Source organism: Rhinoderma darwinii, chromosome 1 (assembly GCF_050947455.1).
Source record: "Rhinoderma darwinii isolate aRhiDar2 chromosome 1, aRhiDar2.hap1, whole genome shotgun sequence".
Classification (NCBI taxonomy): Eukaryota; Metazoa; Chordata; class Amphibia; order Anura; family Rhinodermatidae; genus Rhinoderma; species Rhinoderma darwinii.
The window spans coordinates 203,007,447-203,079,535 of NC_134687.1; the positions used below are offsets into that span (position 1 = coordinate 203,007,447).

Here is a 72,089-nt window from a genome sequence, read left to right on the forward strand (position 1 = left end):
TGCATCAGCCTTAATATTTTTGGACCCAGCCCTATAGGTAACCAAGAAATTAAATCTGGTAAAGAATAGTGCCCAACGAGCTTGTCTAGGATTAAGCCTCCGGGCAGATTCTAGGAAAACCAGATTCTTGTGGTCAGTAAGGACCGTTACCTGGTGTCTGGCCCCCTCCAAGAAGTGACGCCACTCTTCAAAAGCCCATTTAATGGCTAAAAGTTCGCGGTTGCCAATATCATAGTTACACTCCGTGGACGAAAACTTCCTAGAGAAGTAAGCACAGGGGCGGAGATGGGTGAGGGAGCTGGTACCCTGGGACAAGACGGCACCCACTCCCACCTCGGACGCGTCAACCTCCACAATAAATGGCTCCCTTTGGTTGGGCTGAACCAGCACGGGGGCCGAGATAAAGCACTTCTTGAGGGTCTCAAAAGCCTGGACGGCCTCAGGGGGCCAATGGAGGACATCAGCACCCTTGCGAGTGAGGTCCGTAAGAGGCTTAGCGACGACCGAGAAGTTGGCAATAAATCTCCTGTAATAGTTAGCGAATCCTAAAAAACACTGTAGCGCCTTCAGGGAGGCAGGTTGGACCCATTCCGCCACAGCCTGAACCTTGGCAGGGTCCATGCGGAATTCATGAGGAGTGAGGATTTGACCTAAAAATGGTATTTCCTGTACCCCAAACACACATTTTTCGGTCTTCGCAAACAGATTATTTTCCCGAAGGACCTGGAGGACCTTCCTGACATGCTCCACGTGCGAGGACCAGTCCTTGGAAAACACCAGTATGTCATCAAGGTACACTACAAGAAAATTACCCAGGTAATCTCTCAGGATTTCATTAATAAAATTCTGGAAGACGGCAGGGGCATTACACAACCCAAAGGGCATGACTAGGTATTCGAAATGACCTTCGGGCGTGTTGAACGCAGTTTTCCACTCATCCCCCTCTTTGATGCGGATAAGGTTATACGCCCCCCGTAGATCGAACTTAGAGAACCATTGGGCCCCCTGAACCTGATTAAAAAGATCCGGAATCAAAGGCAGGGGATACTGGTTCCTTACTGTGACCTTATTCAAGTTCCGATAATCAATGCACGGCCTAAGACCACCATCCTTCTTCCCCACGAAGAAGAAGCCAGCACCTACAGGAGAAGTCGAGGGGCGAATGAAACCCTTGGCCAGGCATTCTTGGATATACTCCCTCATAGCTTTACGTTCAGGACATGAAAGATTAAATATCCTCCCCTTAGGAAGCTTGGCACCAGGCACCAAATCGATGGCGCAATCGTAATCTCTATGAGGGGGCAACACCTCGGAGGCCTCCTTAGAAAACACATCAGCGAAGTCCTGAACAAACTCAGGAAGCGTGTTTACCTCCTCCCGGGGAGAAATAGAGTTAACCGAAAGACATGACATCAGGCATTCACTACCCCATTTGGTGAGATCCCCAGTATTCCAATCAAACGTGGGATTATGCAGCTGCAACCAGGGAAGACCTAATACCAGATCGGACGATAATCCCTGCATCACCAGTACAGAGCACTGCTCCAAATGCATGGAGCCAACACGGAGTTCAAAAACAGGAGTATGCTGAGTAAAATAACCATTAGCAAGAGGAGTGGAGTCGATACCCACTACGGGGATAGGATAAGGTAAATCAATAAAAGGCATCTCTAGAGACATAGCAAATTCCACAGACATGATATTAGCAGATGAGCCCGAATCCACGAAGGCACTGCCAGTGGCAGACCGGCCAGCAAACGAGACCTGAAAGGGAAGCAAAATCTTATTGCGTTTAGTATTAACGGGAAATACCTGTGCGCCCAAGTGACCTCCCCGATGATCACTTAGGCGCGGAAGTTTTCCGGCTGCTTATTCTTGCGCCTGGGACAGGTGTTCAGTAGATGCTTGTCGTCCCCACAATAGAAGCAGAGACCATTCTTCCTGCGAAACTCTCTACGTTGTCGAGGGGACATGGAGGCCCCGAGTTGCATAGGTACCTCCGAGTCCTCCGTGGAAGAGCGAGGAGACGGGACCTCGGGGGGAATCGCAGGGCAGTCAGAGGGGAAAACATTGAAACGTTCAAGCTGACGTTCCCTGAGACGTCGGTCAAGTCGTACTGCTAGGGCCATAATCTGGTCTAGGGAGTCAGAAGAGGGGTAGCTAACCAGCAGATCCTTCAGGGCGTCAGATAATCCTAACCTAAACTGGCACTTTAGGGCCGGGTCGTTCCACCGGGAAGCTACGCACCACTTTCTAAAATCAGCACAGTATTCCTCAACAGGTCTCCTACCCTGACGTAAGGTCACCAGCTGACTCTCGGCTAAGGCAGTCCTGTCAGTCTCGTCGTAAATGAGACCGAGGGCAGAGAAAAACCGATCAACGGAGGAAAGTTCAGGGGCGTCAGGAGCCAAGGAGAAGGCCCACTCTTGGGGCCCTTCCTGGAGTCGGGATATAATGATACCCACCCGCTGGTTCTCGGAACCTGAGGAGTGAGGTCTTAGGCGGAAATAAAGTCTGCAACTCTCCCGGAAGGAGAGAAAAGTCTTACGGTCCCCTGAGAACCGGTCAGGTAACTGGAGGTTGGGTTCTAAAGGTGAGGTGAGGGGTACTACAAAGGCAGCGTCAGACTGATTGACCCTCTGAGCCAGGGCCTGGACCTGTAGGGAGAGGCCCTGCATCTGCTGGGTTAGGGTCTCAAGGGGGTCCATTATAGCGTCAGTGTAGAAGAAATGGTAGACTAGGTAAGGGCTTGTTATTATGTAATGGCGGAAGGAGGTGAAGGGAACAAGTGAGCCCTAATCTACCCACCGCCCTGTCCCTGCCTACTTGCAACGACCCGCCCTAGGCGACGGGGTACAACTGGGCGGCGGTCCCTACGCTGTCTAAGTGCAAGGGGGTACAAACAGGGAACACGCAAGGGAATACAGTAGCCCACGGAACGCCGCGAGGAAACGGAGCGGGAAAGAGCCAGTCAGGATCAGGAAGTAGTGGAGTATACAAACGGGAGCACGGAGCAGAAGCAAGCCAGGGGCAGAGCAACGCAGGATAAACGGAACTGAAGCAAGGCAGAAGCACGGCAGAAGCAGGCTGGAGCAAGGCAGCAGTGGGGCCAGGAATCCAAGAGAATAACAAGCAAGGAGGAAGAGAAAACGGCAGGTATAAATGGACAGGGGGCGGAGCTAACTCTGACTGACCAGGCCGCGATAGGCTCTCCCACTCCTGAGCCTGCCACCCTGATTGGTGGGAGCAGGTGTCAGTCTCAGAGGTCTGGCCTCAGGTGTCGACTGATTAATCCTGGGAGTATACCCAGACATAGTGCCTGGCAGATCCTTTACACATTTACTGTTATTTATCCAGAAGTGTATGCAAATGTGTGTTTATAGTTTAGACATGAACTCATTCATGTGACCAGGGTATGATCCACATAATTATGCAAAGATCCTGGCATTCCTTAATGATTCATTATCCAGGATAATGTGTTATTACTGTGTGATGATGTGTGCAGGCATATGTGCCTAAATCTGAAGTCATCGGATCATCTGCGAAAACTGTGCTGCTTGCTTGAGCAGTTCTAGGACATGTAACTTCTACCTTGCTGTTACTTGGAAAGCATGCCTTTATTATTAATAGCAAATTTATGGGAATTAGTTATTTATTAACAGCAAGGAACCATGCATGAGTAATATGTACAATACCTATAAAAAAAAAATACCATCACCCACCCCATTGGACTTTTTATTCTTCTATTTGTGAAAATATTAATTAGTAACTGTACTTTCAGAAAACTTTTGATATGTCATAGTGACATATCAGAAGTTTTGTTCGGTAGTGGTCCGGGTGCTGAGACCCCCACATCGCTGAAACAAAGGGGCAGAAGCAATCTTCTGAGCGCTCCGCACCTTCAGCTGAGATTGGCTCTCCTCGTCAGCCTGAAAACGGGATCAAAGACGTTCTATGTGAGCCCGTACAGTACAGAACAGTTTTCAGAAATCACAGTGGATTTAGGCTTGAGTGACAATGCAAAGAAAGCACCAGTGTAAGGCCTTATTCACATGAGCGTTGAATAAGTCCGTGTGATGGCCGTTAAAACAACGGCGTTCACACGGACGCATGTATTTTTATGGGACCGCGCACATGTCCGTTGTTTCAAAGGAACGTGTGAAGGGTACGTTGAAAAATAGAACCTGTCCTATTATCTTCTGTTTTCACAGATCCCTCCATAGACTCAAGTCGCACAGGGGCACCTCGGACGCGCTTGTGTGAATGTAGCCTTAGAAGCAGGACCGTTTCTAGGGACAGACAAGGCGTGCCACTGAACAAGGGGGTGGTCCTTTAACAAGATATAGCCTTTGCAAACTCCCTAGACTCCCTTAGTGATCGGGCGGAACGATCGAATAGCACTCTGCTCGATCATAGGGAGAACTTTGGGGCTGTTTTATCATAATCGCTTAGGCCTCTCAACAATCAGTGCAGGTAATGAAGGGGAAGCTAGACATAATAAGTACAGGATACAGCAGACATCACTAGAGCCCTGGGAGTAAATAGTTGCTCACTATGCACAAGTATTGCAATATATTATACTGTATAAGTGATCAGGAAATCAGATGCTCAAGCACTATTTAGTTACTAAAAAAAAAGTTAAATAACGTTTATAGAAAAATAAAATCAATCTAAGAAAAAAAATATTTTTTCACATACAAAGTACTTTACAATGGGGCAAAAAAAAAATTAAAAACTACACATAATTGGTATCATACTATAAAAATTAAATGTTATTTATCCAGCACAGTGGGAAAACTCTGAACAGCAATGGCAGCAATGCTGTTTTTTGGTCATCTCGCCTTTTATAAAAAGATATAAAAATTTATCAGGTTATATGTACCCTAAAATGGTACCAATTGAATCTAAAACTCGTCCCGCAAAAAAAAAAAACAGCCTTCCTACAGCATTGTCGACAGTAAAATAAAAAGGTTATGGCTCTCAGAATGTGAGACACAAAAAAATATGGAAAAAAATTGGTTTTATTTGCAATTAGTAAAACAGAAAAAAATTGGTATTACCGTAATAGTAGCAAAGTTAATATGTCATTTATACTGCACAGTGAACGCCATAAAACAAAACTCAAAAACCATGGTAAAATTGTTGTTTTTTTCACATTTCACCCCCAAAAAAAGTAATATAAGTTGTTCTATACATTATATGTTCCCCAAAATGTTGTCATTATAAAATATAACTCATTCTGCATAAAATAAGCATATTATATATTTATATGTACTACTATGTATTATTGATCTTGAAAGTCGATTACATATGGCTGAGAGTGACGCCATGGTGTGAGAACATCCTGGTGGAACTAGAAGTCCCAGACGTATCATCCAGAGCAACAGATATACCGCTGCTCATCTAGTCTGTGATGGTGGAGTTTGGACTGCAAAGTTCGGACTTGGAAGGTTTTTTTTCTGTGTCTCTATGGACCATTAGAGCTGTAAAGTACATATTATTTTGACTGTTTAATAAGTAGTCTGGACTTAACCTGTCTGTACCTGCTGCGGACCCAGGTGTGTGCATATTTGGAAAATATATTTATCTAAATAAGCCCTTATACGACTACATTGATGGAAAAATAAAACAGTTGTTTATTTCATCTGAGTTTGTTTTATTATATTTCAGCTAGCCACGTCCTTAAGGGGTTAAACAGCAATGCTAATGTCCGAGATGCAGAGTACTGAGCCAACACTGTTTCCAATTTCTTCAGGTATCTAAGAAATTGCAAGATATCCTGTCATCAAGTTAAGGGGGTTGTATGAAATTAGATAAACATATTTTCTTTCTTCCATAAACAGCGCCACTTTTGTCAGTGGGCTGTGTCTGGTATTGCAATTCAGCCCTATTCCCTCACCTGTAAGGGTTGAGAACCTTCAGGAAAAGTCCAAAGTAAAATTGTAATACAAAATATTCCAATATAACTTTTTATCTTAAATCAGATGAGTCTCATGATTGGGTCACTTTGCTCAGTCTTCTGCTCCTGGTCATGTGAAATTATAATGTACATTTTATGTAGTTCAATGCTAGAAACAAGTGCCGGATTATCAGACCTTTTAGAATATCAGATGCCAGATTAAAGGAATTTCACATCGATTTAGTTTACGTCATCTTAGTAAAGTACTTACTCTTTCTTATTTTCAAAGCAGATCTGTCAGCTGAATATGCTGCTCAGGTAAGCCATTACCTAGGGCAGCATATTCTGCATATTCTAAGGTAGGTCTGTTCTCCTTTTAGCCAGAACAACACAACAAAATATTGTGTATCTACTTGCAAAAAGAGGTAAAAGCTTAAGAATCACTGGCTATAAAAAAAACACCTCATATTCAGGACCATTATCTACTAGACAGAGGAGAGAGTGTCTACAAAAAGGGTCTCTGACTTGGAGAACCGAGGACATTTTTGCGTAAAGCCCACTGTTTTAGTGGGCACTATCTATGTAAAGCTTTATTTACTCTGCAGTTGCACTGAACATTTGCTGCCAGGTTCCCCAGCAGATTCCAGATGATCACTGAGGGTCCCAGCAGCCGAATACACTGTGACCTTCTTATCATCCGAAGTGGACAACCCCTTTAATTTACGCCATATCACATGGGATATGTAAATGTGGCTCTCAAGGTACAAAAATCTTGGTTACGTCATCGATCAGAATACGAACACACTTGCTCCCTGTGAACTAAGAGGAAATGTTAATAATTTGCCAGCTCCTTGGATACTCATATCTCATTAGTATGTGTCCTAACACACCCTTTCAGCTGGTTTCTTCTGTTGCAACCAATTTAATTGAGGAAGTATTATTAATCCAACTGTACCTTCTGTCTAGCGTATCTTTTATTATCTAAGTCACCTGCAGATCAGGACCAGTCAGACAAGTTTTAAGCTAAACAAGTTTTTTGCTTGCTTGTTTAAGGATTGTGCAACCCATAGAATAGAACTTTCTTATACCAATGAAGCATTCATAGCGGCATAATCATTACAGAGACGATCACAACGAAGGAACGGAGAAGTACATACATCTACCAGGTACATATTCTACGATTGTTTTAATGAAATGCCAAGTCAATAGATGAGAACGGAGCATTTTAAGAAACACAGAAGCTCTGATCTGTTTAGATTTCACTATTCTGTATGCGGATGTCCATATCTGTGTCCTGTTCATAATTGGCTTAAAGGTGTTAAATGACTTTATGCAATGTTGTCTGTTCTTTCAGCATGTTTTGTACCTAGTTGCTACTACTAGGTTACTTCAATTCTAAACAGGTCCTAGTTCCTGAGTTATTATGCTACACTGTACAGTTAAATACTTTGTAGGGGGAAACTCCTTCAGGCCATACATTTCCCCTGAAAATTCAGAAAATGACTGATTATGTAATATATGGACGGGTTGAGTCTGCCAGGACAAGAGACGTTCTTTATTAGAATTTCTCTGCTCTTAATAGTAGAGGAGGTTCCTGAGTGTAGGACACCCTCTATGACATCCATATGTCCTAATACGGCCTTAGAAAATGGGTATTGTTTGTATTTTGAAAAAAAGGGCCCAAAAAGCTAATTTGCCGCATTATGTAGAGGTCCATTTCTTGCTGAGTGTAGTAATATATACTGTATTATATTGTTGCATTAAGTTATATGATATACTTTACATGTAAAAAAAAAATCCTGTCAAACATAGTGCATTTGTAATATACATTTCTTTCTCTCTCACTCTCTCTCTCTCTCTCTCTCTCTCTCTCTCTTTCTCTCCCTATAGGTCACTTTTTCTAATAAATATATGTAGTTAAACTTTTGTATTTTACATATATTATTTCCAGCAAGTCCTTGCTTTACAAATGATTACAAGTTAATTGTCTACAAGACTTGTAACTCTAGTTCCACATTTCGTAATTATCCATATTGAAATAATTATATTCTACTAAAACTATTCTCGGATTCTGGCAAAGCAAGACAATAATTCATGCAATAGAAACAATAATATATGCATTAATAGGGGTTCTCCGAGACTTTTATATTGATGGCCTATCCTTAGAGTAGGACATCAATATCAAATCGGTGGGAATCCAACTACCCACACCCCCAAGGATCAGCAGCAACAAATGCCTCGGCTTCCTCTTAGTTTACCAGGCACAGTGCCGTATACTGCCGTAGCAGCTGAGCCTAGGATTGCAGTTCACTGCAGTCCGAATCAATTCACTTGTATAAGACCGGAACTGCAATTCCAGGTACAGCGGCTACAGAAGTATAAGGCGATGTGCCTGGTAAACTATGAAGATACCACAGTGTTCGCTGCAGCGTCCCCTTCAGTCGGACCCTACTGATCTGATATTGATGACTTATCCTAAGGATAGCCCGTCAATATAAAACCCCAGGAGAACCCCTTTAACACAATAGTATAAACTAATCATAGCTTCAAAGTAAAAGTTGAAATTATTTTAATGTTAGAGAATTTCATTTAGTGAATAAATTTTCTTCGATTGGTGTTCACTTGTAACAGCATGCCAACCCTAAAATGGTACAAATTTGATAACATCTCTTCCGCATGTACTAAGCAATTTTATATCATGAGTGCTTATTAACACTTAAAAGCAGTGTTAACCTCGGCAGTAAATTAAATATATATATATATATATATATATATATATATATATATAAAACTATGTATTGTGATTTCATGCAACTTTTGAACAGGTTTTTTTTTTTTTTTAAATAATCTTTTTAAAATATAGCTTTTATGTATCTTGTACACATAGAACTTGTATCTTGCCATCAAAGCAGAATCTGTCCGGTCAGCATGACTGACGGCTCGGATGAAGGCTGGTCCTGCGTGTCTCTCAAGCTGTTATCAATCCCATCTTAGATGTGATCAATAACAACTGGATGTCAGAGACATGCAGGACCAGATTTCAGCCGAACCGTCAGTCATGCTGACCTGACGGGACAGCAAGATACAGCTTCTATGTACACAGGATACATAGAAGCTGTATCTCAAAAAGTAAAAACTATTTTTAATAAAAACTTATTTAAAAGCTGCATAAAATCACATAATATAAAGATTTATATAAAAAAAATGTACTTTAAAAGTTAACATAGCCTTTAAGTAAGTAATATGGTATTGCCCTAGTACAAAGGACATACTGCTGTGTCTTTATTAAAAGCAATTATGCTTTAATAGCAATAGACAAGGAAGTCTAGACAAATTTAGTAACATCAAATTTAGTGTTTGTATGCTGTAGTGTAGGTGCTACATAAATGTTGTGCTCCAAACATGTCTTACCTTTAGGGTTGGACTCTTAAGGGAATTGTTTAAAGTCAAATATTCATGTAGTTTATGTTAAAAATGTCATCAGAATATGCGGTCTCCAGGGCAATACATTAATAGTGGTAATCCAGACATGCTGGTATAAAATATAATCATTTTTAGATTTAATGTAGTCAAAGTGGGTACAATTTGCAACATATATACGGTCCCAAACGTACTGACTTGCCATTAAAGAGGAAAATTACCTACATGGGGTGAACTACAACTCTTTCCGCCGTCCGGTTATCTCGACTAGTCCTATTGGCTTATGACCTGGATTTACTTAGAGGAGGTCTCTCATTTACTGCATGAAGTTTGGTGACAGATCACAGTCCTCTTGGGTCGATTCTCACCAGGATAATAGCAATATTGTTAGAGAGACAGAAAAATAAAATAACGAGATACCATTCGATATACATGCAGTTTCCTAGTAGAGCTCAGTAGTCATCAGTGCAGAAACTTTTTCATCAGCATGTTGCTAAGGAAGACATGATCTCAGATAGCTGCGTTTACAGCAAGTTAATAGGCAGCTGCCATTAGTTCCATACTTCTGTGTTCTTTACATGAGAAAATTAAGTGGAGCAAACACATCATATCCAACAAGGTAAAAAGGTAAAAAAAAAAATTGAATTAATTAAATACATAAACGTAAAGAAACATTACAGCATAAAATAAATGCCATTATCCCTCTGCCCCAACCAAAGGTTGAACTTAGCTGTTGTTGGGGATGTATTTTATATAAGTATTATGCATATATATATATATATATATATATATATATATATATATATATCCTAAAGCTACAAAAAAAATTCCCCTTCGAGATTTGTCTTTACAGCTCTTTGTATCCATATGCAAGTCCACAACCCCCAACTATAAGGAGAGAGACGCAATATATTTTTTTTTGGCACTTTTGAATTAACAATTGTAGATTTGCTGAGAATACCTGATCTGTCGACTGATCACAAAAACAGACTGCAAAAAACTTCTAGTTTGGACAAGCTCTAAAGCTGACTATACACATTAGATAAATGTCGTCTAACCCTGACGATTGTGGCAGGATTAGCCCACAATCTAGTGTGTATGGGTGAGCCCGACTGTCCCCTGACATCTGCCATTGGGAGGAAAAAGGATTGCTCATGTTGGATATCAGCATACGCAGTTCTTTGTACTTTCAAGATGAGCACTGCCAGATGTGCCTAGTTTGTATAGCAAATATTAAATATTTTTCCTGGACCCATTTATGACCAGGAATTTCCAGAACTTCCTTTGGGAAAAATCAGGTTGGCACGTACTGTAGCACGAGAAAAGTTATCACAGATGTTATTCTAACCAACAGATGAACTGAGTGCGTAGTATTTCTATGACCATATCAAAGCTCATACTAACTATATCAATGGGCCCAATAAAGGGAAATACTGAAACAGGAATCTAAAGATTTTATAACAGTGGAATATTAAAATATGCATTTTACCCATTGTTAGTGGATTAGGATACATTTTCCATTAACCCCTTCCCACTTTGGCCACTTTTGACCTTCCTGACAGAGGCTCATTTTTCAAATCTGACATGTTTCACTTTATGTGGTAATAACTTTGGAATGCTTTCACTTATCCAAGGGATTCTGAGATTGTTTTCTCATGACACATTGGACTTTATGTTACTGGCAAAATTTGCTCGATACGTTCAGTATTTAATTGTGAAAAACACCAAAATTTAGCAAAAAGTTGCAAAAATTTGTATTTTTCTCAATTTAAATGTATCTGTTTGTAAGACAGATAGTTATACCACACAAAATAGTCACTATTAACATCCCCCATATGTCTACTTTAGATTGGCATCATTTTTTGAACATCCTTTTATTTTTCTAGGACGTTACGAGGCTTTGAACTTTAGCAGCAATTTCTCACATTTTTAAGAAAATTTCAAAAGGCTGTTTTTACAGGGGCCAGTTCAGTTGTGAAGTGGCTTTGAGGGCCTTATTTATTAGAAACCCCCAATAAGTCACCCCATTATAAAAACTTCACCCCTCAAAGTATTCAAAACAGCATTTAGAAAGTTTCTTTTTTTTTTTTTTTTATTCTGTTTTTATTTATTTATCAAATGTGAATGACAGAGAAATAAAACATTTCAAGACACTTTGACATACAGTTATGACTAGAAAGTTTCTTAACCCTTTAGACGTTTGACAGGAAATAAAGCAAAGTAGAGGTGAAATTTCCAAATTTCATATTTGTTTGCAGAAATTTATTTTTAATCCATTTTTTTTGTAACACAGAAAGTTTTACCAGAGAAATGCAACTCAATATTTATTGCCCAGGTTCTGCAGTTTTAGGAAATATCTCACATGTGACCCTAGCGTGCTACTGGACTGAAGCACCGGCCTCAGAAACAAAGGAGCACCTAGTGGATTTTGGGGCCTTATTTTTATTAGAATATATTTTTGGCACCATGTTAGGTTTGAAGGGCTCTTGTGGTGCCAAAACAGTGGAAATCCCCCAAAAGTGACCCCATTTGGGAAACTACACACCTCAAGGAAATTATCTAGGGGTATAGTGAGCATTTTAACCGCACAAGTTTTTTGCAGAAATTATTAGAAGTAGGCCGTGAAAATTTAAATCTACATTTTTTCAAAGCGATTTTTTAACGATTTTTTCCTCATTTCCACAAGGACTAAAGGAGAAAAAGCACCACAAAATTTGTAAAGCAATTTCTCCCGAGTAAAACAATACCCCACGTGTGGTCATAAATGGCTGTTTGGACACACTGCAGGGCTTAGAAGGGAAAGAGTGCCATTTGGCTTTTGGAGTTCACATTTAGCAGGAATGGTTTGCGGAGGCCATGTCACATTTGCAAAGCCCCTGAGGGGACAAAACAGTGGAAACCCCCCACAAGTGACCAAATTTTGGAAACTGCACCCATTGAGGAAATTATCTAGGGGTATAGTGAGCATTTTGACCCGACAGGTTTTTTGCAGAAATTATTGAAACTGGGCCATGAAAATGAAAATCTACATTTTTTTCAAAAAAAATGTAGGTTTAGCTAATTTTTTCTCATTTCCACAATGACTGAATGAGGAAAAAGCATTTTGTAAAGAAATTTTGTAAAGCAATTTCTCCCGAGTAAAACAATACCCCACATGTGGTCATAAACGGTTGTTTGGAAACACGGCAGGGTTTAGAAGGGAAAGAGCGCTATTTGGCTTTTGGAGATCACATTTAGAAGGAATGATTTGCGGAGGCCATGTCACATTTGCAAATCACCTGAGGGGACAAAACAATGAAAACGGCCAAAAAGTGACTCCATTTAGGAAACGACACCCCTTGAGGAATTCATCTAGGGGTGTAGTGAGCATTTTGACCCCACAGATGTTTCATAGAGTTTGTTAGAATTGGGCAGTGAAAATGAAAACAATCCCTTTTCTTCAATAAGACGTAGCTTTAGCTAAAAAAATGTTACATTTTGTCAACAAATAAAGGAAAAAAAGAACACCAACATTTGTAAAGCAATTTCTCCAGAGTTCGGTAATACCTGATATGTGGTCATAAACTGCTGTTTGAGCACACAGTAGGGCTCAGAAAGGAAGGGGCGGCATTTGGCTTTTGGAGTGCAGATTTTGCTGGATTGGTTTCTGGGTGCCTGTGGGACCAAAACAGTGGAATCCCCCAAGAAGTGATCACATTTTGGAAACTACATCCCTCAATGCATTCACCTAGGGGTGTAGTGAGCATGTTATTCCCGCAGGTGTTTTGTAGAAATTAGTGTGCACTCGATATTGCAGAGTGAAAATGGGATTTTTTTCCATAGATATGCCAATATAACAAGACAGCTCTCTAATTATTATGCTGTGTTTCCCGGTTTTAGAAACACCCTTCATGTGACCCTAATCTTTTGCCTGAACATTTGACAGAGCTCAGGAGGGAAAGAGCACCATGTAAAATTGAGGCCTAATTTGGCGATTTACAAGGTATTGGTTCACAATTGCAGGGCTCAGATGTGAAATAATAAAAGAAACCCCTGAGAAATGACCCCATTTTGGAAAATACACCCCTCAAGGCATTTAATAAGGGGTGTAGTGAGCATTTTCACCCCACAGGTCTTTTCCATAAATGAATGCGCTGCGGATGGTGCAAATTAAAAATGTATATTTTTCGCTAGTGCGACTGGAGACACACACCCCAAAAATTGTTAAAAGAGTTTTCCCGGGTATGGCGATGCCATATATGTGGAAGTAAATTGCTGTTTGGGCACACTGTAGGGTTCAGAGCGGAGGGAGCGCCATTTGGCTTTTGGAGGGCGGATTTTGCTTGGTAGTAGTTTTGTATTGCTGGTGTTTCCATTTATAATGTGGGGGTACATGTAAGCTGGGCAGAGTATAAAAGGGGCATAGTCAGGTGGTACAATAATGGGGTAAAAAAACAATAAAATGATCCATAGATGTGTGTTACGCTGTGAGGCAATCCTTTCTGCACAGGCCTGTGCCGCACTGATAAATGTCCTTCGTCATTCCCCTTCTAGTCCACACTTCGCACCTTTGCGGTTTGGGGAATTTTGCTGGGAAGTGTTGTCCTGGTATAATACGGGCAACCTCGCTTCCAGCTGATATGTTTGGGCCCTCCCCTTCCTGGTTCCCTAATTCTAAGGCATTGATAACTCGCCTCTTCAAACAGAAGAAATATTCCCCTCGGGCCTGCACAACAGCATATTTTTTTATTTCTTGACTTAATGGAGCCTTAACTAATATAATTTTTTCATAGACGTAGTGGTATGAGGGCTGTTTTTTTTTGACGAGCTCTAGTTATTATTGCTAGTTAACCAAAAAACCGCAATTCTGGCATAGTTTTGTTAGTGTTTTTTTATACAGCGTTCACCATGCGTTATAAATTACATGTTAACTTTATTCTGCTGGTCAGTACGATTCTGGCGATACCTAATTTATAGAATTTTTTTATGTTTTACAACGGTTTGCACAATAAAATTACTTTTGTAAAAAGAATGTATTTGAGAACCATAACTTTTTAACTTTTTCGTTGATTGAGCTGTATGAGGGCTTGTGTTTTGCGAGATGAGTTACAGTTTTTATAGGTACCATTTTTGGATACGTGCGACTTTTTGATCACTTTTTATTCCAATATTTGTAGGGCAAAGTGACCAAAAAACAGAAATTATGGTATAGTTTTTTAAGTTTTTTTTTTTTTTTACGCCGTTCGCTGCGTGGAATAAATAACATAATATTACAGTTATTACAAAATAACAGGCCGTTACGGACATGGCGATACCAAATCCGTATGGTTTATTATGTTTTTTTCAATAATAAATGACTTGATAAGGGAAAAGGGCGATTGTGTTTTTATTTTATTACTTGAAACTTTTATTATGTTTTCAAACTTTTTTTTACACTTTTTTTTCAAGTCCCACTAGGGGACTTAAAGGTCCAACTGTCAGATTATTTTTTTCTAATACATTGCACTACCTACGTAGTGTAATTTATTAGATCTGTCAGTTATTCAATGACAGCAAGCCGATTAGGCTTCGCCTCCCGGCGGGGCCTGATCGGCTTCCGTAATGGCAGAGCAGGAGGCCATTGGGTCTCCTGTTGCCATAGCAGCAGTCACCAGTCCTGATTGCCTGTCAGGGCTGGCGATCTGCTAGCAACCGCTAAGATGCAGCGATCACTGCATCCAAGGTGTTAATGGCAGGGATCGGAGCTAACATACAGCTGACATCCCCCGTTGATGGCGCCATCTCACCGGCAGCTACGGAAGCCATTCAGGCTCTGCCGCTGAGCGGGACCTGAACGGCTTCTGTGCTAGGCAGTATTAGGCCTCCGGTGGATACAATGGCAACAATTTCATTGCTGGGGTTCCGATGTGCTGCAAACACCTTAAATGCAGCGATCGCGTTTGAGCGCTGCATTTAAGGTGTTAATGGCGGGGATCGAAGCTAATTTCGGTCCCCGCCATTACAGCTGAATGTCAGCTGTAAGATACCGCTGACATCCGGCGATGATGGCACCGTCTCAGCTTCTGAGCCAGTCCCCAGCATTTGTCGTATGGATATGGTAAAATGCGGGAAGCACTAGCTTTCCATGACGTATCCATACGACAAATGTCGGGAAGGGGTTAAAAAACACAAAGTTATCAAAGCAAGGCTTACTATTGTGTCACTGTGTGTTCCCTAAGTTATGTTTTTAGGGCCTGTTCACATCAGCGTTGGGCTTCCGTTCATCGGTTCTGTTCAACCTTTCCATTGTAGGAACTGATGAACGGAAAGCCGAACGTTAGAGTTGGTTTCCGTTTGTTTCCGTTATGTAAAGTTTCCCTTTTTTTTGCAGAAACAGTAGCGTAGTCGGTTTGGCTTTCCGTTCATTGGTTCCTCCGACAGAATGGTCGAATGGAACCGATGAACGGAAGTCCAAAAGCAATGTGAATACACCCTTACTTACATTGTTGTACTTGGTCATGAAACATTAAAATTTTTATCTTAATGATAACAGATAAAAGTTTCATATAACACTGCACAATTTTTTTTGCCTGTCAGGATCGCATACAGCTATTTATACAGAATAAATGATTAAATTACGTAAAAAAGTGAAAAAATATCTTCAGCAAATTCCAACACCACTTCCATCACCATTTCAGCTTACTTTGCATCTCTTCTCTTCACTGGCTTCCTGGCACCTGTTTAGCAAGCAGTAGAATTGACGCATTGCCTTGAACTTGAAGAAGAGATCCCAACTTTGGTAGGAAGCAGTGGACCTTAGGTGAGTTAAGATTTGGAAGTTAAAAATTGCTGAAAACGCAAATTAAAGCCGTTTTCATTTCTTTGCAAAGACTAAATATATATTGTCGGAATCTGTACATATGGGGGGGTTGCGGTTGACAAAAAAAAGTCCACGCTTGGCTTTTTTGCAGTCCAGAAAACAAACAAGTGCTTATCCAGCATACAAGTCTTGCAGCATATAAACAAAACAAACGCCTAGCCCTAACTAAACAGCAGGTTTCCTCACCTAATATAAACCATGAGTACAGTGTTCCTTGGATTAGACTTTCCACACTATACTTGTGTGCATTTCCAAGCGATGACCTGGACTACACCACTGTACTGATTTGGGAAAGGGGAAAACCATGTGTTGGTGCAGGAAGGCCATTCTATAGAAATCCGGACATAAAGTGTAGCTAATCTTTGACAAACTTCTGACATGTCATAGTGACATTTCAGAAGTTTGGATTGGTGGGGGTCCGAGCATGGAGACCCCCACCAATCTCTAGAACGAAGCAGCTGAAGTGCTCCGGAAATAAATGTATAGTGTACGGACTCAATAGAAAATCTATGAGCCCGTACTCCAATACATCGGCTTTCCGGAAAAAGCCAAACAGTAACGAAGCGGCATAGCGCTCACCTGAGCACTTCAGCTGCTTCGTTCTAGAGCTTGGTGGGGGTCTCAGTGCTCGTACCCCCACCAATCCAAACTTCTGATATGTCACTATAACATGTCAGAAGTCTGTCAAACGTTTAGCTACACTTTAACAAAAACACCAGCACAGAAAGTTTTGCTGAGAAATGCAGCTTTCCGGGATTTCTCATCTCACCCGTCTTCACCAGCAAAGTGAGAAATACACCCCATCCAGTTACACACACACATATGTATATATATATATATATATATATGCTGTATGTTTATCTGAGTATATACAGTATCTAAATTTCAATTCAACATGCAATTTGCAACACCAAGAAGGAAAAGTTTTGGAATTGTGGGAATCACAGGCTTGAGAGACATGTTAATGATATGCAAACTATATAAAAAAAATAGAAACAAAATATTCCAAACATCTTCATTTATTCAGTATCGAGTATGAGCGCCACGATACACACACTTACATGCCTTGGCATGCTGCCAATGAGGTTATTATTGGTGGTCTGAGAAATGTTATGCCACACTGAATGCACTCATCAAGATTGGCTGCTAGTCCTCCATTCCAGCCTCCATTGCCATGATACCATGATAGCCTTTGAGAGCGGTGGAGTGTGGTCAATAGAACACCTTTAGCTGGGCGTCTGGCTCAATGTTATGCAAACCCCTTCTGATTGTTTGTATCCACACTGGTTGCTGCCCTAGGCTTGGGATGTGACGTCCGATTTCACTTGCAGTACAGAATGGATCACTACGTGCCATTCTTATAATCAGATTATATGTCCGTACATAGGTTCACGTCCGTGCACCTCTTGTTCTCATTCCCGTTCGTTGTTGTTCTCCCAACCTCCGGGACATGCAACATTGTGATAAACCAAGGTCTCTCAGTTCAAGGATTCTGTCCCTCTCAGATTGCGACAAGTGGCGATAACTGTCACGTCGACGAACAGGAGGCATCGCACAATCATCCCACACCACTTTATCCGATTTTTGAGGTTTCATGTGGCTAAAAAACTTTGCTTTCAATCTGACTTTTATACCCCTCCCACATGCCACAGGTTGGAGCTAGGTGCTTAAAAATTTGATCATTTGAAGATCATAGCGACACCTGCTACCAGTGACGGATTAAGTAGACCATAGGCCCTGGGCTGTTCCACAAACTTGGGCCGCCTTCCCCACTGCCGCTCTGCCGTGTCTATAATGAACACGACCTTTTTGTGCGAGCATTGTCAAATGGTTGTTATGATTCCCCTTGTCAAAGGACTGTGTCCCTACATACTGACAGTCTTCAACCATCACTGACAGTATCATACTGTGTAGGACACTTCCTCTTGACAATGGAAATGGTAACACACATTTATATATTAGTCCTGGGTACACAAAGATATGTAGAATGCAAGGATTTCCTACAACAGACATGTCAGAAGAGCTGACAGATCCCCTATAGATCCAGTGACTCACAAGTGACATCTTCTCTGATGGGAGTTGTTTTCTTTTCTTCTCCATATGATGCAGACCGTTATGGCGACATCTCCTGATGAGACATCTTTGCTCCTCGCTTCTGCAGCCACTTCCAGCCTCTATAGAAACAAACAAATTTAGGCACCAAGGCCCAGAACCAGACATTAAAGGGGTTGTCCAGGCACGGACCGTTTTTTATACTGAGGACCTATCGATGTGCCCGGACAACCCCTTTTACTCAGACTAAGAAATTTGGACCCCAGACTAGATCATAGAATACATGCAGAGCTTCTAAACTATTGCAGTCCCCAGACCAGACCCCCCTAAACAAATACAGACCCCAGAACAAGCACCCTAAATGGCTAACAGTTAATGAAAACCCATACTTTATTGTCTCAGAAAATTAGAATATTATATAAGCCCAATTCAAAAATGATTTTTAATACCGAAATGTTGGTCTACTGAAAAGTATGTACAGTATATGTACAGTGTACATATGTACAGTATATGTACATATGCCCTCAATACTTGGTCGGGGCTCCGACTCTGGATGAATTACTGCATCAATGCGGCGTGGCATGGAGGCGATCAGCCTGTGGCACTGCTGAGGTGTTATGGAAGCCCAGCTTGCTTTGATAGCGGCCTTCAGCTCGTCTGCATTGTTGGGTCTGGTGTCTCTCATCTTCCTCTTGACAATACCCCATAGATTCTCTATGGGAATTAGAGAGCAACAGTGTTGATCCACTATGTTATATCAAGTCCAGAGTCAACGCAGCCGTCTACCAGTATATTTTCGAGCACTTCATGCTTCCCTCTGCTGACAAGCTTTATGGAGATGCTGATTTCATTTTCCAGCAGGACTTGGCACCTGCCCACACTGCCAGAATTACCAATACCTGGTTTCATAACCACAGTATCACTGTGCTTGATTGGCCAGCAAACTCACCTGACCTAAACCCCATAGAGAATTTATGTGACCAGCAATAAGGCTATCTAAGTACCTACCAAAAGTTGTCCAAGGAAGGACAACTGGTGAACTGGTGACAGGTTCATGGGCGCTCAAAGCTCATTCATGTGCTTGGGGAGCGAAGGCTAGTCCATCTGGCTTGATCCGACAGTAAAGTTACTGTAGCATCAAATGCTGAAAAAAGTAATACTGGCTATGATAGAAAGACTGAAAAAACATCTTATTATGTAAAATGATGCAGATGCCAAGCTCTGATACACTAAGTGAATAATTTTTAACATCATAGACAATAAGATGATTACAGGGGTCCCACTGCTGGAATTCTCCTGCAATCACCTGATATTGCTAGGGGAAGCTCCTGACCCCTGCTGAGTGGACAAGATTAGGATAGATTTCTAGTAAAGAAAATATAATATTACATTTAATGACAGCAAGTAGAGATCTTGAAAATGGCAAGCAATTGAAACACAGAGCATATTAGAAAGTTGTTTATGTATAAATATAATATAATATTATATAAATATTAAATACATAATATATATCTTTTAGGATGCCTGAATCGGATGTACCACCAAAGTCTTCTCGGCATCGCAAGATCACAATAGCTGTCATCAGCGTGGCCGTCATCATTATTGTTGGAGCTATCGTTGCCGCTATTGTTATAGATTTAGTCCTTGGTAAGAATGTGAATAATACAACTATTTTTATGTTTGTTAACTCAACAGTCAGCTGACTCTTTTTCTTTTGCATATAATTATAAAGCCCTTATTGGAATAAATAGTAATACAAAATAAATAGAAGTAATAAAAAGTCTAATTTCAAGGGGCAAGAGACTGTGGTATACATAATAGAGAGGGGATCCATTGCACATATTAAAATGGGACCCCAGTATGGTTTTTGATTTTAACAATAGTTGTTATCACTTCTATTTTTTTCATTTTATATTCGCCATTGGGTGGCTATCATAGGCTTTTAGGACTACAACAATAATTAACCACCTAATTAGTTCAAGCCAATGTTAATATATAAACTAATTTGTGTCTCCTAGAAAAGAAAACAATTAGGGTGCCACCATACAATCTCAATGTGCTTCACCTCTACAGGCCGCACGGCTGAAAACCGCGGCAATGTTTAGCTGCAGAGGGGTACAGAGGGGGTCCACTTTGGCCACACAGGGTTTTAAAACAGTATTCTGCTTCATTTGCACCTCTCTCTACTCACACTCTCCATCCGTCTCTCATAGATTTCACAAATAGTGCATTATCTATGCAAGTCAAGTCAATCAGAGTTTCAGTGAAGAGTATAAGCAGGGTATTAACAAGTGAAGTTTAAAATTGACTGTGGCCAGAAGGGGCTCCTACCCATCTTGGCCCCGCTGCAGCTGAATCGACAGCAGAGGCTATATGACCGTTCCTGGTATTTGAGCACCTGATACTACTTCATGTGCATTCCTCATTTGTATGAGAAGGATTTGGAGAGGAACTAAATATATCATGAGCTCAAGGTGCTTTTTATTATACTTCAGTTATACCAGGATTTAATTAAAAGAAATTACCTACCACACTGTACAGGGAACAATAAATGGAATTTGGTGCAAGCCTACTGGTCACTTCCAGGCAAACAGCCTTTCTACTGCAGTATCATGAAAGAGAAGAAACCATCTAAGACCGATCATACATATAATACGCATTCAACCCAAGAGCAGAGGACCAGGTTCTCTATAACATGTACAGATGTAGCCATCTTTATATTGACGTTTTACGCATTAAATACACAGTGTCAAGAAACTTTAACTTTACTTTTTCAATGGCTTTTGTTGTGTGATATTACACTGCAGCAAGTTATCATAGTCAAGATAAACTTGGTTACATCTGTATATGCTATACTGCAATAGGGTGGCATCTGCAGGTATTCTTTATGGGTTGTTGCATTTCTAGAGCATTCACATCTAAATTTTACATATTAAATCCTACATGACGTTCCTTTAGCATTCATACCATAACTTTATAACTTTAGTCAACTGAATGATATTTTATGATTACATGCCATTACTCAAGTCACAAGGTAAAACTATGTAACCCAAGGTTGCAGTTCTACTATAAAAATCCTCAGCATTGATCATTTACATTTTTCTTCAACAGTAAAAAATAATTCTGGGTCCAGTTATAATCCCCATTACTTCAGGGGTTCGTTCCGAATACGTGACCTAAACTACACTGATGCTTACAAAGAAAGCAGTAGCTTTAAATACAGAATACTGGAAGCCGAAATTGCCGTAATTGTAAGTAGACAGGTTACTTACTGTATATTCATCTATTGCTAATATGCTACTGTTCCCTGTTAGCTCTTTTCAGTGGTGTGTATTTTTAAGTTCTCTTTCTTGTATTGCCTACTTCCTAATGATATACCAAGCTATGCAGGACTTCATTGCTCTGGTGTGACGTTTTAACTAATTGTCAGTATTGTTAAAGGGGTTGTATGAGATTAAAAAAACTTGTCTGCTTTCTTCCAGGAACAGCGCCACTCCTGTCAATAGACTGGCTGTGGTATTGCAGTTCAAGTGGTTGGGCCTGAGCTGCAATACTAAACACAGCCCATGGACAAGAATAGCACTGTTTCAAGAAGAAAAGAGTTAGGTTTTTCTCATCTCAAACAAGACCTTTACGTTTTTTTATTCTATCTAAATACATTAATATCTGTTCTTTTTATGGTCACAGTTACAAGAAACATTTAAGAACTCCGAACTAAAGACTCAATACAATATGTCCAAAGTAATCAGCTTTAGGTAAGCAATTCCAAACCTTCAAAGACAAAGAGAACAGAAATTAAAATATATCATTATTGTTGCTACTCTTCTTACTTGTGTATTAACTACCTATGGACTACTCCAATCTGTAAACTATTACAAAAAGTGGAGATGGCTATACAGCTTATGGTTATACCATAAAGCAATCTAAAAGCGGTCATATCCATTAGATAGAAATACAGTAGGTTGGTGGTTGAACGTACACACTTTAGTCCATATTGACCATTAAAAACACCGGGCAACGGGTGAATGATCTTCCAGCGTGGAAAGTTTTTTCACAAAACGTTTGTTCATGTAACAGTCGACTGCACCACAGTCAAGTAGTACCGACTGTCGCATGAAAATTGTAAACACGACCGACTACTTTTCAGACGATGGCAGTCTATCACCGATAGATAGTGTGGGTTAGGGAAGGACTGGTCTGGCACATAAGACAATTGGGGAAGGAGAGGTTTGACATACAGTAGGTATGGAGTATTCTGGTATGTATCATAGCTGGGGAAGGACTAGTCTGCCATCTAAGAGAGCTAGGAGAAACTGTCTGTCACATAGGAAAGGTGGTAGGAAGTTACTTTTGACATAACAAAGTTGACCATATGCATTATCTAACTGACTGCTGAAAGCTCATTTGGCTTGCATCTATGTCTCCGAACTCTCCCCATAAACATGCATGGACAGCTCAGTCTGAGCATGCATGTTTATTTTAATGGAAAGAGAAAAATAAGCCACTCGCAGTAGTCTAGTTCCTGCGGAAATAGAGAATTTTAGACGATGAAATTCAACTTCCCCGTTCCTGCTTTGCTGTGACATCAGATGTCAGGGGACAGTTTGTCGATTATTGACAGACCATGCTGAAGTCAGTGAGTTTAGCAGACCCATTGTGAAAAAGGTGTGATCTGTTCCTTGTTCTTGATCATATTCTGGGTAGAAAGGGCGAAAGGTCTGGTGATGTCCGGTGATTTGCACTTACAAATTAAAAACAAATTTTGGTTTATGTGAGGAGAATTTTGCCTTGTGTATTTCTATGTACTTGAAAATATTTTTTTTATTAACATGATGAAACTAATCTTTTGTAGCCCTGGGAGTATTAAACCAGAATTTGTGATCCTGTTTCAAGTTCCAAATGCTGAGAGCAAATCATTTTCTTCAACTTCTGCTCAGAAAATTTTCTCAGACAATTTAATCAATGCTTCCAATTCGCGGTTCGACATTGACAGAAGTTCACTTCAGTTGTCAGGTAAGTAGCCAATAATCTGTCTCATATAATGAAGGCTCTATGCAATGCTATAATAGATTATATAATATATTACACACACATATTCATGTTTGGTGTTTATCCCATGCAGTTAACGGCTTATCATAAATGGATTGTGAGCGGATCATAGATAATAAAATACGGGGTTTATCATGATTATCTTAATAATCAGGATTATTTTACATATCATTCTTCAAGTATATCCATAAGCTCTCTAACTATACTGTGGCTATGTGTTCTTGAACCAGGTACCATAGGGCACGTTCAGACGAAGCTGGATTTCTCCGCTGCAAATGTTGTTGCAGATTCGGGGCAATTACGCAACGAATCTGCACCAACATTTGCATATTTGACAGGTAATTCAGACGTTGCAGATATCACAGCGGACTTGCCACAGATTAAAATTTTTGCATTGCAAAGACTGAAATACGCAGTGAAATTCAGCTTCTTCTCCGCAATGGAAAGAGCATGCTGCGGTAGGAAAATTCTGCACAGCAGCCTGATTTCCGCAGTTATTTTCTGCAACGTCTGAACTAACTTTCCTAAAAATGTATAGAAACAAATATAAAAAACGGCCGCTGCAGAATTCCACTGCGGACTGTCCGCAGCGGAATTCAACAGCAATTCTGCCTCGTGTGCATGTGCCCTTAAAGTGGATCTGCCATCAGCTATCCATCTGGTATTTGATTTGCTTTTTATTCAGTCCATTTTTCCCTGTATACTAGTGGCATACCTACCATAGAGAATGGGCTTATTACTAAGTACTATGTAATGTCGGGGTAGGGAGACAGACACGTGAGCCCTAATCTACTCGCCACTCAGTCCCTGCCTACTTGCAACGACCCGCCCTAGGCGACGGGGTACAACTGGGCGACGGTTCCTACACTCAATAGGTGCACGACAGACAAACAGACAAGGGTACAAAGAAGCCAGGGAAATGGGGAAGCTGCCCACGGGGACACCGTGAGCAACAAGCGAAGTGAACGAGCCGAGTCAAACCAGGAGATGAGCGAGGTACAAAAACGCAGAGCAGAAGAGTGGTCAGTAAAGCCAAGGTCAATCACAAGCAGAGGATCAGTAGTTCAAGAAGCTGCAGCAGGGCTAGGAAAGCAGCAGAGAAGAATCATAAGCAAAGGAGGAACAGGAAAGGCAGGTATAAATAGACAGAGGGCGGGAGCTAGCTCCGTCTGGCCAGGCTGTGATAGGCTCTCCCACTCCTAAGCCTGCCATCCTGGGTGGTGGAAGATGGAGTCAGTCTCACAGACATAGAAGCAGGTGCAGACTGATTAACTATGGGCGTCGACACAGAAGTTGTGTCTGGCAGATCCTTTACAGTACCCCCCCCTTTTATGAGGGGCCACCGGACCCTTTCTATGTGGACCTGGTTTATTGGGGAAACGAAGGTGGAACCTCCTGAGCAATACCCCAGCGTGAACATCCCGGGCAGGTACCCAAGTCCTCTCCTCAGGCCCGTATCCCCTCCAATGGACCAGGTACTGGAGGGAGCCTTGGACCATCCTGCTGTCCACAATCTTGGCCACCTCGAATTCTACCCCCTCAGGGGTGAGAACAGGGACCGGAGGCTTCCTCGAGGGAGCCAAGGACGGGGAGCAGCGTTTAAGGAGGGAGGCATGAAACACGTTGTGTACTCGAAAAGACAGGGGCAACTCCAGTCAGAAGGAGACAGGGTTAAGGACTTCAATGACCTTGTATGGCCCTATAAACCGGGGAGCAAACTTCTTGGACGGGACTTTAAGGCGCAAATTTTTTGACGATAGCCACACCAGATCCCCGACCACAAACAAGGGGTTAGCAGAACGTCTTCTATCTGCCTGAGTCTTTTGTATGCTCTGGGACGCCTCTAGGTTCTTCTGAACCTGGGCCCAGACTGTGCACAGTTCCCGATGAACGACATCTACCTCGGGATTGTTGGAACTACCAGGTGAAACGGAGGAGAACCGTGGATTAAACCCAAAATTACAGAAAAAGTGGGAGACCCCTGACGAGTTACTGACCCGGTTATTAAGGGAAAATTCGGCGAGGGGAATGAATGAGACCCAATCATATTGACAGTCAGAGATAAAACACCTTAAATATTGTTCTCGAGACTGATTAGTCCTCTCAGTTTGGCCATTAGTTTCAGGATGGAAGGCAGAGGAGAAGGACAGATCAATCTCCTACTTTTTACAGAAGGCTCTCCATAACAATGAAACAAATTGTACCCCTCTGTCAGAAACAATATTGACAGGGACCCCATGGAGACGCAGGATGTGTTTGACAAACAAGGTAGCTAACGTCTTGGCATTGGGTAGTTTCTTGAGGGGCACAAAGTGGCACATCTTACTGAAGCGGTCTACTACAACCCACACCACCGACTTGCCTTGAGATGGAGGCAAATCGGTGATGAAATCCATGGAGATATGGGTCCAAGGTCTCTGGGGAATGGGCAAAGAACATAGTAAGCCCGCTGGTCGGGACCTGGGAGTCTTGGACCTAGCACAAACTTCACAAGCGGCGACGTAGGCCTTAACATCTTTGAGCAACCCAGGCCACCAATAGTTTCTGGCAATGAGGTACTTGGTATCCAGAATGCCTGGATGGCCAGATAGTGCAGAATCATGATTTTCCCTAAGTACCCTTAGCCGGAATTGCAGGGGAACAAACAGCATGTTCTCAGGAAGGTTCCCGGGAGCTGAACCTTGATCAGCCGCAATTTCAGAGACTAAATCAGAATCAATAGAGGAAATGATTATACCTGGAGGCAAAACACAAGCAGGATCTTCCTCCGAAGGAGGGCTGGCCATGAAGCTACGCGACAGTGCATCAGCCTTAATATTTTTAGACCCAGCCCTATAGGTGACCAAAAAGTTGAATCTGGTAAAAAATAACGCCCATCGAGCTTGTCTCGGGTTTAGCCTCCGGGCAGATTCTAGGAAAACCAGATTCTTGTGGTCGGTAAGGACCGTTACCTGGTGCCTAGCCCCCTCCAGGAAGTGACGCCACTCTTCAAATGCCCATTTAATGGCTAAGAGTTCGCGGTTGCCAATATCATAGTTACTCTCAGTGGGCGAAAACTTCCTGGAGAAGTAGGCACAGGGGCGGAGATGGGTGAGGGACCTGGTACCCTGGGACAAGACAGCCCCCACTCCCACCTCGGACGCGTCAACCTCCACGATAAATGGCTCCATTTGGTTGGGCTGAACCAGCACTGGGGCCAAGATAAAGCACTTCCTAAGGACCTCAAAAGCCTGGACAGCCTCAGGAGGCCAGTGGAGGAGATCAGCACCTTTGCAAGTGAGATCCGTAAGAGGCTTAGCGATGACCGAGAAGTTAGCAATAAATCTCCTGTAATAATTAGCGAACCCCAGGAAGCACTGTAACGCCTTCAGGGAGGCAGGTTGGACCCATTCCGCCACAGCCTGGACCTTGGCGGGGTCCATGCGGAATTCATGAGGAGTGAGGATTTGACCCAAAACGGTATCTCCTGCACCCCAAACACACATTTTTCGGTCTTAGCAAACAGTTTCTTTTCCCGAAGGGCCTGGAGCACCTTCCTGACATGCTAAATATGGGAGGACCAGTCCTTGAAAAACACAAGTATGTCATCAAGGTACACTACAAGAAATACCCCCAGGTAGTCTCTTAAAATCTCATTTATGAAATTCTGGAAGACCGCGGGAGCATTACACAACCCAAAGGGCATGACGAGGTATTCGAAATGACCTTCGGGCGTGTTAAACGCAGTCTTCCACTCATCCCCCTCTTTGATGTGGATAAGGTTATAAGCCCCCCGTAGATCAAACTTAGAGAACCATTTGGCCCCCTGAACCTGATTGAAGAGATCAGGAATCAAAGCATGGCCTAAGACCACCATCCCATTACATAATCACAAGCCCATATACCTAGTCTACCCTGGTCACTGACACTACTATGGACCCCCTTGAGACCCTGGCTCAGCAAATGCAGGGCCTCTCCATACAGGTCCAGGCCCTGGCTCAGAGGGACAACCAGCCTGATGCTACCCTGGTAGTGCCCCTCACCTCACCTCTTGAACCCCACCTCAAGTTGCCCGACCGGTTCTCAGGGGACCGGAAGACCTTTTTCTCCTTTCGGGAAAGTTGTAGGCTCTATTTTCGCTTAAAGCCCCACTCCTCTGGTTCTGAGAGCCAGCGGGTGGGTATAATTATGTCCCGGCTCCAGGACGGTCCCCAAGAATGGGCCTTCTCCTTGGCTCCTGACGCCCCTGAACTTTCCTCCGTTGATCTTTTCTTTTCTGCTCTCGGGCTCATTTATGACGAGACTGACAAGACTGCCTTTGCCGAGAGTCAGCTGGTGACCTTACGTCAGGGTAAGAGACCTGTTGAGGAGTATTGTTCTGACTTGAGGAAGATGGAGTCAGTCTCACAGAGATAGAAGCAGGTGCAGACTGATTAACTATGGGCGTCGACACAGAAGTTGTGTCTGGCAGATCCTTTACATACTAATTATGATTTCTGCAACTAAAAATTATTCATTTTATGATGAAAAGATATGCTTTCTGTATCAATTCCTCATGGTTTTTAAAATCTCTGCTTGCAGTCATTCAATAGCAGACTTCTCTATTTACTTCTTGTTCATGTAATGGATGCAGAGGTGCATGGCTCGATAAAAGACACAGCTCTGATAACTCTATCAAATGACCAGGAGTGGAAGTAAACAATTAAGTAAACAATTAATGTATCTCCTCCATGTGCGGAAGTTAAGGGCTATGTACACCTTAGAAGATTTTTATTTTATTTTTTTTAAATAAAAATGTGTATCAGTGTGTTTGGTGCAAATTTCTAATTACTTTTTAGTAAAAAATATTTTTACTTTTTGAGATACAGCTGCTTTGTATCCTGTATACAGAGCAGCTGTATCATGCGCTGAAAGCGGTATCCGTCAGATCAGTGGCACTGATGGGCTCAGTGACAGCGGGTCCTGCGTGTCTCTGACACACGCAGGATCGAGCAGTTACCGATCCCATCTAAGTTCATAACTTAGATGCGATCGATAACAGGTGGATCCTGCGTGTCAGAGAAAAGCAGGACCCGCTGTCACTGAACCCGTCAGTTCTGCTGATCTGATGAATACCGCTTTCAGCGCTAGATATAGCTGCTCTGTATATAGGATACGAAGCAGCTGTATCTCAAAAAGTAAAAATATTTTTTTAAATAAAGTAATTAGAAAGTTGCATCAAACACACGGATACACACACACACACACACATATATATATATATATATATATATATATATATATATATATATACATATATAAATCTATATATATATATATATATAGATAGTTAGATATAGATACAGTCTAAAAGCAGAGGAAGCAAGTTTTCAAAGTTGTACATAGCCTTTAGCCTTGCTACAGCTATGCTCGGCCCTGGACAGCTGTTTTATTTCATGTCACTTCAGTGGCCTGCCAAGATGCATAGAAACGACTTCTTGAATGAATGCATGAATGAGACTTCACACAAACACAGATTTATTTTTTGCTTTGGAGAACAGTATACAGTACAAAAAAATAAAATAAATTAGGGGCTGCTCATAGGTTTGATATCCAATTGAAGTAACCTAGGAAAATGTGTGACGCTTTTAAAGGGTAACTAAACTTTTTAGAAAACTTTTGACATGCCATAGTGACATGTCAGGAATTTTGATTGGTGATGATCCGAGCACTCAGACCCCCATTGACCGCTTAGTTTTTGATCGGCTTCCCTCGGCGCGTTGTACGGGCTCAATACAAAAGTCTATGAGCACCACTAGCTTTCCGAGGAAAGCCGATCTAAAACAAAGCGGCATAGCACTCACCGAAGCGCTTCTGTTGCTTAGTTTTAGCACTCAGTGGGGTCTTAGTGCTCAGACCCTCATCGTTTAAAACTTCTGACATGTCACTATGACATGTCAAAGGTTTTTTTCAAAAAGTTTAGTTACACTTTCAGAAGCCTGAATAGCTTGAAATAGGTTTAGTCTGGTCCTCAAGGTAAAAGGTGTGTCCTCGACCTGCAGAATTCCTATCACTGTTTGCATGAGGATGTACATTGTAACACAGATCAATATATGACTGGCTAGCTGTTTCTGGTAAAAGTGAACCTCAGATGACATAGATGAGGATGTCTCATTTCCCGCATTTCATAATGATACATGTGCACATATATGATGACACAAGCCTTGTGACCAGATGCCATTTGCTTTACAGTAAGTCATTCGAATATCTGGTTAAGATAGCAGATGAGTATACATGTGGTATGAGGAAATTCTGAAAATAAAATGTTCACAATTTTAAATGTAGTCATTGTCTAGTCATTATCTAATATAGCATATGGTGTTGACTTTGAAACATGAAAATAGATGGTACTGAACGATGTATTTTTTAAAACTAGGAACTACTAGTGATTTTAAATATAGAAATGTGAGAAAATATCCTTCTCTAATAATAAATGTTGATATTTCACCTTAGAAATCTCAGTCAAGGATGCAGAGAATCTTCTCTATTGTGGTAAGATCATGCAAACTCATGTTTATTATGATTATACTTATAATACATTAAAAATACGCTGCGGAAAACTCCAATATATGCCTACGGAAAAAATATTTTGCAACTCAGACAGATTTATCTAGTTCTTTAGTTTCAGAATATTATGGAAATACAATGCAAGTACAATGTGGCGTGTGAGCGTACTATAACTGAAGCAAGGGCAGGTTAAAATTCAATTCCCAGCAGGATGCAGACAAGCCACAATGCTACATGGAGGGAGATTGCACAAGTGTAAAATACTGATGAACAACCACTCTCATACCATTCATGAGGAGGGTGGGTTCTTAGTATAATAATTCATTCATGTTGACTTAGAGCCTAAGGGCATGGCCAGACGTGGCGGAATTGCTCTGGAATTCTGCTGCGGACATATTCTCCATTGGTTTCCACACCTTTTCAGTTAGGTTCGTGCTGACGTGGCGGAAAACTCCGCTGCGGACCATAGGCTGCGGTACGGAATTTGGTGTCCGCAGCATACACTGGCGTTGCTGACGTCTAGCAGACTTGTTGCGTACTCATTGCAGAATTTCTCCATTGACTTCAATGGAGATTCAAAATTCTGCAATGAAATCCGCAGATGCTATGTGTGTTGCATTGCGTATTGGTTTTTTCGAACAGGATATCACTTAATTCTGGCTGGACCTATGTATTTCTAGGTCTCTAGCCAGACTGAGGCCCCATGCACGCGAACGTAAAAACGCCCGTAATCACGGGCTGTAATTACACACAGAAGTCTATAGTGCTCCCGTAATTACGGGTGACTACGTGTGTGCACCCGTAATTACGGGAGCGTTGCTAGGCGACATCAGGAGATAGTCACTGTCCAGGGTGCTGAAAGAGTTAAACGATCGGCAGTAACTGTTTCAGCACCCTCGACAGTGACTACCGATCACAATATAGATTAACATGTAAAAAAAATAGAAGTTCATACTTACCGAGAACTCCCTGCTTCTTCCTGCAGTCCGGCCTCCCGGGATGACGTTTCAGTCCAAGTGACGGCTGCAGCCAATCACAGGCCAATCACAGGCTGCAGCGGTCACATGGACTGCCGCGTCATCCAGGGAGGTCAGGCTGGATGTCGAAAGAGGGACGCGTCACCAAGACAACGGCCGGGTAAGTATGAATTTCTTTTACTTTTACTAGGGAAAGGGCTGTCCCTTCTCTCTATCCTGCACTGATAGAGAGAAGGGAAGTACTCTTCACCTGAATACGCAACGGCTAATTCGCATCAATTTCCTGCACATATTAGGCAAAGCCGCAACAGAATCTGCAACGCAGATTATGTGCGGCATTGATGCGGACAGTGGCGGCAGAAACACGCCACATCTGGCCATGCCCTAATGGCCACACTCACTATTGGATCAGGTTGGCTGCCCAGCACCATCTAAGTGAACAACACACGGTACTGACACCCCATTCTCCCCAACATCACAAGACCAAACTGCATCCTGCAAAAATGATAAATATGAGGTTAGTTGATATTTTGGCCAAAATACGCAATCTCGCAACCCGCATCAAGGGTCCTCATTGTGTTTCAGCCTACTAGTAACACCCAAACTATTAGATCAGATGGGCTGCCAATCAACTTCTAAGTGTACAACACATAGTACTGACACCCCATTCTCCCCCACCACCACTGGAGAGAACAAAAACAGTTTTTGCCGGTTCTGTATTCTGTCTTCTCTGTTCTAAGTTTCAAAGCAGTACAAAGTCTACTATTGGTCGCAGTGATGATGTGACTGGATACATGATCGCCAGGATGCCGAAAGCAGGAGGCTGCTGCTGGTTCTAACTAGACCAAGAAGATTCCTAGCAGTGACAATAGTCACAATAACAGGGCTAATTACAGTGGAAAAGTATAGTGTAAGAATTTTAAAAAAAATAAAAAAATAAGGTCCCCCAATGGTCTGTTTTGACCTATGAGGGACAGACCATACAAAAAATAAATAAATAAAAAAATTCACAGAAAATACCCACTCAAAAAAAGTCCACTCTCCACCAATAATTGTCGTAACGCTAGCCCTGACCCAATTACCCTAAAATAGACTTGTAATATATCAAAATTATCGATATGCAATGATGAACACATATAAAAAGTCTAGCATGAGGGTAAAACTATATGATTACCAGAAAAATTAACTTGAATGTTTAAAAAAAGATATTGTTACTTTTTCTCAAACTATAAGCCTAAAAATCCTTAAAAAATGTCAATTTTGACTATAAAAATGATAAAAGGGAAACATCCATTGGTCAAAAAAAAGAAACAAAAATCAAATTGCTAGCCCAAGAAATAAAAAAGTTATAGCCGTCAGATTAACGCATACTAAAAACATCTAAGCCTGGTCCTAAAGTCCAAAAATATCCTGGGGCTGAACTAGTTAAACTTTAAAAATATATGTGTTTAAAACTATTTCCTAAATATTTTCTTCACCTTCCTTAAGCCGAGCATTTCCCGGACCGAACACACTGCAGAGAGCCGGGCTCCTAGCGTCATAGTTATGTACGATGCTAGGTGTCACTGCCTCTCCGCGGAACTACTGTCCCGTACTGAAAACATTATTACAGTTCAGGACAGTTGTACCGAAGCGAGGCAGGGACTCCTAGCGTCATATATAACTATGACGCTAGGAGCCCGGCTCTCTGCAGTGTGTTCGGTCCTGGAAATGCGGCCGAAATACGGACCGAACATGCTTGTGTGAACCCGGCCTGACATTTACACAAATTCTACTTATTTGTTGTTTAACTAGAAGCCACATTAGATGTTTTTTGTCCATGGACAACAGTAGCTCAATAAGCTTCATAATAATGGGTTTTACCCAATGCTCTTGAGCACTGAACTAAGTTTTCCCACCTCCTAAAATCTTCCATTCCTCTTCTCATAATAGTTTTTACTATTACAACCACCCACAAAATCTCATCATGCATATATTTCTCTGATTTATAGTAGTAACACTGAAACTCCAGTAAAAATACATTTACAGTACTGCATGTATGTATCAGTCTGTAATTGGGGAACATCTGCTGGAAGTATATATACCTCAACATAATTTTAGTTCCAAAACACACTGTATTGGGAGTGTACCCATTTATTCATAGACCCAGGAATCCCCTACGTGGCCACAGACTGCATCACTCCAAACATTGCCATTAGTGTGCAATAGTATATGCAATCTCCCAAAGTAGTTAAATGTAGTGGGCCTAAGAGCTACGTGTGGCTCTCAAAACGCTGGTTAGAAACCTCTGATCTAGGGTATGGATGGACCTATAATAATGTTGCCATACATATTGTAATAACTGATAGTATTCAGTAAGAGTACTTTACATTTTAAAGAGTCTCTGTCACCAGATTTTCAAACCCCTATCTCCTATTGCAGCAGATCGGCACTGCAATGTAGATAACAGTAAAGTTTTTTGTTTTTTTTAAAAACTAGCATTTTTGGCCAAGTTATAACCATTTTTATATTTATGCAAATGAGCCTTTCTTAAGTACAACTGGGCGTGTTTAAAGTTATGTCCAAGTGGGCGTGTATTGTGTGTGTACATCTGGGCATTTTTACATGTTTTACTAGCTGGGCGTTGTGAATGGAAGTGTATGATGCTGACGAATCAGCATCATCCACTTCTCTTCATTACCACCCAGCTTCTGGCAGTTCAGACACACAGCGTGTCCTCGCTCATCCGACGCGATGAAGTTCCTGTGGGAGGAAGTGAGTGACGTCACAGCGTGATCTCGCGAGGACACGCTGTGTGTCTGTGCACTGCCAGAAGCTGGGTGGTAACGAAGAGAAGTGGATGATGCTGATTCGTCAGCATCATACACTTCCATTCACAACGCCCAGCTAGTAAAACAAGTAAAAACGCCCACTTGGACATAACTTTAAACACGCCCAGTTGTACTTAAGAAAGGCTCATTTGCATAAATATAAAAATGGTCATAACTTGGCCAAAAATGCTTGTTTTAAAAAAAAAAGAAACGTACTGTTATGTACATTGCAGCGCCGATCTGCTGCAATAGGAGATAGGGGTTTGAAAATCTGGTGACAGAGCCTCTTTAACTATCAAAATGGTTTTTTTAGCTCGGAGCTAGGCTTGTAGTATATAAGTGTGCTAGTAGGTAGAAAATAGGCAATAGCAACTAGAATTTGAATACAAACATGTACATATTCCTAAGGACAACCTCCTCTAATACTGCTGGATGCAGCTTTTGGCTTTAGTTAATAGGGAGGTGAAGAGTGGGACACCCCCTTCTTTTAGCTAAACATGCTTTATTAGTACATATGGGGTACAGTTGGGGTTATTTGAAGGATTACATTGTATTAACATTATATGTTACTATATTTAAATATTATTTTCTTGACAGATTGTGGTGTTGGAGGACCTTCGGTATCCAGCAGAATAGTAGGAGGTGTACCAGCAGCTTTGCAGTCATGGCCCTGGCAGGCCAGTCTACGCCTCAACGGGATTCATAAATGTGGAGCCTCATTAGTCAGCAATACCTGGCTTGTCACTGCTGCTCACTGTTTTGATTTGTAAGTGGTTATCTGTATTCTACATAGCAACCTTAATGTATTTTTTGGATTTTAATCAGAACAAATAGGAATGCGCTGTGGGTTTTGTGCTACACTGATTGCACAGGGAGTACCGCTGGTGACACAAGCGGGATTAGGAAGAAAATGGTAAAAGCAAATACCCATAGCTACTAAATGTTTAGCTTTATTTACTAATCCCGGCATCCCCTGCCAGGCTAGAATATATAGGTGCACTTCTTGGGGCACTGTGGCTGGCAGTAGTATGGAGCATTGTGGTTCTTACTTGTGGGGACACTGTTTCTATGCCATCACTTTATGATCAATGTAGTCCGATCTCTAGGACACACACCAATCTTGAGAATGACGGGGAAGGAGCTCTGATTTAGCATGCACTAAATATTCATCTTAAAGTGTAGCTAAACGTTTGACAAACTTCTGACATGTCATAGTGACATGTCAGAAGTTTGGATTGGTGGGGGTCCAAGCACTGAGACCCCCACCAATCGCTAGAACGAAGCAGCTGAAGCGCTCGTTGAGTGCTCAGCCGCTTCGTGCCTGTTCGGCTTTTTCCGGAAATAAATGTATCGGTGTACGGATTCAATAGAAAATCTATGAGCCCGTACTCCGATACATCGGCTTTCCGGAAAAAGCCGAACAGACACGAAGCAGCTGAGCGCTCACACGAGCGCTTCAGCTGCTTCGTTCTAGCAATTGGTGGGGTGCTCAGTGCTCGGAAACCCACCAATCCAAACTTCTGACATGTCACTATGACATGTCAGAAGTTTGTCAAACGTTTAGCTACACTTTAAAGATTCTGTATTATAAAACCCAATTTGATAAAACAGATGAATATATAGTGTATTTACCAAAGGAATCACATACTGACTTGTCCTTAACCAATCCTTACAAACGATTTATAAAAAACACGTCAACCTATGCCCTTTGAATAAAAAATAGTGCATGTGGCCCCCTTATCACACTGCAAAATTAATATTGACTCCCTCAACTAAACCCCGTAAACAAATCCAGAAAGCCTAAACAAATACAGACACCAGATCCCCTAAATAAATACAGACCCCTCTAATGCAGAGCCCAAACCCCTTAAATAGACCAAGCGTGCAGATACTCACCTCTCCCAATTCCTGCTGTCCTCTACGCTCCCAGGCACCACAGCAGACAACATCGTGAGGCTGGCCCCAGTGTCAGTACATTGTCAGCAGCGCCGCCTGGGAGCGAAGATGACTGCAGGAACGAGAAGAGGTGAGTCTATTTTAGATAACGCGGGGCGCCCAGGAACTTTGTTTGGTCTTGAGGGAGTCCAGCAGGGCTCCCCTATTTCCAGGTATCTCTCAGAGATTCTGGGGGATTTAGCTAGTATGTCTTAACCTCAAAACCAGTTGGAGTGAAAAATATACATGCATACACTACCGTTCAAAACTTTGGGGTCACCCAGACAATTTTGTGTTTTCCATGAAAACTCACACTTATATTTATCAAATGAGTTGCAAAATGACTAGAAAATATAGTCAAGACATTGACAAGGTTAGAAATAATGATTTTTATTTGAAATAATAATTTTCTCCTTCAAACTTTGCTTTCGTCAAAGAATGCTCCATTTGCAGCAATTACAGCATTGCAGACCTTTGGCATTCTAGCTGTTAATTTGCTGAGGTAATCGGGAGAAATTTCACCCCATGCTTCCAGAAGCCCCTCCCACAAGTTGGATTTTCTTGATGGGCATTTCTTGCGTACCATATGGTCAAGCTGCTCCCACAACAGCTCTATGGGGTTGAGATCTGGGGACTGCGCTGGCCACTCCATTACAGATAGAATACCAGCTGCCTGCTTCTTCCCTAAATAGTTCTTGCATAATTTGGAGATGTGCTTTGGGTCATTATCCTGTTGTAGAATGAAAGTGGCTCCAATCAAGCGCTGTCCACAGGGTATGGCATGGCGTTGCAAAATGGAGTGATAGCCTTTCTTATTCAAAATCCCTTTTACCTTGTACAAATCTCCCACTTTACCAGCACCAAAGCAACCCCAGACCATCACATTACCTCCACCATGCTTGACAGATGGCGTCAGGCACTCTTCCAGCATCTTTTCAGTTGTTCTGCATCTCACAAATGTTCTTCTGTGTGATCCAAACACCTCAAACTTCGATTCGGCTGTCCATAACACTTTTTTCCAATCTTCCTCTGTCCAATGTCTGTGTGCTTTTGCCCATATTAATCTTTTCCTTTTATTAGCCAGTCTCAGATATGGCTTTTTCTTTGCCACTCTGCCCTGAAGGCCAGCATCCCGGAGTCGCCTCTCACTGTAGACGTTGACACTGGCGTTTTGCACGTACTATTTAATGAAGCTGCCAGTTGAGGACCTGTGAGGCGTCTATTTCTCAAACTAGAGACTCTAATGTACTTGTCTTGTTGCTCAGTTGTGCAGTGGGCCTCCCACTTCTCTTTCTACTCTGGTTAGAGCCTGTTTGTGCTGTCCTCTGAAGGGAGAAGTACACACAGTTGTAGGAAATCTTCAGTTTCTTGGCAATTTCTCACATGGAATAGCCTTCATTTCTAAGAACAAGAATAGACTGTCGAGTTTCACATGAAAGCTCTCTTTTTCTAGCCATTTTGAGAGTTTAATCGTACCCACAAATGTAATGCTCCAGATTCTCAACTAGCTGAAAGGAAGGTCAGTTTTATAGCTCCTCTAAACAGCAAAACTGTTTACAGCGGTGCTAACATAATTGCACAAGGGTTTTCAAGTATTTTCTAATCATCCATTAGCCTTCTAACACAGTTAGCAAACACAATATACCATTAGAACACTGGAGTGATGGTTGCTGGAAATGGGCCTCTATACACCTATGTAGATATTGCATTAAAAACCAGACGTTTGCAGCTAGAATAGTCATTTAGAACATTAACAATGTATAGAGTGTATTTCTGATTAATTTAATGTTATCTTCATTGAAAAAAACTGTGCTTTTCTTTCAAAAATAAGGAAATTTCTAAGTGACCCTAAACTTTTGAACGGTAGTGTACGTACATCTTTTCCCTCAAATCAATTTCCCCATAGAAACCAATGGTGAAAAACATCAGGGATGGGGAATGCTGTGGGTAAGAAGATGCATTTAAAGTGGTTATCTAGTAAAGACAACCCCTGTCAATATGCCCTATTAGAGTATGAATGTCAAATAGGCAGTGCCGCCACTCGGGACCCTTCTTTATGAGCCAGAGCGGAAAGCATTTTAATTGCCGCATATAATAGTACATGTACTGTGTTGCCGTGCAGGCATGAGAAGCCGGCTTACGGGTAGGAGCACACACAACGGATTCTCCGCAATGGATTAATTGGGGAAAATCCTCATCGTATTACAGTAGCAGCAGTGTCGGTGAGTTTTCAATAAATCTCGTCCCCACACTGCGGTAAATTTCCGCCGAAAAAAACACATAAATTGACCTGCAGTGCGGTTACTTCAACCGCAGCATATCAATTAATTCTGCGGATACGTAACTCTTCTGTTGCAGGTTTACCCATTGAATTCAATGGGGTGCTTATACCTGCAACAAAGCAGTGTGTGTTGTGATATTTGCGGCGGAATCACAGCGATACGCCGCAAAAATCGCAAGTAAGAAAAAATAAAATTAAAATTATACTTACCCAGAGTTCCCTGCTTCTCCAGTATGGCCTCCCTGGATGACGTTGCGGGCCCTGTGACTGCTGCAGCCAATCACAGGCTGCAGCGTCACATGGGCCTGCAACGTCATCCAGGGAGGCCGGAGCGGACGTCAGAGGAGGGAGGGGGTAAGTATGTGCAATCATTTACGCAGCGGAATATACGGCTGAAATAACGCACCACAATGTGGTGCCATTTTTTTCGGACGGCATTCCTTGTGGTGTTCAGGGCGGATACGCTGCGCAGCTTGATTCAGTGTATCCGCACTAAATATGCTGTGTGTGTTCCTACCCTAAATATTTTTTGCCTTAAATCTTAAGAGGGGTTATCTTTGTGAGGCCCCACATGGCAGTTATCTGTAAATGAATGGGAAATAATACCTTTCCATTCACACATATGGGACATCTGGTCACTAGGAACAACTGCACTGAATGTAAAGTGTGAACGAGGCCTTCTGCATAATACATATGTTGTATAGTTGTAGTAAATTATATTTTACCATTAATTATTCAATCTTTTCTCCATTACCCCTTTTTATGTCTCCACCTCAGTAATAACAGAGTTAATATGTGGACAGTAGTGCTAGGTAAAATTTCTATTTCATCAAAGCCCGAATATGGATTAAATCTCAAACAAATCATCACTTATGAACAATATAGCAGCGAGACACACCAAAATGACATTGCGCTTCTTGAGCTGTCTGATCCAGTTAACTTTAATCAAGACATCCGACCTGTATGTCTGCCAAGCACATCTGAGAAGTTTGCGGATGACAAGTCATGCTACGTTACAGGATGGGGAGCACTTAAATCCGAAGGTTAGTATTAGTACTATGCATAGTATAAGAAAAATACCTTGTATGAATTAGCTGTGTAATATATCTATGAATCTAAGCGTCTCGGACGCTTTTGTTACATTTTTCTTATAAAGTATCTGTTTGGGTATGTTCACACGTAGTCAACAAAAACGTCTGAAAATCCAGAGCTGTTTTCAAGGGAAAACAGACCCTGCTTTTCAGACGTTTTTTTACCAACTCGCAATTTTCGCGGCGTTTTTCGCGCCGTTTTCGCGCCGTTTTTTACGTCCGTTTTTGGAGCTGTTTTCATTGGAGTCTATGAGAAAACAGCTCCAAAAACGTCTGAAAGAAGTGTCCTGCACTTCTTTTGACGAGGCTGTATTTTTACGAGTCGTCGTTTGACAGCTGTCAAACGACGACGCGTAAATAACAGGTCGTCTGCACAGTACGTCGGCAAACCCATTCAAATGAATGGGCAGATGTTTGCCGACGTATTGGAGCCGTATTTTCCGACGTAAAACGAGGCATAATACGCCTCGTATACGTCTGAAATTTGGCCGTGTGAACATACTCTTAATATCATTGAAATGAGATTGGCACTTGGTTTTTTAAAGAACTGTCATTTCGTATATAGTAACTTAACTATTCCACGTAAGTCAGTATATACATATAGTAGGAAAGTCATAAATAATAAGGGATTTTTCTCTTTTTGTTTGGGGAATCCCAGAAGGATAAGCTGATTAAAGGGTATCCCGCTCCTGGAGCCCCCAGCATTCAGTTGTAATCTATGGGGTACCTGGCAATAACTGCTCAAAATCCATGCAGCGCCACCACAGGGAACATGAAGCTTTACACAGTTCCCATTAGAATCAATGGGCTGTCCGTGTAATGGAAATGTATTATTAGGAGGCATTTCACGCCGACGTAGTTTAGTTTAGGACTAGTATTTGAAATACCAGTCTCAATAAATTCCCCCTAATATTTTTAGACTTACATTTTATTAAATAATACAGACATATTTGGTATTATCACAACTGTAGCAACCCGTTCTTTAAAGCTATACCATTATTTAAAAAGGACCTGTCATGTCCTCAGAAAAGTGAATCTGGCACCACACATTTATAGCCAACTTCTCCCTGATTCTAGCACAGTTTGTTGTTGTCTTTGTAGGGACCCCAGTTCCACCGCAATGTTTCTCCCGTCCCCCACTATAAGCCATTTCATCTCGGGTGGCTGATATGCTAATTTATGAATAAATTGACAAATTGGCGATCCCCACCGCCCAGTTGTCAATTGGACCGAAGCCGCTCTGACAGTCGTCAACGTGGCGTATAGACCTAAGCTGCTGCAATATAGCGGCTTACGTTCACGTTCCTTGACACTGTATGGTGAAGACTGCCCATATGTTAAATTATTTATAAAATTAACATATCAGCCGCTTAGGATGAACTGGCTCATTATGGGGGAACGGAGGAGGATTGCTGGTGAACTGGGGCACCTACAAAGATAAATAAACTGTGCTGGAATCAGGGAGAAACCAGCTATAAAAGTATGGCAGCAGATTAAGGCGGGATTCACACGACCGGGTCGTTCCCGAGCCCGAGTGTCGGCCGGTAAAATCGGCCATTTTGCCCCGCCGGTTTGCATTAAGTTTTGCATCCGTGCCGGGCCGGGCAGATCCGGACAGTGACATCAGCGGCAACTCCTGAAGGGGAATCCCCATGTGTTCGGGGATTCCGCTTCAGGAGTTTCCCCTGATGTCACTGGCCAGATATGGACAGAGACATCAAGCACTCTGTCCAGGAGCGGAATCCCCGAAAACACGGGGATTCCGCTCCTTCAAGGAGCTAAAGTGCGGCTAGCACATAGCAGAGCGGGGAGATACCTCCCCACTCTGCTATAGTGGCGTCGCTACAGTAGTAGCAGCCGCAGCAGCAGCTGCAGCTGCTAGCGGCGCCATCGAAGGTGTCGCCGGGCCAGGGTGCTTTTAAAACAAGCAGGGGAAGGGAGCCAGCGCAGCGCTCCCTTCCACCTGCTGTACACCCCGGCCCTGTCACACAGTGTACAGCGATGCCATTTGTCCGAATGGCATCAACTCCTCCTCCTCACATGCACTCTGTGCTGTGAGGAGGAGGAGATAGAGCGCAAGCTCCGGAAAACCCGGCCATCACTCGGAACACATTCCGGTGATGGCCGTGTAATACCCGGCCCCATAGACTTCTATGGGAGCCGGGCGGCCGGGTACACGGGCGAAGATAGAGCATGCCCTATTTTTTGACGGCCGGTTTTCCCGGCCGTCAAAAAATCGGTCGTGTGAATAGCCCCATTAGGGGTCTATTATTCCTAATGCAGCCGGGTGCCGGCCGATTTATGAACGGCCGGCACCCGGCCGGGAAACCCTGCTGTGTGAATGAGGCCTAACATTTCTGAGGACATGACAGGTCCTCTTTAAGGTAATTGTTTATTAGTGTAAAACAAAACAAAAAAGAATGGAAAAACTATTTTTTTTGAATTCCATCAAAATATAAATTATATAAAAATCACTGACATATATCCAATAGTGGTACCAAAATATAGTACAACTAGTCCTGTAAACAATCAAGGCCTTATACAACTACATTGACCTAAATTTATGACCGCTGGAAAGCCAAGAGGCAAAAATAAAAAAATTATTTTGGTCATTAAGGCCAAAAATGTCATCAAGGGGTTAAATATACCCTCGTCCTTATTTCTGTCTTTTGTTTTAATATATCTTTGTACAGTAAATAGAATCCGTAATTTGAAAAGTAGAATATTTTGTTTGGAGATATAGTATCACTTATTTCCTAAAAGAAGTTCCTTTGCATGCAGATTTCAAGACGATTGATCTCTAAGTAAGCAATTTGTTTAAAGGCTACGTAAACCTTTGTAGCTTTTTGAAAAAAAACTTTGAATGCATGTGTTTAGTGATTTTAAAAATTTTTCTATTAGACATTTATTTAAATTGTTATATTGTTTTAGCACTGCAGTTTCTATGTATCCACTATACATGAAAACTGCATTTCGATGCAGTTCTTATGTAAGGTGGATACATAGAAGCTGCAGCACTAAAACAAAATAAAATTTGTAATAATAGTTTATTAGAAAAATGTGTAAAACTAACACTAAACATACATTTAAGAGGTTTTTCGATCTTGGACATTTATGGCATATGTGCAGAATATGCCATAAATGTCAGATAGATGTGTGTCCTACCTCTAAACCCGCATCTGTTCTAGAATGGAGCCCCCTGACCCCTGTCCAATCATATCTTGCTTTCGCTGCTCTCCGGCCACTGACTGACGCAGTGTTCGGGGGTATGAAAACAGCTGAGCTAGCAGAGTTTTGCTGTTTCCATAATTACCATAGAAGTGAATGCGAGTCACAGAAACAGCGTAGCTCAGTGAGCTCTGCTATTTCCGTACTCCCGACCACCTCGTCAGACAGTGGCAGGAGAACAGCAATGAAAGAGAAGGTAGGAAGGGGGTCAGGGGGCCCTGTTCTAGAGATAGATGCAGGTCCCAGAGACATATCCTGTGGATATGCCATAAATGTCCAAGATGAGAAAACCCCTTTAAATATACATAAATAGATACATAGCCTTTAAAATATGCATGCTTCTTCAGCTGTCGGGCCAATACTTCCTCATGAGTACCTCATTGGTAAGTCATACACATCTAATAGTGAACAATTGTACAAAGTATATACACTCCTCAACATTGAAATTGCAACACCAAGAAGGGCAAGCCATAAGGTTATGCAAATCGTGGAAGTAGCAGGTGTCGCTAAGATCTGCAAATTATCACATTTTCAAGCATCAAGCTCCAATCTGTGGCATGTGAGAGGGGTATAAAAGCCAGATTGATAGCAAAGTTTTATAGCCACATGAAACCTCAAAAAAAGGATCAAGTGGTGTGGGATGATTGTGCGATGCCTCCTGTTGATCGACGTGACAGTTATCGCCACTTGTCGGAAACTGAGAAGGACAAAATCCTTGAACTGAGGGACCTTGGTTTATCACTCCGGCAGATCGCTACACGCCTATGCGAGATGTCAGCACTGTCCTGGAGGTTGGGAGAACAACAACGAATGGGAATGACAGCAAGAGGTGCGCGGAGGCGAACCTCTGCATAGACGGATCGTCTAATTGGAAGAATGACACGTAGTGATCCATTCCGTTCTGCAAGTGAAATTGGACGTCACATCCCAATCCTAGGGTGGCAACCAGTGTCGACACAAACAATCAGAAGGTGTTTGCACGACATTGGGCTACGAGCCAGACATCCATCCATCAGGTGTTCCATTAACCACACGCCACCGCTCTCAAAGGCTATCATGGTGCACAGCAAAATGGCAATGGTGGCTGGGATGGAGATCTATCCTCCCCAGCAATGAGTCCCGCTTTTGTCTCGGACGCCATGATAGCCGGAGTTTGTTCTAGAGACCACATGGCCAACGCCATAAGAGGCCTTCAAAAGAGAATCTAACACCGGTCCTGCTCCCGGGATTATGGTGTGGGGTAGCATAATGTACAGTAGCAGGACCCTCATTTTAGGTACACTAACAGCTTGGTGTTACATTGATTTGGTTGTGGAACCAGTGGTACAGCCATTTCTCTAAAGTGTCACAAAAGCCGTTTTTCAACAGGACAACGCCAGGCCGCATGTTGCTCATGCTACTGTGAGCAGCCTGCATGGCCTAAACATGCTACCATGACCTGCAGTGTCTCCGGACTTGTCTCCCATCGATCACATCTGAGACGTCATTGGTCGGCAATTGCAAAGGGAGCTGCCAGCAGCCAATCTTGATGATTAGTTTGCCCAAGTGCATACTCAATACTGAATAAATCGTGATGTTTGGAATATTTTATTTCCATTTATTCATTATTTGTAGATCATTAACATGTCTATTGATTCTGTGATTCCCACAATTCCAAACCTTTTCCTTCTTGGTGTTGCAATTTCAATGTTGAGGAGTGTGTGTAGATATATATATATATATATATATATATATATATATATATATATATATATATATATACATAGTACTTATTCTAGCATTTCGATAATAAATAAGATAAATTGTTCCAATTCCAAATGACTAAAAATAAAAACTTTATAAGCCAAAAAAAAAGGGAATTTCCTGGTAGCACTATAGCTTTATAATATAAACTGTGATTTTGTTCCTTTACAGGCCCGTCATCACCAATTCTACAGCAAGCTCAAGTAAAGATAATAAACTCAGATTTATGTGGAAGCGTACAGATGTATGGAAATTTAATAAATCCATCCATGATATGTGCTGGATATGTAGAGGGAAGAATTGATGCATGTCAGGTAAGTTAGTGCAGTATAAGCTATGTTCTATTAACACTGCACTTGGTCACACATTTGGCTAATGAAAGCTTATGGGCATGTTGGCATATAGATTGGGAAGTGTTCCTGACATTTATAAAAGCTCATTATCTCTCAAACAGTTGAATTTATTTGAGAGATATAACTAGTAGCTAATATTTCATTTTTCTCCAACCTAGGGTGATTCTGGAGGTCCACTTGTATCCACTCAAAATAACGGCAAGTGGGCGCTTATTGGGATTGTCAGCTTTGGAGATGGATGTGCCTTACCAAATAGGCCTGGTGTCTACTCTAGAGTCACATATTTGCGCAGCTGGATCACTAAAAAATCAGGCCTGTGATGTACAACTTTTTCCACTAAAGATATAACTATGAAATATGAAGATTACAACATGTCCAGAGCACTTTCAGATAATGAACATGAAGACATTGATGGCAGGAAAGTTCTATTCGAGGAAAATATAGCTGCCCATTTGCACTTGAAAGATGACAAGAAGTTGTAATTTTATTGTTCTACTCCAGTCAAAGACATACCCAAGAAAGCATCCATATAAGAAATACCCTAAAAAAAAGGAGTTGGCCGTACAATGACCACTTTCCTATTAATCAAAGTATTCCCAGCCTGAATCATTGGAAATGCCTGTTTTCCCAGCTGCTGTACAAACAAAGGAAAAAAGAGGAAAAAATACTTATGGGACAATCCTATGGAGATATCAGACTCGTGGTCCATCTTATTTTTTGACCATAATAAGGGGCAAGTTTATTAAGAAAGAAATGAACATATAACCAGCACTTTGCAGATCAGAAGTTGATCACAAACGTATTATTCTTTTAATTGTTAGATGTATTCCTGTTATACAGGATTGTCTATGGCATATTGCATTGAGTCAATGTAAAAGTTTTTGTCAAGATTTTAACTTTTCTATATCTTTGTAGCAATGTATACAGTAGATCTGGCAAAGTACAAGTAATACTACTATGTACATTTTAGCACACTGCACTATTCTCAAATGTTAACTAGCGGGTCTGATAATTGTAACATTGTCTTGGAGGACAGAAAAGTAACTTGAAGTTTATTTCTACCTTTGAATATAATTTTACAGTTTACTTACTGTATAGATATCATCATAGAAAGCTCAGTAAGTAACTTTGTACAATCATTGCATTACGTGTCTTGTATTCATCCTCAGTTACAGCTTATATTATAGCCCAAAGCTGCATTTCCAAATTTAGCAGTGGATTTGCTGCAGGTTTCGGGACTATGCATTGCGGCATGCTCTGCTTTCATTGCAAATTGTTTCCACTACATGTGGTTGGGGTTTAGAAAACCACATCCACTTGTATTTGGACTGTAAATTGCTGCAATTCTAAATCTACACCGCATATCCACAGAATATCTGCCATGTCTGAACATGACCTAAGTTTTTCCTATTTCAGATAAGTATACACATATTTACAAAGTTACTCAAGTTTATATGTAGAGTTATTAAATATGTGAATTGTTGCTTGAAGGTCAATATTTGCTTTAAAATGCATCAGTAATGCCACAGCAATGAATAGTGTGCACTGTTTTATAAGGGTATGTTCACACGCTGAGCCAAAAACGTATGACAATACGGAGCTGTTTTCAAGGGAAAACAGCACCTGATTTTCAGACGTTTTTTGAGTAACTCGCTGTTTTCAATAAAGTCTATGTGAAAACGGCTCCAAAAACGTCCCAAGAAGTGTCCTGCACTTCTTTTGACGAGGCTGTAATTTTACGCGTCGTCTTTTGACAGCGACGCGTAAAATGACAGGTCGTCGGAACAGTACATCGGCAAACCCATTGAAAGCAATGGGCAGATGTTTGCCGACATATTGAAGCCATCTTTTCAGGCGTAATTCGAGGCGTAAAACGCCTCCATTACGCCTGAAAATAGGTCGTGTGAACCCAGCCTAAGTAGCATAAACTGAATATAGTATGATAAAGGAAAAATAAATAAAAATGAGATACTACAATTTGTTGTGGAGTCAGTAGTGTGACTGGCACACTTAAAACTTTTTTTGCAAGATTACCTCCTGTACTGAATACAAACTGACTGCACGTAAACATATTTCTGCACTAATTCACTAGGCATAATATTATGTAATTATTATTATGTAATTGTTCTCTTATATAAGTGTATGTAAGTAATTGTTCAATTTTGCACTACACTAGTAAATGTTTATCATTTAACACTTATTTAACATGTATAGTTCTGTGCCGTTTTGTGTATTTTATGTTTGTCTGTAAATGGTGATTTATATCCCTTGTCTAATTATTTTTCGATAAAGTTGTATATACCCATCCTGTGAGCTGGTATGAAATTATCAAAGCTTATTTAACTCCTTAAAGAGGTTTCCGCAAATTAATGTGTTGTTGTTGTTGTTGTAGGCAGGGACAGGGCGGTGGGTAGATTAGGGCTCACTTATCCCCTTCCTCTTCTTCCGGCCATAACATTTATACTTTTATAATTATTGAGTGTCATAGCCTCTTTTTCGTTATAGGTTATTGTTCTCTATTTTTGAGCTAGAGGACATCATTTGTTACTTTTGTCTAACATTAGGTACTTTTCATACCTCCCCTACACCAGGGGTCTCAAGCACGCGGCCCGCATATGAACAGCGATGTCTGGGGCTTCCCCAGAGCCGGAGTCCCGTGCAGAGCGCTAGTATCGGCTCTGCTCCGGGACTCTGTGGAATTCTCTGACATCGCTGTCCATATATGGACAGTGTGTCAGGGTCTTCCCCAGAGCGGAGTCCCGAGCAGAGAGCTAGTACAGGCTTTGCTCTGGGACTCTGTGGAATTCCCTGACATCGCTGTCCATATATGGACAGTGTGTCAGGGTCTTCCCCAGAGCGGAGTCCCGAGCAGAGAGCTAGTACAGGCTCTGCTCCGGGACTCTGTGGAATTCCCTGACATCGCTGTCCATATATGGACAGTGTGTCAGGGTCTTCCCCAGAGCGGAGTCCCGAGCAGAGCGCTAGTACAGGCTCTGCTCCGGGACTCTGTGGAATTCCCTAACATCGCTGTCCATATATGGACAGTGTGTCAGGGTCTTCCCCAGAGCGGAGTCCCGAGCAGAGCGCTAGTACAGGCTCTGCTCCGGGACTCTGTGGAATTCCCTGACATCGCTGTCCATATATGGACAGTGTGTCAGGGTCTTCCCCAGAGCGGAGTCCCGAGCAGAGCCCTAGTACAGGCTCTGCTCCGGGACTCTGTGGAATTCCCTGACATTGCTGTCCATATATGGACAGTGTGTCAGGGTCTTCCCCAGACCGTGGTCCCGGGCAGAGCGCTAGTACAGGCTCTGCTCCGGGACTCTGTGGAATTCCCTGACATAGCTGTCTATATATGGATAGTGTGTTAGGGTCTTCCCCAGAGCGGATTCCCGAGCAGAGCGCTAGTACCGGCTCTGCTCCGGGACTCTGTGGAATTCCCTGACATCGCTGTCCATATATGGACAGTGTGTCAGGGCCTTCCCCAGGGAGGAGTCCCGAGCAGAGCGCTAGTACAGGCTCTGCTCCAGGACTCTGTGGAATTCCCCAGAGCAGTAGCTGTGATGTCAGGGCCACAGCTGGAGTCCCAGGAAAAGCCTACTAGCGCTCTGCCCGGGACTCCAGCTCTGGGGTTGCCCCTGACATCTCTGTCCATATATGGACAGTGATGTCAGGAGCAGAGCTGGAATCCCAGGCAGAGTGCTAGAAGCGGCTTTGCTCCGGGACTCTAGCTCTGGGCAAGCCCCTGACATCACTGTGGCAGCATCTGCGGAGGGCACTGTGGCAGCATCTGCGGAGGGCACTGTGGCAGCATCTACGGAGGGCACTGTGGCAGCATCTACGGAGGGCACTGTGGCAGCATCTACAGAGGGCACTGTGGCAGCATCTACAGGGGGCACTGCGGCAGCATCCACAAAAGGGCACTGTGGCAGCATCTACAGAGGGCACTGCGGCAGCATCTACAGAGGACTCTGCGGCAGCATCTACAGAAGACTCTACTGCAGCATCTACAGAGGGCACTGCGGCAGCATCTACAGAGGGCACTGCGGCAGCATCCACAGAGAACACTGCGGCAGCATCCACAGAGGGCACTGCGGCAGCATCCACAGAGGGCACAGTGGCACTATCTAAAAAGGGGCTGCCCAATCTTGACATGTGTGTCTGCCAAACGCTGCCAACTGAGCCGCCGGACTGCATTTAGCGACACTTAAACTGGAAAACTGGATTCTTGAAATAAGCACGTGGAGAAATATCTCAAATTTTAAACCTAGCGGTATTATTATAGTAATGTAGTATTAATTTTATAGTAATGTAGTATTATTATTATTATTATAGTAATATAGTGTTATAGTAGTTCAAATAAGTAATTTATTAACAATAATTTTGTGTTGTATCAAATTTGAAAGTAATGCGGCCCGTCAACTTCCCATTTTTTCCATATGCAGCCCACTTACCCTGCCGAGTTTGAGACCCCTGCCCTACACATTTGTTAGATATATGAGATCGCTCATATTATGGTAGAAGGGGTCTTTTGGTTGATCTCTGCTTTAGGTTTAACATTAGAAATGCAGACTACAGAAAATCAGAAAATGCCAATGGTATTGCCATTTTGGATTAGTATGCATTTCTAATGTTAATTTGTTTAGGTGGCATGTCGTTGTAGCTGTTTTGGTATTGTTGGAGCGTGGTCTCCATTCTTGCATTTATTCTTTGTCTGCAATATTTACAGGAATTCGTTGGCCTCCAGCTGCCCACAATATTTATTTCGTATTTTCAGGCGTTAGTGTATTTTTCATTCTTAGTTCATTTCTAAAAAAAAAAAAAAGAAAAGAGGTGCCCAGTGTTTATTTGTAGTGAAACCTTTGAATCATCAGCATCCTAGTCGTGTTTATTTTACATAGTACAAATCCCAGTGGTAGTCACTGATCAGTTTTTCATGTGTTTGTTTAATCTATAGTATTGAAACCCAATTTGTAAATATGGCAATGACCTTGTCTAACTTGTTAGTTCTCATGCTTGCAGCATGGCTATGACAACTCCCTCGGTGATACACGTGTATTTTGTCGAGTGAACACATACTCAGCTGAAACTTATGAGACATTTTACAAATTGGTTGTCATCGGAGGCACTTTTCCAAAAGCAATGCAATTAAAGGGGTTTTCCCATCAGGGACATTTATGACATATCTACAGGATATGTCATAAATGTCAGATAGATGCGGGTCTCACCTCAGGGACCTGCACCAATCTCTAGAGGGAGGCCCCCTAACCCCGTTCTACCACTCTATGTTCCGGCTAACGCGTGTGATTCCCGACCATGAAGAAGAAAACAGCATAGCTCGCATGCTTCCGTAACTGCCATTCACCACTATGGTACTTACGGAAAAAGCGTAGCTCAGCAAGCCACGCTGCTTTCTTCTTCATGGTCGGAAATCACACTCTTCAGCTGCAACACAGAGAGGTAGAACGGAGTTTAGGGGGCCCCGTTCTATAGATAGCTGCGGGTCCCAGAGGTGGGACCCACATCTATTTGACATTTGTGACATATCCTGTGGATGTCATAAATGTCCCTGATGGGAAAACCCTTTAAATTTGTGATAATGCCTGCACCTCAATGCGAAATTCACACGAACGTGTGCGTTTTGGGCGCGCAAAAAATGCTGCATTTTTTGCGCGTTGCAATTCCGTGTGTCATACGTGTTTGGTGCGTGGCTGCGTGATTTTCACGCATATGCCATCCTTATGACACGTGGTTTTGAGGTTGAGAAACTGCAATGAATGAGGTGCTTTTATTTTTATCTTCATTTATTTAACAACTGTAGCGCAAATCACGCTCGACACACAGGAGTGCCTCCGTGTGCTGTGCGTGATTTTCACGCAGCCATTGACTTCAATGGGTGCGTGATGCGTGAAAAACGCCCGAGTATAAGACATGTCATGAGTTTTATGCAGCGGATACACGCTGCGTGAAAATCACGGAATGTCTTAACAGCCCCATTGAGTTACATAGGTCCGTGCGTCGCATGTGATTTTCACGCGCGTATCACGGACGTGAACTAAGCTCATGTAAATAAGGCCTTAGGCTGGGTTCTCACAGAGCAGACGTACCGTGGCTGAGGCAGGGGCAAGATGCTTCGGAAAATGACTCTAACCCGTATGTTGGCACGGTTTTCCAATTGACTACAGAGCACTTTCATTATTAATGGCAGTGTGGTAAACTAGCATTTAGCTGCATAACCACGTGGCCATTAATAATTAAAGTGCTTTCTCCTGTAGTCAAATTGAAAATCGCGCTGATCTACGTATTGGCGCGGTTTCGTTTATACAGCCTTATTTCCATGTTACTTTCAGGTTTATAAGAAAAATATAAAGAGTTTTCCAACTATAGAAATGTATGGAATATTCACAGGATTATGTTGCTGTCAATAGTGATCGCTGGCCCTGGCATTCTGTTTGCTGGCTATTACAGGGCTTGCATTTAGTGGGGTTCACTGGGCTAGTGTCGCCCACTATTACTTCCTTCTTTTTTTAAGGTCACTCCTCTATCTATAATAAAAGGGACACTTCCCTTTACACTGGCGATATTATTATTATTGGTATGGTCACTGTTACCCAAGTGCTCGCGGAACTCCACTTCTAATATTGTATCTGGTCTATAAGACAAGATCGAGGAGCATCTATCAAGTGAGTAAAATAATTTTCTTGAATTGTCTTGGATAAAAACATAAAGCTTTTAGCACAACCAGCGGCATCTATGTCCCAATTAATGTCATATTAATGTCAGAAGGTGGAGGGCACTTGCCCATCTCCCCTTACCACTTCCTCACTGACCCCAGCCAGTATCTACTCAGTGAGTTTTAACCCCTTCCCGCCGCAGCCCTCTTTCAGATTTTCATTTTCGTTTTTTCCTCCCCACATTCCGGAAGCCATAACGTCTTTATTTTTCCATCGATATAGTACTATGAGGGCTTGATTTTTGCGGGACGAGTTGTAGTTTTTCGTAGCACCATTTATTGTGCCATATAATGTACTAGGAAACAGGAAAAAAATTATTTGTGGGGTAGAAAATGAAAAAAAACAGCGATTCCTCCATGGTTTTTCACCCGCTGTTTTTACAGAATTCACTGTTCAATTAAAGCAACATGTTAACTTTATTCTGCGGGTCAATACGATTACGGCGATACCAAATATGTATAGTTTTTTCTATATTTTACTACTTTTACAAGTAAAAACCTAAGTGTAAAAAAGAAAATGTATTTTGCGTCGCCAAATTCCGAGAGCCATAATTTTTTTATTTTTTCGTCGATTAAGTGGTATGGGGCTTATTTTTTGTGGGATAAGCTGTAGTTTTTAATAATACCATTTTTGTGTAAATGCGATGGTTTGATAGCTATTTATTAAATTTTTTGCGGGAGACTAGGTGACCAAAAAATAGACATTCTAGCGTTTACAATTTTTTTTTACGGCGTTCACCGTGCGGGTTAAATAATGATATATTGTAATGGTTCAGACTTTTATGGACGTGGCGATACAAATTATGTTTATTTATTTATTTTTTTAATATGCTCTAGGGGGAAATTGGGAAAAGGGGGGTTTTTTGAACTTTTAATTTGTAATTTTTTTTTTACACAAAAAAAACTTTATTTAACTCATTTTTACTTTTTTTATTAGTCCCCCTAGGGGACTTCAACCAGCGATTGTTAGATCGCTTGCACAATATACTGCAATACTAATGTATTGCAGTATATCGTGATTCTGACAGGCAGCTATTAAGCCCTGCCGGAGGCAAGGCTTAATAGGTGTACAAAGATGGCCGACCTGGGGGCGTTCATTAAGCCTCCAGGCAGCCATAGCAACCATCGTCCCCCGCGATTGCATTGCGGGGGGGCGCGATGAGCTGTTAGAGGGGGTCGCCCCCCTCTTTCTGACGATTTAAATGCTGCGGTTGGTATTGACCGCGGCATTTAACTAGTTAAACTAGCGGGATCGCGCTCGAGCGCGATGCCGCTAGTTACTCTGAAGTGTCGGCTGTAACATAGAGCCGACACCGGCATCGTATGGCGGGAGCTCACTGCGTGAGCCCGCTCCATACTTCCCCTACTTGACTTTGGCGTATGGATACGTCAAATGTGGGAAAGGGGTTAAACACCTCTCCAGGTTGACAATGCTCCTGAGTGTTGCAAGCTGCATATTAAGGGTATGTTCACACGGGAGCGTCCGTTACGGCTGAAATTACAGTGCTGTTTTCAGTAGAAAACAGCACCATAATTTCAGCCGTAATGGCATGTGCAGGCGTCTTTCGCTGCGTCCATTACGGACGTAATTGGAGCTATTTTTCCATGGAGTCCATGGAAAATGGCTCCATTTACGTCTGAAGAAGTGACAGGCACTTCTTTGACGCGGGCGTCTTTTTTACGCGCCGTCTTTTGACAGAGGTCTGTATGGTCTCAATAAATGCTGCTGATACAATTACAGCAGTGTTACCATGCATAAAGTGTTTGATTATTAGGGTATGTTCACACGGCAGCATCCATTACGGCTGAAATTACGGTGCTGTTTTCAGGAGAAAACAGCCCCGTAATTTCAGCCATAATGGCATGTGCAGGCGTCTTTTGCTGCGTCCATTACGGACGTAATTGGAGCTGTTTTTCCATGGAGTCAAGGGAAAACGGCTCCATTTACGTCTGAAGAAGTGACATGCACTTCTTTGACGCGGGCGTCTTTTTTACGCGCCGCCTTTTGACACACACTATTTACGGACGTAATTTGGGCGTTTTAGCCCAGAATTACGTCCAAAAATACGGCTCCAAAGCGTCGGAAAACATCTGCCCATTCATTTTAATGGGCTTTACGATGTTCTGTGCCGACGGTCATTTTTTTTACGCGCCTCTGTCAAAAGACGGCGCGTAAAAAAGACGCCCGCGTCAAAGAAGTGCCTGTCATCTCTTGTGACGTAATTGGAGCCGTTTTCCATTGACTCCATGGAAAAACAGCTCCAATTACGTCCGTAATGGACGCAGCAAAAAGCGCCTGCACATGCCATTACGTCTGAAATTACGGAGCTGTTATCTCCTGAAAACAGCTCCGTAATTTCAGACGTAACGGAGGCTGCCGTGTGAACATACCCTAAGAAGGAGTGTCACGTCTGACCAAAAGGCATCAAAGTTGTGAAAGAAGCGGAAGGTTGGTTTGAAGTAACACACCCTGTTTGTGGTCTCTAAAAAACAGAGGCCTGCAACAGAAAATAGTTTTGTTGATAAATGGTTTATCTGTTTAGGTTTTACAGTAACATCCAAGAGACTATCACTTTGTATTGTAAGTATTGTAACCATTAAGCTTGCTGCACCTCATAAAGAGAAAATAATCATATGCTTGTGTGCCAATGTAATAACAGTTGTGTTCAGTAAAAATACTTGTTAAACATTCATTTGGTCTGTGATTGTTTTTTCTTAAACACGAACCGCTCCATAACCCTACAGAACACAGGCTTTAAAAGTAATGATGACTCCCACATACACTACCGTTCAAAAGTTTGGGGTCACCCAGACAATTTTGTGTTTTCCATGAAAACTCACACTTATATTTATCAAATGAGTTGCAAAATGACTAGAAAATATAGTCAAGACATTGACAAGGTTAGAAATAATGATTTTTATTTGAAATAATAATTTTCTCCTTCAAACTTTGCTTTCGTCAAAGAATGCTCCATTTGCAGCAATTACAGCATTGCAGACCTTTGGCATTCTAGCTGTTCATTTGCTGAGGTAAACGGGAGAAATTTCACCCCATGCTTCCAGAAGGCCCTCCCACAAGTTGGATTGGCTTGATGGGCACTTCTTGCGTACCATACGGTCAAGCTGCTCCCACAACAGCTCTATGGGGTTGAGATCTGGTGACTGCGCTGGCCACTCCATTACAGATAGAATACCAGCTGCCTGCTTCTTCCCTAAATAGTTCTTGCATAATTTGGAGGTGTGCTTTGGGTCATTGTCCTGTTGTAGGATGAAATTGGCTCCAATCAAGCGCTGTCCACAGGGCATGGCGTTGCAAAATGGAGTGATAGCCTTCCTTATTCAAAATCCCTTTTACCTTGTACAAATCTCCCACTTTACCAGCACCAAAGCAACCCCAGACCATCACATTACCTCCACCATGCTTGACAGATGGCATCAGGCATTCTTCCAGCATCTTTTCAGTTGTTCTGCGTCTCACAAATGTTCTGTGTGATCCAAACACCTCAAATTTCGATTAGTCTGTCCATAACACTTTTTTCCAATCTTCCTCTGTCCAATGTCTGTGTGCTTTTGCCCATATTAATCTTTTCCTTTTATTAGCCAGTCTCAGATATGGCTTTTTCTTTGCGACTCTGCCCTGAAGGCCAGCATCCCGGAGTCACCTCTTCACTGTAGACGTTGACACTGGCGTTTTGCGGGTACTATTTAATGAAGCTGCCAGTTGAGGACCTGTGAGGCGTCTATTTCTCAAACTAGAGACTCTAATGTACTTGTCTTGTTGCTCAGTTGTGCAGCAGGGCCTCCCACTTCTCTTTCTACTCTGGTTAGAGCCTGTGTGTGCTGTCCTCTGAAGGAAGTAGTACACACCATTGTAGGAAATCTTCCGTTTCTTGGCAATTTCTCGCATGGAATAGCCTTCATTTCTAAGAACAAGAATAGACTGTCGAGTTTCACATGAAAGCTCTCTTTTTCTAGCCATTTTGAGAGTTTAATCGAAACCACAAATGTAATGCTCCAGATTCTCAACTAGCTCAAAGGAAGGTCAGTTTTATAGCTCCTCTAAACAGCAAAACTGTTTACAGCGGTGCTAACATAAGTGCACAAGGGTTTTCAAGTGTTTTCTAATCATCCATTAGCCTACTAACACAGTTAGCGAACACAATGTACCATTAGAACACTGGAGTGATGGTTGCTGGAAATGGGCCTCTATACACCTATGTAGATATTGCATTAAAAACCAGACGTTTGCAGCTAGAATAGTCATTTAGCACATTAACAATGTATAGAGTGTATTTCTGATTAATTTAATGTTATCTTCATTGAAAAAAACTGCTTTTCTTTCAAAAATAAGGAAATTTCTAAGTGACCCTAAACTTTTGAACGGTAGTGTATAGTTTTCAAAGGTGTTCATAAGCCTTTAATTATCACATTATACAACACACTATAGTCTTCATTGTGTTGTGTAGGGAAGCTATTAGGTGGTATTATGATTATGGGATGGACATGTTATTTTGTAACTGTTTTATCTTTTCGTACCACTGTACAAATTATTTAGCAGTTTATCATTACTTAACAAAGATTATTTTTGTATTATGCTTCTTGGTATGTTTTATTATAATTTATCATTATTCATTTTATAATATGTTATTCTGTCTTCCCCCAACAGCTAATGAGATGTGCTGCTTCTAAGAATCTATACTGGATAGGAGAATAAACAAACTGTGACAGGACCTGCATGAGTGGTAGAAGTAAATACTACTCATAGATCTTTTTTTTCATCAATTCTAAAAATTACATAGAACATGGATTAATAAATGAATCTACACAGATGGATAAGAGGGCCACCAAAAAAGGGGATCTCACATTATTATATAGTATCTATACATTACAATATGCATGACAACGGAAGCACAATATGCATAGTGCACATAGTGCACAATTTGCATAGTGCAAAAAGGGTATCAACTTTGTATATCCTGAAACAAGAATATTGTGCCGTGACTATCAATAGTCCCAATAGATGTTAATAATGTGTTTATTTATCACAATAGTACTAAGTCTGCTCTATATAACTGACCCACAGTGTAAAGTGGCAAGTGCCAACAAATCATGTATATATGTCGAGAGAACAATCTACTAACCCATCATGCTGAATCCCTAAGCTGGCGTCCTACCCTGATGCACATTTCAGCTACTGCCTTCCTCTGGGGCTCTTCAAGCAGTTGCTTTTAATCTGAGGGTCCAGGGTTCAAGTCCCTGTTCTGGTGTGTGTCTTCAAGCAGTTACTATAGTGTTATTACAATGTGGAAACTGCTTTTTAGCCTGCCTAAAAATGTCAAAGAGATAATTAAAGCCTGTTCGGTTAAATGTACTGTTAGCGTATACGCCGGAAAAATCTCCAGACGAATACGCCGATATGTCCAAAGACTTTAATGTTTGTTAAAATAATTTTCTTTTGGTATATGTTTGGCTATTATATATCATTATACCTTTTCTAAAACTTTATTGAGAAGTGTAGTTGACTATGCCAATGGCACACTTATGAAACTGTATGGAATAAGCTGAGCATATGCCTGAACATTATGTGAACAGAGCCATAAAGTGGCCATACACTTTATATAGCTGTTGGATGAACGCTCGAAATCGACAGGATCAACCAATATACATCTATAAGAGTAAAAGGAAGTTTTTCCAGCACACCCATATAAAAATATAGCTTTTTATTGGCAACTCATTAAAAAATAAAAAAAATGGACAGAGTCCAGCGTCACACAACTTACCTGCACTATGTTCACTTTTTTCTTGAAAACCTACAAGCCCTCCTCCGTGCACTCGTAATGTGAAGGACTACAAGAACCGACGAGGCAAGTGTGGTGAGCCTGCTTATGGAATTTCTCTATTTTTAACATACATCTATGTTGGTAAAACTGGTGGGGAACGTCATAAATATGGTGTTTATTTTAAACACCACTTTCAATACAATACGCTAGAAAAGTCTCATAGTTTCATTGATAACTCATGCTCTATGACAGTCACACTTTACTGAAAGCTCAGAAGCAGATTTTATCATAATTCTGCAAATTGCCACAACTTATTCTTGACAAACATTAAATTCATTAAAAAAAAAGTTACACACATATAGGTGAGTGCGTATTAAGGACCAGTAGGCATTGTTTGTGCTCTCATATTATGCCTCCATGGAAGGTGGTGGACAGCTCCATAAATCAGCATGCAATAGAACGTGCCAAAAACTTTACATACTTACCTATTAACGGTTCGATTCCCATAGTTAGGTGTATGGTTGGTTTTATAGATTGACTTTATATACGAACGAGGGAGTAAGAGGAATATACTTTGCTAGAGTTCCAAGCTATTCTCATTTTAAAGTACTTTCTCTAGTTAAGTGGAATTTTTCTTTCTTTCTTCCTTTTTGCAGGTTTATTTGTTTGTTTAACCTTTTGCTGTTACATAGGATATTGCATGGACAATTTCTATAACCTTGACCACCGCTCCATGTATTCCAGGTTAATGGTGCAAATATTAGAGACTATGCTATATGCATTTAACAGGATATGCCTTATTGTATGTGATATCTTGCATTTCTTTGTATGCTGCTAATTTCATTTTCTATGCTTGAAAATTTCAATAAAATGTTTTTCAAATTAAAACAATGTGCCACAATTTACTTTCTAATAAATTTTGTATGGAAAACCTCCATAATCCTCTGTATAAAATTAAAGGCACTCTGAGGTACAATTTAGGCCAATAGTATTCTAAGACCATCATATACCATCATATAATATAAATCTGTACATAGATTCATAATGCATCGTGTGCATGAGCCCATATAATTCTGCTCTTTTTTGTTTGCACTCTTTGTTTTGGCTTTTGCTACAGAAACGTCATCCTGTAATACAACTATGACATTTGAGGATGGTGCCAAAAGCCCATCACACTGCCAAATATTGACTGTCTCTTATTAAACTGTGTTAATAGAATAAATACATGTATGCATGGATTTATAAAAAATAAAGTACAAGCATACTCAATAACAAATATAGATAAAAGGCAATTAAAGAAAACGTGTGCCGAAAACCACAATAATCAAAATAGTGGCCTATTGTTTTTGCTCTGGATGTAGAAGTAAACAGCCATAAGTATACTGTAGATGTATTACTCTTAGGGCAGATTCAGACGAACGTTGCGTTTTTGCGCGTGCAAACAACGCAGCGTTTTGCGCGCGCAAAAAACACTTGACAGCTGCGTGTGTCATCCGTGTATGATGCGCGGCTGCGTGATTTTCGCGCAGCCGCCATCATAGAGATGAGGCTAGTCGACGCCCGTCACTGTCCAAGGTGCTGAAAGAGCTAACTGATCGGCAGTAACTCTTTCAGCACCCTCGACAGTGAATGCCGAACACAATATCGAGAAACCTGTTAAAAAAAAGAAAAAGTTCGTACTTACCAAGAACTTCCCTCCCGGCCGTTGCCTTGGTGACGCGTCCTTGGTGACGCGCCTCTCTTGACATCGGGCCCCACCTCCCTGGATGACGCAGCAGTCCATGTGACCGCTGCAGCCTGTGCTTGGCCTGTGATTGGCTGGAGCTGTCACTTGGACTGAATTGTCATCCCGGGAGGTCAGACTGGAGGAAGAAGCCGGGAGTTATCGGTAAGTCAGAACTTCGTTTTTTTTTTTACAGGTTCATGTATATTGGGATCGGAAGTCACTGTCCTTAGTGCTGAAACAGTTTAACTCTTTCAGCACCCTGGACAGTGACTATCTCCTGACGTCGCGTACCGGAAATTTTTTTGCCGGGTTCGGCCAAAACGAGTTTGGCCGAACCCGGTGAAGTTCGGTTCGGTTGTCCGGGTTCGCTCATCTCAAAGACACTCCGTTTGGATGTTTGGAAACAGAAAAGCACGTGGTACTTTTCTGTTTACATTCATCCTTTTGACAGCTGGTGCGCTGTTTCAGTCGGTTCGCACGGAAGTGCTTCCGTGCGACCTGCGTGGTTTTCACGCACCCATTGACTTCAATGGGTGCGTGATGCGCGAAATACGCAGAGATATTGAACCTGTCGCGTTTTGTACGCAGCGAACAAACGCTGCGCAAAAATCACGCACTGTTTGAACTGCCCCATTGACTTCTATAGGGCTGTGCGTGGCGCGCGAAAAAAACGCGGCCTGCACGCACGAAAATCACGCTCGTGTGAATCCCCCCTTAGGGTAAGGTCTGACATGGAGGACATTTTTTGCAGCAAATCTAAAACAAAATCCACATGTAACATGATTTAGCTGTGGACTTTCCACTGATTTCACTCTTTGATTTGCAAAGGGTGAGATCTGCTTTAAAAATTTGTGGCATTTCCTCAACATAATGGGTATGCTGCTATTGTGAAAATCTGTAGCGTGCCCTGAATTCTCCCCATTTTTTCAGCTACATGTGGATGATGTTTTGAAAACTCCAAACTCCATTCACATGTATTGTACTGGAATCGCACCAAAAATCTGAAATAGTTTTGAGCCATGTAAACCTACCCATAAGCTGGCCACACACTCGAGATAAAAATCAGCCAGTGGGCTCTCCCGAATATCTTGTGTAGAGGGCATTCCGACTGATGGGGTGTTGTTCGGGGAAAGTTAGATTGGGCATGTTAGATTTCAACATGCTTGATCCTTTGTTCTTGCGAGAGATAAGCAGCAGCTTAAAACCCTTTGCCAATTGAAATAAACATGTTTATGGTAGTGTCGGAAAGAAATAAATGTCAGCCAATTGAGCTATATGGTCATCTTTGGAGTATGTTCACACACAGCATTTTGTCTGCGTTTACGCTGAAGATTATTCCACAGTTATTTAATTGTAAGGCCCCATGCACACGAACGTGTTTTTGCGGCCGCAATTCCCCCGAAAATCCACGGGAGAATTGCGGCCCCATTCTTTTCTATGGGGCCATGCACACGACCGTAGTTTTTACGGTCCGTGCATGGCCCGGGAACCCGCACCGCAGAAAGAACGGGCATGTCCTATTACGGACATCTTCTGCGGTCCGTGCTCATTGAAAACAATGACCGCGTCCATGTGCATGTCGTACGATTTGCGGGCGGCCTGCGGCTGACAGTCCGCTGACAGTCCGCAGCCGCCCGACCCGAAAATCACGGCCATGCACACAGCTACGGTCGTGTGCATGAGGCCTTATTGTGTAAAAATTACAGGACTGTATGCATATCTTAACATACCTGAAGTATTAGGCCTCATGCACACAACCGTGGTGTTTTTCTGGTCCACAAATTCCTCCGCAGTTCATCCGTATGTAATCCGCAAAATGCGTATAAAAAAAAAAAAGCCGAACCATGAGACCCTCACCAATCGCACAAACTAGGCAATCTCACGTGCACTTCTGCAGCTTCGTTTCAGCGATTGGTGGGTGTCTCAGTGATCCAACCCCCACCAATCAAAACTTCAGACATGTCACTATGACATGACAGAAGTACCCTTTAAAAAATAACAAACAGCATCAAGGTGTGAAACTTACCCATGCGTTTCTTTTGCGCTTTTGTTGCCTTCTCCCACTCTGACAGATACAGTTCATCGCAGACCTGATCATAGAAGCCATGTTGCTCTCTGCTGCTTTCCTGCACTCTCTCCAGCCTTCACGACGACAGAACTCATTCCCGGTCGTCGCCTAGCAACACTTCCGCAAATCCACAAACTGCGGTTGACACACGGAGGTGTATCCGCATTTTCCACGGGCCCATTGACTTCTATGGGCATGTCCGCATTGAATTTGCGGCCCGTAATAAGACATGTCCTGAGTTTATGCGGCACGGATTTGCGGACATGCGGGGACCCGTGAAAACACGGATAGTGTGTATGGGCCCATAGAAATGAATGGGTCCGCAATTCTCCCGTGGATTTTCGGGGGAATTGCGGACGCAAAAACACGTTTGTGTGCATGGGGCCTTAGGCTACGGGTGCCATAAGTTACGAAAAAAGGAAATACACACCAAACATATATAACCTTTGAATGTGGGTTGATACGGGGTCGGCCACAGATTTATTAATAATTTATTATGACAATATGTTTAACTTGTATTGATATAAAACACCAATATAAACCATTTAACAATAGCTCAAATGAACCCGATTATCAACTGAATGGGCAATGTCCCTACTAGAATTAGGAATGCCCTCTAGTTAGTAAAGAACCCGGGCTTACAATCACATTGCAATTGGCCCAAGTGTATAACAGAGCTCCACCACCCTTGCCTACAACACCGCCCCTTAAACTTAACCCCTTCTGCCGCAGTCCCAAGTCCAGCAGCTATACGCCTATGGGCTTACATATTATATCTTTCTTAGGGACAGTTTTGATACATAAAGCCCATAATGGGTTTTTATTTTTAAATAAAAAAGAAAAGCTGTTAGGGGCGGATTATAATGAGGGCAATCTGAGCTTCTAGGGGCCTAAATTGTCCAGTATGACGAACCATCCCTCCAAACCTCTGCATTCTTCAGATTTCACCTGGATGGGAGGAGTGTTCAAAATCCTTTACTATTCTTTAATATCAGACAGAGGAACAGTGCGCATGGGTGTCTGGACGACAGGGTAGCAGGTGCAGCAGCAAAATTAGACGTCACCCACATAGCAAGCCAATAAGCATTTGTGCCAGTGACATCTAATGCTGCTGAGTTAGGCCCCCGCTGTTATATAAAAAAAAGAACACGGGCTGCTTCAATGATATGTAAAAAGGCATAACCCCACCATAACAGCTCGTACATATAGTGACAATGATGTGCGATAAACTGCTAATAGCTCTGCCCGTGGAAATAAAGCTTTACAAAGTTCTTATTGAAGTCATTGGGCTGTCTGTGTTATGCCGGGTCCTCCAGTGCGAGAAATGTTAAACCAAACAAGCAAACCCTAACAGGGTGTACTTTAGTCCTATAGGTTTACTTACTATATGTTGAACCTAGCCCTAAAGAGTGAAGTAGCCTCCACAATGTAGCTCTGAGAAAACTGCCATGATCAAAGAAAATTGGGAACACTGGTAAATTTCCAAAGAGTGGCCATCTTTTTAAATGACTCCAAAGGTGTAGCAACAGCTCAACTTTTATTGCTTCAGAATCTTCAAAAAAAAGTGATAGGTGTCAACAGGGCCTAAGCTGGTTGTGGGAAAATTTTTGAGTCTGGCAACCTCCTCCATGCATCACCAGACTGCTCGAGCAGAAATAAACTCTATACAGTTTCCTAGAAAGTGCATACACTGTTGAGAACAGCATATGGCACCACAATCTATATAAACTTCTGTTTATCAGTAAAAACATTGCTTTGGTAAACCAAAACATCACTATCTTTAAACAGACTGCGTATACAAATCATGATCATATCCATAGTACAAATGAGAGTATGAATCTCGTATGTATGATCGGGATTATCTCATGCAAGATATTATTCCATTTGCATTTACTGTTATTTATCCAGAAGTGTATGCAAATGTGTGTTTATAGTTTAGACATGAACTCATTCATGTGACCAGGGTATGATCCACATAATTATGCAAAGATCCTGGCATTCCTTAATGATTCATTATCCAGGATAATGTGTTATTACTGTGTGATGATGTGTGCAGGCATATGTGCCTAAATCTGAAGTCATCGGATCATCTGCGAAAACTGTGCTGCTTGCTTGAGCAGTTCTAGGACATGTAACTTCTACCTTGCTGTTACTTGGAAAGCATGCCTTTATTATTAATAGCAAATTTATGGGAATTAGTTATTTATTAACAGCAAGGAACCATGCATGAGTAATATGTACAATACCTATAAAAAAAAAATACCATCACCCACCCCATTGGACTTTTTATTCTTCTATTTGTGAAAATATTAATTAGTAACTGTACTTTCAGAAAACTTTTGATATGTCATAGTGACATATCAGAAGTTTTGTTCGGTAGTGGTCCGGGTGCTGAGACCCCCACATCGCTGAAACAAAGGGGCAGAAGCAATCTTCTGAGCGCTCCGCACCTTCAGCTGAGATTGGCTCTCCTCGTCAGCCTGAAAACGGGATCAAAGACGTTCTATGTGAGCCCGTACAGTACAGAACAGTTTTCAGAAATCACAGTGGATTTAGGCTTGAGTGACAATGCAAAGAAAGCACCAGTGTAAGGCCTTATTCACATGAGCGTTGAATAAGTCCGTGTGATGGCCGTTAAAACAACGGCGTTCACACGGACGCATGTATTTTTATGGGACCGCGCACATGTCCGTTGTTTCAAAGGAACGTGTGAAGGGTACGTTGAAAAATAGAACCTGTCCTATTATCTTCTGTTTTCACAGATCCCTCCATAGACTCAAGTCGCACAGGGGCACCTCGGACGCGCTTGTGTGAATGTAGCCTTAGAAGCAGGACCGTTTCTAGGGACAGACAAGGCGTGCCACTGAACAAGGGGGTGGTCCTTTAACAAGATATAGCCTTTGCAAACTCCCTAGACTCCCTTAGTGATCGGGCGGAACGATCGAATAGCACTCTGCTCGATCATAGGGAGAACTTTGGGGCTGTTTTATCATAATCGCTTAGGCCTCTCAACAATCAGTGCAGGTAATGAAGGGGAAGCTAGACATAATAAGTACAGGATACAGCAGACATCACTAGAGCCCTGGGAGTAAATAGTTGCTCACTATGCACAAGTATTGCAATATATTATACTGTATAAGTGATCAGGAAATCAGATGCTCAAGCACTATTTAGTTACTAAAAAAAAAGTTAAATAACGTTTATAGAAAAATAAAATCAATCTAAGAAAAAAAATATTTTTTCACATACAAAGTACTTTACAATGGGGCAAAAAAAAAATTAAAAACTACACATAATTGGTATCATACTATAAAAATTAAATGTTATTTATCCAGCACAGTGGGAAAACTCTGAACAGCAATGGCAGCAATGCTGTTTTTTGGTCATCTCGCCTTTTATAAAAAGATATAAAAATTTATCAGGTTATATGTACCCTAAAATGGTACCAATTGAATCTAAAACTCGTCCCGCAAAAAAAAAAAACAGCCTTCCTACAGCATTGTCGACAGTAAAATAAAAAGGTTATGGCTCTCAGAATGTGAGACACAAAAAAATATGGAAAAAAATTGGTTTTATTTGCAATTAGTAAAACAGAAAAAAAATTGGTATTACCGTAATAGTAGCAAAGTTAATATGTAACTTGTACTGCACAGTGAACGCCATAAAACAAAACTCAAAAACCATGGTAAAAATTTTTTTTTTTAAACATTTCACCCCCAAAAAAAGTAATATAAGTTGTTCTATACATTATATGTTCCCCAAAATGGTGTCATTATAAAATATAACTCATTCTGCATAAAATAAGCATATTATATATTTATATGTACTACTATGTATTATTGATCTTGAAAGTCGATTACATATGGCTGAGAGTGACGCCATGGTGTGAGAACATCCTGGTGGAACTAGAAGTCCCAGACGTATCATCCAGAGCAACAGATATACCGCTGCTCATCTAGTCTGTGATGGTGGAGTTTGGACTGCAAAGTTCGGACTTGGAAGGTTTTTTTTCTGTGTCTCTATGGACCATTAGAGCTGTAAAGTACATATTATTTTGACTGTTTAATAAGTAGTCTGGACTTAACCTGTCTGTACCTGCTGCGGACCCAGGTGTGTGCATATTTGGAAAATATATTTATCTAAATAAGCCCTTATACGACTACATTGATGGAAAAATAAAACAGTTGTTTATTTCATCTGAGTTTGTTTTATTATATTTCAGCTAGCCACGTCCTTAAGGGGTTAAACAGCAATGCTAATGTCCGAGATGCAGAGTACTGAGCCAACACTGTTTCCAATTTCTTCAGGTATCTAAGAAATTGCAAGATATCCTGTCATCAAGTTAAGGGGGTTGTATGAAATTAGATAAACATATTTTCTTTCTTCCATAAACAGCGCCACTTTTGTCAGTGGGCTGTGTCTGGTATTGCAATTCAGCCCTATTCCCTCACCTGTAAGGGTTGAGAACCTTCAGGAAAAGTCCAAAGTAAAATTGTAATACAAAATATTCCAATATAACTTTTTATCTTAAATCAGATGAGTCTCATGATTGGGTCACTTTGCTCAGTCTTCTGCTCCTGGTCATGTGAAATTATAATGTACATTTTATGTAGTTCAATGCTAGAAACAAGTGCCGGATTATCAGACCTTTTAGAATATCAGATGCCAGATTAAAGGAATTTCACATCGATTTAGTTTACGTCATCTTAGTAAAGTACTTACTCTTTCTTATTTTCAAAGCAGATCTGTCAGCTGAATATGCTGCTCAGGTAAGCCATTACCTAGGGCAGCATATTCTGCATATTCTAAGGTAGGTCTGTTCTCCTTTTAGCCAGAACAACACAACAAAATATTGTGTATCTACTTGCAAAAAGAGGTAAAAGCTTAAGAATCACTGGCTATAAAAAAAACACCTCATATTCAGGACCATTATCTACTAGACAGAGGAGAGAGTGTCTACAAAAAGGGTCTCTGACTTGGAGAACCGAGGACATTTTTGCGTAAAGCCCACTGTTTTAGTGGGCACTATCTATGTAAAGCTTTATTTACTCTGCAGTTGCACTGAACATTTGCTGCCAGGTTCCCCAGCAGATTCCAGATGATCACTGAGGGTCCCAGCAGCCGAATACACTGTGACCTTCTTATCATCCGAAGTGGACAACCCCTTTAATTTACGCCATATCACATGGGATATGTAAATGTGGCTCTCAAGGTACAAAAATCTTGGTTACGTCATCGATCAGAATACGAACACACTTGCTCCCTGTGAACTAAGAGGAAATGTTAATAATTTGCCAGCTCCTTGGATACTCATATCTCATTAGTATGTGTCCTAACACACCCTTTCAGCTGGTTTCTTCTGTTGCAACCAATTTAATTGAGGAAGTATTATTAATCCAACTGTACCTTCTGTCTAGCGTATCTTTTATTATCTAAGTCACCTGCAGATCAGGACCAGTCAGACAAGTTTTAAGCTAAACAAGTTTTTTGCTTGCTTGTTTAAGGATTGTGCAACCCATAGAATAGAACTTTCTTATACCAATGAAGCATTCATAGCGGCATAATCATTACAGAGACGATCACAACGAAGGAACGGAGAAGTACATACATCTACCAGGTACATATTCTACGATTGTTTTAATGAAATGCCAAGTCAATAGATGAGAACGGAGCATTTTAAGAAACACAGAAGCTCTGATCTGTTTAGATTTCACTATTCTGTATGCGGATGTCCATATCTGTGTCCTGTTCATAATTGGCTTAAAGGTGTTAAATGACTTTATGCAATGTTGTCTGTTCTTTCAGCATGTTTTGTACCTAGTTGCTACTACTAGGTTACTTCAATTCTAAACAGGTCCTAGTTCCTGAGTTATTATGCTACACTGTACAGTTAAATACTTTGTAGGGGGAAACTCCTTCAGGCCATACATTTCCCCTGAAAATTCAGAAAATGACTGATTATGTAATATATGGACGGGTTGAGTCTGCCAGGACAAGAGACGTTCTTTATTAGAATTTCTCTGCTCTTAATAGTAGAGGAGGTTCCTGAGTGTAGGACACCCTCTATGACATCCATATGTCCTAATACGGCCTTAGAAAATGGGTATTGTTTGTATTTTGAAAAAAAGGGCCCAAAAAGCTAATTTGCCGCATTATGTAGAGGTCCATTTCTTGCTGAGTGTAGTAATATATACTGTATTATATTGTTGCATTAAGTTATATGATATACTTTACATGTAAAAAAAAAATCCTGTCAAACATAGTGCATTTGTAATATACATTTCTTTCTCTCTCACTCTCTCTCTCTCTCTCTCTCTCTCTCTCTCTTTCTCTCCCTATAGGTCACTTTTTCTAATAAATATATGTAGTTAAACTTTTGTATTTTACATATATTATTTCCAGCAAGTCCTTGCTTTACAAATGATTACAAGTTAATTGTCTACAAGACTTGTAACTCTAGTTCCACATTTCGTAATTATCCATATTGAAATAATTATATTCTACTAAAACTATTCTCGGATTCTGGCAAAGCAAGACAATAATTCATGCAATAGAAACAATAATATATGCATTAATAGGGGTTCTCCGAGACTTTTATATTGATGGCCTATCCTTAGAGTAGGACATCAATATCAAATCGGTGGGAATCCAACTACCCACACCCCCAAGGATCAGCAGCAACAAATGCCTCGGCTTCCTCTTAGTTTACCAGGCACAGTGCCGTATACTGCCGTAGCAGCTGAGCCTAGGATTGCAGTTCACTGCAGTCCGAATCAATTCACTTGTATAAGACCGGAACTGCAATTCCAGGTACAGCGGCTACAGAAGTATAAGGCGATGTGCCTGGTAAACTATGAAGATACCACAGTGTTCGCTGCAGCGTCCCCTTCAGTCGGACCCTACTGATCTGATATTGATGACTTATCCTAAGGATAGCCCGTCAATATAAAACCCCAGGAGAACCCCTTTAACACAATAGTATAAACTAATCATAGCTTCAAAGTAAAAGTTGAAATTATTTTAATGTTAGAGAATTTCATTTAGTGAATAAATTTTCTTCGATTGGTGTTCACTTGTAACAGCATGCCAACCCTAAAATGGTACAAATTTGATAACATCTCTTCCGCATGTACTAAGCAATTTTATATCATGAGTGCTTATTAACACTTAAAAGCAGTGTTAACCTCGGCAGTAAATTAAATATATATATATATATATATATATATATATATATATATATAAAACTATGTATTGTGATTTCATGCAACTTTTGAACAGGTTTTTTTTTTTTTTTAAATAATCTTTTTAAAATATAGCTTTTATGTATCTTGTACACATAGAACTTGTATCTTGCCATCAAAGCAGAATCTGTCCGGTCAGCATGACTGACGGCTCGGATGAAGGCTGGTCCTGCGTGTCTCTCAAGCTGTTATCAATCCCATCTTAGATGTGATCAATAACAACTGGATGTCAGAGACATGCAGGACCAGATTTCAGCCGAACCGTCAGTCATGCTGACCTGACGGGACAGCAAGATACAGCTTCTATGTACACAGGATACATAGAAGCTGTATCTCAAAAAGTAAAAACTATTTTTAATAAAAACTTATTTAAAAGCTGCATAAAATCACATAATATAAAGATTTATATAAAAAAAATGTACTTTAAAAGTTAACATAGCCTTTAAGTAAGTAATATGGTATTGCCCTAGTACAAAGGACATACTGCTGTGTCTTTATTAAAAGCAATTATGCTTTAATAGCAATAGACAAGGAAGTCTAGACAAATTTAGTAACATCAAATTTAGTGTTTGTATGCTGTAGTGTAGGTGCTACATAAATGTTGTGCTCCAAACATGTCTTACCTTTAGGGTTGGACTCTTAAGGGAATTGTTTAAAGTCAAATATTCATGTAGTTTATGTTAAAAATGTCATCAGAATATGCGGTCTCCAGGGCAATACATTAATAGTGGTAATCCAGACATGCTGGTATAAAATATAATCATTTTTAGATTTAATGTAGTCAAAGTGGGTACAATTTGCAACATATATACGGTCCCAAACGTACTGACTTGCCATTAAAGAGGAAAATTACCTACATGGGGTGAACTACAACTCTTTCCGCCGTCCGGTTATCTCGACTAGTCCTATTGGCTTATGACCTGGATTTACTTAGAGGAGGTCTCTCATTTACTGCATGAAGTTTGGTGACAGATCACAGTCCTCTTGGGTCGATTCTCACCAGGATAATAGCAATATTGTTAGAGAGACAGAAAAATAAAATAACGAGATACCATTCGATATACATGCAGTTTCCTAGTAGAGCTCAGTAGTCATCAGTGCAGAAACTTTTTCATCAGCATGTTGCTAAGGAAGACATGATCTCAGATAGCTGCGTTTACAGCAAGTTAATAGGCAGCTGCCATTAGTTCCATACTTCTGTGTTCTTTACATGAGAAAATTAAGTGGAGCAAACACATCATATCCAACAAGGTAAAAAGGTAAAAAAAAAAATTGAATTAATTAAATACATAAACGTAAAGAAACATTACAGCATAAAATAAATGCCATTATCCCTCTGCCCCAACCAAAGGTTGAACTTAGCTGTTGTTGGGGATGTATTTTATATAAGTATTATGCATATATATATATATATATATATATATATATATATCCTAAAGCTACAAAAAAAATTCCCCTTCGAGATTTGTCTTTACAGCTCTTTGTATCCATATGCAAGTCCACAACCCCCAACTATAAGGAGAGAGACGCAATATATTTTTTTTTGGCACTTTTGAATTAACAATTGTAGATTTGCTGAGAATACCTGATCTGTCGACTGATCACAAAAACAGACTGCAAAAAACTTCTAGTTTGGACAAGCTCTAAAGCTGACTATACACATTAGATAAATGTCGTCTAACCCTGACGATTGTGGCAGGATTAGCCCACAATCTAGTGTGTATGGGTGAGCCCGACTGTCCCCTGACATCTGCCATTGGGAGGAAAAAGGATTGCTCATGTTGGATATCAGCATACGCAGTTCTTTGTACTTTCAAGATGAGCACTGCCAGATGTGCCTAGTTTGTATAGCAAATATTAAATATTTTTCCTGGACCCATTTATGACCAGGAATTTCCAGAACTTCCTTTGGGAAAAATCAGGTTGGCACGTACTGTAGCACGAGAAAAGTTATCACAGATGTTATTCTAACCAACAGATGAACTGAGTGCGTAGTATTTCTATGACCATATCAAAGCTCATACTAACTATATCAATGGGCCCAATAAAGGGAAATACTGAAACAGGAATCTAAAGATTTTATAACAGTGGAATATTAAAATATGCATTTTACCCATTGTTAGTGGATTAGGATACATTTTCCATTAACCCCTTCCCACTTTGGCCACTTTTGACCTTCCTGACAGAGGCTCATTTTTCAAATCTGACATGTTTCACTTTATGTGGTAATAACTTTGGAATGCTTTCACTTATCCAAGGGATTCTGAGATTGTTTTCTCATGACACATTGGACTTTATGTTACTGGCAAAATTTGCTCGATACGTTCAGTATTTAATTGTGAAAAACACCAAAATTTAGCAAAAAGTTGCAAAAATTTGTATTTTTCTCAATTTAAATGTATCTGTTTGTAAGACAGATAGTTATACCACACAAAATAGTCACTATTAACATCCCCCATATGTCTACTTTAGATTGGCATCATTTTTTGAACATCCTTTTATTTTTCTAGGACGTTACGAGGCTTTGAACTTTAGCAGCAATTTCTCACATTTTTAAGAAAATTTCAAAAGGCTGTTTTTACAGGGGCCAGTTCAGTTGTGAAGTGGCTTTGAGGGCCTTATTTATTAGAAACCCCCAATAAGTCACCCCATTATAAAAACTTCACCCCTCAAAGTATTCAAAACAGCATTTAGAAAGTTTCTTTTTTTTTTTTTTTTATTCTGTTTTTATTTATTTATCAAATGTGAATGACAGAGAAATAAAACATTTCAAGACACTTTGACATACAGTTATGACTAGAAAGTTTCTTAACCCTTTAGACGTTTGACAGGAAATAAAGCAAAGTAGAGGTGAAATTTCCAAATTTCATATTTGTTTGCAGAAATTTATTTTTAATCCATTTTTTTTGTAACACAGAAAGTTTTACCAGAGAAATGCAACTCAATATTTATTGCCCAGGTTCTGCAGTTTTAGGAAATATCTCACATGTGACCCTAGCGTGCTACTGGACTGAAGCACCGGCCTCAGAAACAAAGCAGCACCTAGTGGATTTTGGGGCCTTATTTTTATTAGAATATATTTTTGGCACCATGTTAGGTTTGAAGGGCTCTTGTGGTGCCAAAACAGTGGAAATCCCCCAAAAGTGACCCCATTTGGGAAACTACACACCTCAAGGAAATTATCTAGGGGTATAGTGAGCATTTTAACCGCACAAGTTTTTTGCAGAAATTATTAGAAGTAGGCCGTGAAAATTTAAATCTACATTTTTTCAAAGCGATTTTTTAACGATTTTTTCCTCATTTCCACAAGGACTAAAGGAGAAAAAGCACCACAAAATTTGTAAAGCAATTTCTCCCGAGTAAAACAATACCCCACGTGTGGTCATAAATGGCTGTTTGGACACACTGCAGGGCTTAGAAGGGAAAGAGTGCCATTTGGCTTTTGGAGTTCACATTTAGCAGGAATGGTTTGCGGAGGCCATGTCACATTTGCAAAGCCCCTGAGGGGACAAAACAGTGGAAACCCCCCACAAGTGACCAAATTTTGGAAACTGCACCCATTGAGGAAATTATCTAGGGGTATAGTGAGCATTTTGACCCGACAGGTTTTTTGCAGAAATTATTGAAACTGGGCCATGAAAATGAAAATCTACATTTTTTTCAAAAAAAATGTAGGTTTAGCTAATTTTTTCTCATTTCCACAATGACTGAATGAGGAAAAAGCATTTTGTAAAGAAATTTTGTAAAGCAATTTCTCCCGAGTAAAACAATACCCCACATGTGGTCATAAACGGTTGTTTGGAAACACGGCAGGGTTTAGAAGGGAAAGAGCGCTATTTGGCTTTTGGAGATCACATTTAGAAGGAATGATTTGCGGAGGCCATGTCACATTTGCAAATCACCTGAGGGGACAAAACAATGAAAACGGCCAAAAAGTGACTCCATTTAGGAAACGACACCCCTTGAGGAATTCATCTAGGGGTGTAGTGAGCATTTTGACCCCACAGATGTTTCATAGAGTTTGTTAGAATTGGGCAGTGAAAATGAAAACAATCCCTTTTCTTCAATAAGACGTAGCTTTAGCTAAAAAAATGTTACATTTTGTCAACAAATAAAGGAAAAAAAGAACACCAACATTTGTAAAGCAATTTCTCCAGAGTTCGGTAATACCTGATATGTGGTCATAAACTGCTGTTTGAGCACACAGTAGGGCTCAGAAAGGAAGGGGCGGCATTTGGCTTTTGGAGTGCAGATTTTGCTGGATTGGTTTCTGGGTGCCTGTGGGACCAAAACAGTGGAATCCCCCAAGAAGTGATCACATTTTGGAAACTACATCCCTCAAT

General features: G+C 41.3%; 1 protein-coding gene across 1 annotated transcript; it reads left to right on the forward strand.

Moving 5' to 3' along the window:
* Window positions 1-19,729: 19,729 nt before the first annotated feature.
* Window positions 19,730-44,705, forward strand: LOC142739321 (transmembrane protease serine 11G-like). Its single transcript, XM_075849809.1, has 9 exons — window positions 19,730-19,856; window positions 21,321-21,460; window positions 21,897-21,964; window positions 23,062-23,222; window positions 29,730-29,768; window positions 34,168-34,336; window positions 38,564-38,829; window positions 44,020-44,162; window positions 44,360-44,705. Exons 1-9 carry the CDS (start codon window positions 19,730-19,732, stop codon window positions 44,519-44,521), a joined length of 1,275 nt encoding a protein of 424 aa, XP_075705924.1. The 3' UTR covers window positions 44,522-44,705.
* Window positions 44,706-72,089: the final 27,384 nt, after the last annotated feature.

What these genes read in the sequence shown, in the direction of transcription:
- LOC142739321 (XM_075849809.1), top strand. Translation starts at nt 19,730, where the DNA reads ATGCCTGAATCGGATGTACCACCAAAGTCTTCTCGGCATCGCAAGATC. An exon ending in AAGTTCACTTCAGTTGTCAG is followed by an intron (nt 23,223 to 29,729) that starts GTAAGTAGCCAA and finishes ATTTCACCTTAG; the next exon opens with AAATCTCAGTCAAGGATGCA. An exon ending in GAAGAATTGATGCATGTCAG is followed by an intron (nt 44,163 to 44,359) that starts GTAAGTTAGTGC and finishes TCTCCAACCTAG; the next exon opens with GGTGATTCTGGAGGTCCACT.